This window comes from Zalophus californianus, chromosome 3 (assembly GCF_009762305.2).
Source record: "Zalophus californianus isolate mZalCal1 chromosome 3, mZalCal1.pri.v2, whole genome shotgun sequence".
NCBI lineage: Eukaryota > Metazoa > Chordata > Mammalia > Carnivora > Otariidae > Zalophus > Zalophus californianus.
In genome coordinates this window covers 168,977,023-169,038,313 of record NC_045597.1, presented here as the reverse complement: position 1 = coordinate 169,038,313, position 61,291 = coordinate 168,977,023, and the positions used below count along the sequence as shown (strand labels likewise).

Genomic DNA, 61,291 nt, shown 5'->3' with positions numbered 1-61,291 from the left:
CTTTTATAAAATCACTTTCCTCTGCGGCAGCCCATTTTCTGTACTTTTTAAATTACCATATCTTAATGGGGAGAAAGGAAGTTTATGGTCTCGGCAACATTAGAGGATAAAAAAAGACAAGAAGCAACTGACTTTTATTAATAACTTTGCTGGAAAATGGCAAGGCAACATCTGGAATACTTATTACCCATTTGGCATGCTGTTCATCTCCATGGATAAGATTCAACATGACAAGCTCTGTCAAAAGGAAATAGGCTCCATCTAGTTAAATTAGAATGATTAGGGTCATTTAGACTGAGGAAGTTTAATTTGTATGGATCTAGAAATTTTATACAAACTGGAATACCTAAGTATTTAATCTTCCCCGAAGCTCAATTTAAAATTGAAAGAGACTACTGCATAGATCTATAATGAGATGAGACATATTAGAAATTAATTTAACTATTACTGCCCTGGGGGCATGTAGCCCAAGAAATCAAAGAATGTTTCACTTGCAGTTTGTACACAATAATAGAAGAAATGTTCTGCTACAACGCATTATCTATTCTATTGTTTTATCAACTCTTTAAATGGAAACTTGAGCACCCAGAGTGAACTTGAATTTTTTTGTACTGCTTTTTAAAAATTTTCCTACCAAATTTATGCTACAAAGTAAATGTAACCTTCTACAATGAGGGTGCATAACCTTTCTGGTGTCTGGGACTCCTTTAACAATTGTTGGAAGCTATGGATCCCTTCTCAAAATAATGGTTTTTTTCTTTAAATTTTTTATTGTTATATTAATCACCATACATTACATCATTAGTTTTTGATGTAATGTTCCATGATTCATTGTTTGTGCATAACACCCAGTGCTCCACGCAGAACGTGCCCTCTTTAATACCCACCACCAGGCTAACCCATCCCCCCACCCCCCTCCCCTCTAGAACCCTCAGTTTGTTTTTCAGAGTCCATCATCTCTCATGGTTCATGTCCCCCTCCGATTTACCCCCCTTCATTCTTCCCCTCCTGCTTTTTTTTTCTCAACATATATTGCATTATTTGTTTCAGAGGTACAGATCTGTGATTCAACAGTCTTGCACAATTCACAGCGCTCACCATAGCACATACCCTCCCCAATGTCTATCACCCAGCCACCCCATCCCTCCCACCCCCCCACCATTCCAGCGACCCTCAGTCAAAATAATGTTTTAAGTATATAAAATAAAATACTTAGGATTTTTGTTTTCAGTATGCAAATAGCATTTTAATATGTAAGATTACAAAGGAAATCCACTGTATTGAAATATAGATACCAAAGTAGCTCTAAATGTGGAGTGTATGTGCTTCTTTATTAGCACATCTAGTAAAATCTAGTTCTGTATCTATTATTATTTTGAAGTAATGATGAATAGAAATAACTGCTAGCCTGTGAAATAAAAATATGGGTGATTCCCAGCAACGATAAAGTCTCAGGTAGTACAAATATGGCTGTGTTCGTTGTCTACATTAATAATTGAGGGGAAGGCTTAATTTCGGTTAAAACCTGGTAAAAATTAATACGTGATTGTTTTTCATCCATGTTTATAGACCACCAAATCTATTTAACCACCACCAAGTGTTGGTTAAGAACTCTGTTGAGCAGATGTGTAGAATGCCATTAGGACTAAGGGGTGGTCACTAGCACGAGGCAACCATTGAAGGCAAAAACAGAGTGCAATTCCTTAGTTAGCTAACTAACAGCCTGGCAGATATGAGGGCTGAGCTACCCAACTCGATCACAGCAGGATCGTCAAATCTCCACTTCACGTCGTGCCACATTTCCAGACCACATAGGCCCATCCAGACTTAAGAGGGACACTGATTATAATTACCTGGTTCAAAGAACTGATCAGAGCCCCCTCATTTGGCTAATTCTGTATCTTAGTGTACTCTCTTATTTAAAATACCCTTTTCACCTGTAATGTAATGGTAAGAAGTCTTGAAGTGTTCTCATAAACTCTTTATTACCTTCTTTCGTGTAAAGAGCACAATGCCTTCCTTGAGAAGGTCAACAACATTTATTCAATGCTCATCTGATGCCAGATGCCGCAAGGGCTGGGTGCTGAGGAGCCAAAATTGAGTAGTATATTGGCACTGTCCTGCCTTTAGAAAATTCATGAACTACTGGGTGAATCAAATGAGTAAACAACTAAATCCCATACCAGATTGTAGTTCTCATGGTCAGTGCTACCAAGTGCTATTGGACCACACAAGAGAGACGTTCCTTCTGAGGCTGGAGGAGAATGAAGACTGCAGATGGGGAGTCAGGATAGTTGTCTGCAACATGTACAAAAAGTAGTGACAAGGAAGAATGGGAAGACCAGTCAGAGGGTCTTGTTTTATCAACTCTTTTTCAGGGGTCTCACAGACTTGTGTAAAGGGAAGGCACATTTGAGGAAAGGGTGGAGAGAAGTGGGGGGTAAGGTCATAAGTGCAAAACATAACTGTGATAGGGTCTTGGGTTTCTTGTTAAGCAGTTTGGACTTTACCTTGTTGGCTGGTGTTATGTGAACCAGCATCATCAGCATCGCTTGGGAGCCTGTTGGAAATGTACATTCTCCGACCCCAACCCAGACCTACTGCCTCTGAAATCTGAGGGTAGCACCTACTCATCTGTGTTTTAACAAGCCCTCCAGCCAATTCTGATTTACACTAGAGTTTGAGAACCGCTACTGTCAACATTAGGGAGCCATATCACTAATGATAGGTTCAAAAAAACCACAAAAATGTAGGGGTCCTCTATTGTCAGCAAAGTAAATGATACAGCTAGATTTGCAAATGGAAAAATTACTTATTTCTTCACATGGAAGATGAATTGGAAGAAAGAAAAGGCTAGGGTTAGGAAGGCCATTTGGAGGCTGTACAACATCCCAGGGAAGCCCAGGAAAGATCAGAACCCAAGAAGCGGTGGTGAAGATGAACAGAGGAAATAGCCTTGTGATGATTGACAGGTGGGGGCCAGGTGGACATGGATGAGGAGGAGAGAAGAATGTCAACGGTGACCTATTTCTTTAGCAACTGCCTTGAAAAGCTTGCTTGGAAGTCCTCATAGTGTACCTGGCCTTTGATAGTGTGGCCAGAACTCACCTGCTGGGTTCTTTTACCATTGCAGTTTAAAAAGGAACATATAGTCCTACTGTTAGTGATGGACAATGCATGCATTTGAGTTGTTTTAGGAAAGAACCTGTCCAAGACCCAGGATTTTAGGAACAAAGATAAGAACACACAAATCAAAAAGACCTGATACTGGATTTCTTGTGGAAGTGATTGATTCCAGGGCTGGAGAAAGGGAAGTATAAGAGGAGCCTGGGACATCATGTGGTGCCACAAAATAAAGAAATACTCGCTACAAGGTGGAGGGAACATGGAAAAGACACAGGAGCCGATCTAAGAAGCTCCTAAGGGTCAATGCGAAAACAATTTAGCAAGAAAATAAGTAATAGTATTGGGTCATGGCCCAGGAACACATCACTTCTGTAGTATTCTTGCAAAAAGTATATAACCTCAATCTAATAATGAGAAAACATCAGGCAACATATTGAGAAACATTCCACAAAATGCCTGAGCAGAAGTCCTCAGAAGTGTCAAGGTTATGACAGAGCCTGAAGAACTGTAACAAGTAAGGAGGGGCCAAGGAGATGGGTCAACTCAGCGCCATGTGGGAGCCGGAAGTGGATCCTAAAACAGAATAAACCAGTGGTGAAACCTGGTAAAATCTAAATGAAGTCTGTAATTTAGTTAATAGTATTATAAGAATTTCCTGGTGTCAAGAACTATGCATTGTAAGGTGTTAACATGAAGGGAAGGTAGGTGAAGAATATAGGGGCACTCTATATACTATTTTTGTAATCTTTCTGGAAGTCTAAATTTATTTCAAAATTAAATTTTAAATAAAGTAAATAACGGTCATCGTTTGAAACCTTTTGCCGGCCTGTGGAACTGTTCCAAGTAAACAACCACTACCAGGCAGCTCCTTTTGGGGGGAGTTCTAACGGCTACAATCCACTATAATTTTCTTGAGCCTGGGAACACAATCTTATGTGTCTTGACTCCTTCATGAATTTAGGGAACTTAGAAACAGATTTACCCTGAAGTTTCATGAAGCTTAAACTTTGGGGATATTTATTTGCATAGGCTCCATTGAGCACTAGGAGTTTCTGGGAGCTGTAGAATGTTCTATCTAGGGAAGGAAATCAGACGCATTTCTATTAAGCAATTCTGGTAAATTGCCTAAAGAAAGCTCAAAAGAAAGGGACTAAATCTGTTAAGTCTCAGTACCTTGTTATGATTGCTTTCCTCATTCCAAATAAACACTCACTTTTGCATCTAAGGTTGTATTTGTAATTGCCTTTTTGTAAAAAGGGTCTCCCAAATCATGTAAGATTCAGTACCAACAAACCTGGATACACTTCTGTACCTAGCACAGGTACTCAATAAACATTTCAATTAAATTATTAGAAAAATCATCTCCACTTCTGTAAAGCAGAATTAATGATATTGATCATTAATCACCTAACAACAGAGTTGGAAGGGTTTAATATTGGGAAGATTTTTATATAATAATTCTCTCTACAGCTACCTTTAATCTTTTTAAAGCTACTTTTGCATTTATATTCACAGCATTTACACGTTAGCACTTTCAAAATCCGAAGAGACTTTCAGACATTTCCTTTTAGAAATGAGTGAACAGTCAGTCCCAAAGTCCCTGTAATTCAAGGACACACAGCTAGCAGAAGATTGATGGAGGGAAGGGGGCAGGCACAGGCCTACTGATTTGGGGGCAAGTGGGGGGAGGGCTGATGGGATTTCTATACACTGCCATAAAACAGTCTTCTATTTTTTTTTCTTACTGGTAACTACAACAAAAGATAGTTTTGCCCCGTTTTGTACCAATTTTAGTAGGCAATGAACTACTGTATTAAGCTAGCCTTGTACACACTAACAAGCTCTACTCAAAACTCTTAAGTTGAAGCAACCATGTGCCTGTATGAAAAGAATAAAGCAGAGAAATATAGGGCAAGAGTTGGGGTTGGGCTGGGATGGGGTCAGAGGAATGTTTCTTAGGAGCCGGGAAAGCTCTTGCAGGCAGTATGTGCTCTTGGGGACACTTGATGCTTACAGACTTTTGCAGTGACTGCAGTCTGTCACTGCCTCAAAGTGACTCCGGGTTGAAATCAAATCCACTGTTAGTTCATCCCTCATCAATCTGGAGCGAAGCCTAGAAATAGTTCACTGCTCCTTAATGGCATTTGGGATGGGAGCAAATGTCCTACACCGCGGCGCCTGTTGGCTCTAATCAGATAAATTAAGGAGTTGAGCATGTTTCCACCATTTGGTTTGGTTTTATTTTAGTCCCCAAGTCCCTTTGCTCCCATTTTAAGGCCTGGCCCTGGCTCACTGGAGAAGCCCGTGCTGCCTTATCACTGAGAGAATCTTCCTCAAGTAGAAGCGCTGCATGCCATACCCATCCTGCAAACCAGTGCCCAGCAAACCAGTTGTCCAGCTATTCCGTAACATCACAGAAGCCGTCTCCTCATCTTGACGGGGCTTAAACTCCTCTCCTTTCAAAAATAAATTAATGAAGTCTTCCTGAGAGAGTACGCTAGGTGATTTTTTAAGAGTTAAAAGGGTGTTTTTCAAGATCGGGATTAAAAACTGGACGCATAGACTCTGTTTATAGAGACAGCGTAAGGTGTAGAGAATAATACTTAATTTCATCTTTGAAGAGAGCTAGTATTCCAATCACAAATTTTCTTCCACCGTGGTAATAGTTGAATCATAACCTTGCTGATATTCTACAGTTTTCTGACCTCCAAAACTGCAGTTTCATAGGGTCCACATAAATATTTATTGATATCTCCAGCTAATTGGTTCAGCTCTCTTTTTTTACTTCTCTGTGTAGATAGCTCTTGGAATTCCTAACAGCAAGAGAAATTCTTTAGTCACCATAACTTGCAAATGGCATTGTTCTGGCATCACTAGGACTCTTCTCCTATAGTTACAGTGACATGAAGCAGCTCCTCTTTGCAAGTTCATATATTACCCACAAAAATATAAACAACATATAGGCAAATGAAGAAGGAGTAAAAGAAGGCAATGCCAATTGCTATGAGCTTTATCCTCCCCTCTCCCTATCTGCCTAACTAGCTGTAAACTGCAAATGAGTGTTGACTGGAGAAAATCCATGCCAATCAAGTTATTTCACCAACAATACGTCCATCTTCTATTGTATAGATGAAAAGTTTGCATTGGAATAGCATTTAGGTTTCTGGCGGAAGACTGGTCTAACAGCAGAAAAGACCTGAATCTTGGTTCCTATGCTTATAAGTTCTGTGATGTGGGGCAAATTACTTAACATTTCTGGGACTTTTGATTCCCTCAGGGTAAAATGGAGACCACGATCCTGCTCTGCACTTGACAGAGTAGTTGTGAGGGTTCCACAGGGTAACACATGTAAAGTACAAAAAGCATCTAGCAAGACACCTGGCTCCCAGGCTTCTCGTGAGTACTCAATAAATTATCCTTTTTAAAAATCATTATTATTTTTTTTGACAGCAGGGTGTTAAAGGTTCAACCAGTTGTTTATCACTTCTGGAAGGAGGAAGGAGGAAGAAGAGCTGGACAGTGCTTGTTTTCCATGTTTATCCTACTACCTTGCAGTTTGCTCCTTAACCCCACTACCTTTCCTACTTTCCTTGGAGTCCTAGTAAGAAATCGCCAATCCGTGCTACTAAAGCAATTTCCTGAGCCTTTGAATTCAAAGGGTTTGAGACCAAATATAAAATGTGACAACAAATGAAGAGGATAATTTAAGTATTAACTTTACCTGGAAATCATCAAAATGGCTTCCCAAGAAGGCATAAGGTGACCTTCTGAGATGGGGCAAGTGTTCTATATTTTGATTTAAGCGGTAGTAAAAATTCATTTTGTACTTTATCTAAGTTACATCTCAGTAAAAAAGAAAATTAGAAAAATAACTTTTCTTATTACAAACCTATCTTCTCCCTTTTTAATTACTGAAGAAATGGTTTTGTTTTAAGAACTCTAGATTATAAGTCTTGTTGCCGTTTATTAACAAAGTTACTATTTTTAAATGAATTGGAACACAGATTTCAAAGATTAATAAAGACGTCATTGGGATGAAAATAGGGCAGGCCCCAGGAAAATAGTGCTTCTCGTCTCTTCTATTTAGATATAAAACTATCTAGGAGAGAAAACAGGAATTTTGGAGGTGAGCACAGTGGATATAGGAATTACACTCTGCTGGTCAGTTTCACCCAGGACTCTCACCACCCCCTGTCCACTATAAAGGCAAACACATCCACTTTTCATCCTTAGGACTTCACACAGTGGCAGGTATGTAGGGTGTCAGGAAGTTGGATGACCACACATCTTGGGAGTGTCCTGATATATGCCTGTTGTTTCTGGCTTGATTATTAATCCTGCCCTGTTCACTATCAAAAGTGTCTCAGTTTGGAAAATAAGCTATATAGTCATCCCACCAGAAAGAGTCAGTGTTTGTTGAGCCTTTTTTTTATCAATACTCGTCTTGGTATTGCAAAGTGACCTAAGGCAATTTGATCTTCACATTCAAGCCTTTTGGCAGGTATCAGTAGCCTCTAACAAAAAGAGCCACATCTCCTTGTAACCTGGCTGACACACTGGCATATTATCTAGAAAAAGGAAATCTGAAGACAGAATTCTGTCATTTGTACAAACATCAATTGACCAGCAGTCACAAAAGCATCTATTCAGGCATACAGCCTGTACTGGGAAGCTCTGTGAACTCCAGCTCGTTGTCCACCAGGCACTGGAATGAGCACCTTGCACAAAATGGTGGTCCAAGGCAGAGATGATGTCGCTCTAATGGCAGGATCATCAGCTTTTCAGTCAGGGAATCAGCTGGATTCCTGGTTAAGTTGTAGGGACCAGAAACAAATGAGAATAGAACATCTTTCAAAGGATATTTTTGATTTCTCCATATTTATAAATCCTTTTGTAGAAGTACCTGTTCTATGTTTCAGCCAATCCACACATCTTTAGCACCACTCAATTCACCACTGAAAAGCATTTCTAACTTCCCTCATGCTAGGTAATGAACTCTCTAGTGTAGGTTCAGAGAGCAACATTTGAAATACTTATCGTCTCTCTGGAGTACAGACTCCAGAAGAGGGTTTTTCAAACACTGAAGAACCACTGATGTGCTCCTGTTCCTTGGGTATATACTACATCAAACTATATACATATACAGCATACTCCTTATGTTTTAAAGTATTCAAGTATTATTTAGAATTAAATTACAGGGGTGCCTGGGTGGCTCAGTCCATTAAGCATCCAACTCTTGATCTCAGCTCAGGTCTTAATCTCAGGGTCCTGAGTTTAAGCCCTATGCTGGGATCTACACTGGGCATGGAGCCTACTTAAAAAAAAATAAAGGAGAACCTCATTGTTGAATTAAATTACAGACAATATACTTGATATGTGTTTGGCATTACATATTCAAATACTCAGCATGTACCACTGAAACAGCAATAAAAGTGACCCTCAAAGGGTCAACACTGACCTCCCACTCTCCCGTCCTCCATTTTTCTCCAGAAGCAGAAGCTCAGAACTACAAGCCTTGGGCAAAATGGGGTCTTTAGAAACATATGAACTCTTGTGCCAGGTCATAAAGACATAGTGGAAAGGGACTAGGGCAGATACTTTCTAGAACTCTGTTCGTCTCAGAATTTTCCCTTACATGGTGTTCTCTCTACGATTCTCCCCTCTCTCCCCTGCAGCCATTTGATGTGGTAAATGGGACACAGACGTGTTTCCCACTCCCTTTTGGATGTCAGACAGAATCTGAATGGGACCAGATGAAGGGAAACAGAAGGTCAAGCCAGTTCTTTTTGGTTGGGAAATGAAGGATGCCTCTCTGTCTTTTTCTGTATTTTTCCTTACTTGCTTCTCTAGAAATTACAAGTAAGCTTGGGAGCCTCATAAGAATCTTCGCAAAAGAGAAATAGGAGCAGGTCCTTTGCAGCTGCACTAAATCTAGACCTTAAGGTAAAAGAGGAAAACAAGGCATCAAAATTCACGTTGATCTGAGAAAGGAAAGTAAGGTAAAAGGACAGGAAGGGTTCCGAGTCAGATGTCTAGAGCGTTACGAAGTTGTACATATGTCTGGAGAATTCTTCAGAATTCTAAGCAAGGATGGCCACACAGAGGTTGTCAAATCCAAGTTTGCACCTTTAACCTAGTGTTGGCACCACACATTTTAGACACTCATTCCTGTCAATGATTAATCATTCTTGTCATTTAAAATTTGAGCAACAGTTAGGACAAAGCAGAGAGAAAAAAAATCTAAGTTGATATAACTGCTGATAAAAACTCAAACTTGTCAGGGCAAGTACAAAATGGTACAAATCCCACGATTATGTCACCACTGTATTTTTTAAAAACAATGATTAGATGGGTAATACCAGCTTCCAGAAGATATTCCTCTAATCATGCATTAATAGCTTCCACACTCAAGTGTACTTAAGAGCTAACGCACATTTTTGAGCCATCTAGATTTCTAGTAGGAAAGTCTTCCTGATTCCAGATGTCATTATGCTGAGCATTCCCCAGAATCATTGTCTTGGACTGTTTCCTTCATTCATTTTATTCCGTGCTGCTTAGGAAAAAAGAATATTGTTCACATAATCTCTGAGAACAGAGAATAGGCTCAGAAAGAGAGTTCAGAAATATTCTGCTGGCGTTCATTTTAATACCATAGCTGAAGCCTTGTTCCTTTTCCTTTTGAATCTCTCACACAATCAACAAGATGTATTTAGAACTAATTATACAAATACCACTTTAAGCCCCATTGTATTCTCCAACAGCCTTCAATTAAGTGCAATGGCACTATGTTTGAAAGAGAGCTTTGCACTGCCTCAAAAGCTCCAATTGGAAAGAGAATGTGCATGTCCAGAGGTTCCATGCTACACATTAAATATTAATGCTTTCAAAGAGAATTTTGCAAACATTTGTCATTAAATTTAGTAATTAACAGCACTTTCTGGGTATTTTAGAAATATTTGATGATTACAGGTGCATATTGATTCTCATTACAAGTTATCTACATTGATTAGCACCATTTTACTAAATAAAATTCATTTCAATAAAAAATAATGTAACTTTTGGATATAGAATCATTGTAAACTTAATTAAGGAAACATTAAGAATTTTTCCTCGGAAACCTATCAACAAGGGAAATGGCAAAGATTAATTGAGGCATTTCTCATGAGCCAGCATTTTCTGCGTGTAGGAAAACCCAGGCCAGTGCAGCTTTTCTGCCCCTACTTTAATTGGAACTCACGCATTATTTATTCAACAAATATTTATTACGCACTGCTGCTGGGTCTATCCAAGTCTAACACCCACAATTCAATCTGATGACGGCTTAAGGCATTTCCCTAGTATATGAATGACCCTTACTACCTCTGAGGGAAACTGAGTCATGCCAAAGCCATGACATTTTGAGTAAATACTGCAGCTAAGGGGAAAAAAAAGGTGGAAGGGAAGCAAGGCCAGTCACTGTTTATCACAGGCAGAGGGGAAGCCCAACTAGAAGACCAAATGGATTCTTGGCCCTTCATTCCTGGGAAAATCCTCTCATTCAGAAGATGAAATGGAGATGAGAAGGGGATAGAACGATAACTGTGGGAAGAATCCCAATCTCGCCTGAATCTCCATATCGATACAGGAGTCTACATGGCAAGGGGATCCACAAACTTCCTACAACCCATGTGCACAGGCTGTACGGCGAGGTGGAACTGTTAGAAATCTTGTTTTCAAATTTTCATTCAAGGATGTAAGCCATCCACATCAGAATAAAGAACTTGAGGAAGAGGAAAATGTAAAATTCAAAAATAAATTTGAGAATCATGCAAATAATTATTGTCAATGTCAAGAAATGGTTTTTGAAGAAGATGCGTAATGAAAAACAATGATCTGAATCCGAAATTTCAGATTACATCAACAAACTCTAGGAAATGAGAGGGAGAAGGTAAATGTGTACTTAAATGTTCACCTTTCTCAAGGAGAAGCCAGTAGAAACTGCTTAATTGTTGAAGTCCATAGTGAAATATATTTGTAACTATGCTTAAATTTATCCAACAATAGGTATAAAATTTCTAAGTAACTAGCAAAAAAGGAAAAAATTAAATGAAGTAATTGTGATCAAGTCTCAAAGACAGAAAGGTTTATGTACATTAGATTCATTTTTGATAAAATTGTAGTGAGATGAAATATACAAAGTTGTTACTAGTGATACTAATCTCCCGTTATCTATCTATCTATCTATCTATCTTATCTATCTATCTCCCATACTCATCTCCCAAAAACCCCTTTAATGGGGTTTTTTTTGGAAACACTTAGCACTACCAGAAAGTCCTACAAGATTGCCTTCTAGAATATTTTACAATCATGTCACTTGGCATAGGCATGTTCCGTGAATATTCATAGCCTGATTCCAAGTTGTTCCTCAGCAATGACCTTCAAGAATGCTATGTACTCTTTGCAAAGCTTGAATTTAGAGAAAGAGATCTTATAGCCGAGAGTCTAATTTCTTCCTTACAGTACATAAATGAGGAAACTGGAGGGAATGAGGAGGTACTTGGTCTGTTCTATGGATCATACATTTAGTATTAAATGTACTTTAATAATAACCATCAACACACTTGAATATGATGTTTTCCCAAAATGGCATCGCTGGAAAAATTATCCTTCTATATAGCATGGTTTTTATGCAACTGTAGTGATTGGCCTTTGAGATTTTACTAGAGGCACAGAGAAATAGACCAAAGAGCACAGCAGAAATTCAAGAAGCAGATTCTCAGATATATGGACACATATCACTTCTTGGAAGTGTTATCACAAATCAGTAGGGGAAAAAATTCACTGTTCAATATCTAGTCGAGAGACATTTTATTATTAATCTGTAAAAAAATTATCCCTATTTTATATCATACTCAAAAATACAGAAATATAGAAGAAAAGACAGGAAAATATCTTATAGAACTTGGGTTTGGGAAAATTTCTTAAAAATAATTTCTTAAACAAAAAGTACAAACCATAAAAGAAAAGATTAATAAATCTGACAACTTTAAAATTAAAAACTCAGATACAACAACCCACGAATGAAAAGATACCACAGATCTAGAGAAGATATTTATAAGCCATATAAAAATTATTTATACTCAGAATACATAGAGAGCTCCAACAAAAAAATCAGAAAAAGACAAAAAACCCAGTTATACAATGGACAAAGTCTACATACAGGCAATTCACAAAAGGTAAATCTGAATGGCCAATAAGCATATTACTAGCAATGCTCAACTTCATTAATAATTAAAATGCTAATTAAAATTAGAAGATATTTATTTATACCCATTTAGATTGACATACATTTCCAAAGCCTGACTTTTTCAGTTTGGGGTGACAAATTACAACATCAAGAACTCTCATCCATGACAGGAATGTACAATTGAGGTCCATCTTTGGAGATCAATCCAACAATATCTAGCAAAGTTGAAGATGCCTGCACCCTACGGACTAGCAAGTCTGTTCTACATACCTTAAAGAAACTCTTACGGATATGTAAGGACATAAATACAGGAATAATCATTTCAGTATCAACAGGAGAATGGCTAAATAAATTATGGCGTATTTGCATAAATTATACAGTCATGAAAAAGGAACAAATTAGAGTAGCATGTACTGATATGAGTAAATCTTAAACACAATGCTGAATATATAAAGCAAAATGAAGAAGTATCTGTAGTTTATTATAAGTCCCTATATTTTTATATGCATGAAATACTTTATAATTTTATAGGTAAAAGAAGAATAAGAACTTTCATTATGAGTACAGGAAGGAAGCAACCGGGATCCCTCCTAGCTGTGCCCCACAGTAGCTATTTGAAGCACGAGGTTGACTCAAAGTTCAGGATGGGTCTTATATTAACCAAAATTTCCTGAGAGGGAATTTATATTGCATGTGGTTATGTTTTTAAAACAAAACAAAACAGGTATGCCTGGGTGGCCCAGTCGGTTAAGCGTCTGCCTTCGGCTCAGGTCATGATCCCAGGGTCCTGGGATGGAGTCCCACAGGGGGCTTCCTGCTCGGCGGGGAGCCAGCTTCTCCCTCTGCCTGCTATTCCCCCTGCTTGTGCTCGCTCTCGCTCTCTCTCTTTCTCTCTCTCTCATTCTGACAAATAAATAAATAAAATCTTTAAACAGACAAACAGAAAAAACCAGAATCACAATCTCTTTTCCCAAAGATGTTTGGGTCCGATAGCGTTAAAAGCCTACGAGTAATGAAAGGATCTCTATCACCCTCCTTTAAATCTGCAAAATAACCCTGCACATTGAATCATGGCACTTATTGGCCCAAGTAACCTGGTGGAGGCTGCAGTGCTAGAGAAAAAGCCAGAGGAAGGAAAAGAAGATAATCAGCTGGACTAACTGGAGAAGCCAAACTGTACATAAGTAGGGCTGCAAGAGTCAGCAAATAAAAATGCAGGACTCTTAGTTAAGGTTGAATTTCAGAGAAACAAGAAATAACTTTCTACTATCAATGTATCCTAACATAAAGGTACTCTCCTAACTCAGAAATTCACTCTAAGCATGGCAATTTCTCTTAGGAAGTAATGTGGGATAGTGAAGAAAAAGAGAGGAAAAAAAAAACGGGACTTGGCTGTCTAACAGACCTGACCTGGAACCGCAGCCCTCTAGCTGTATGACTCCAAGCCAATGCATAACTTCTCTGAGCTCCATTTCCTCACTTCTTAAAGGAGGATAATAATATTTATCTTACAAGAGTAATAGTGTGTGTGAGAACCTACCTGGCTCACAGTAGTTACTCAATAAACAGCTTTTAAAAACCAACTGAACAATTATTAAATGCTTACTAGGAGAGTCCCTTTACTCGGCTTTAGGGCTATTAAGATGAATAAGAAATGATCTCCTGTTCCAAAAGAGCTCAGTTTTTTTGTGGAAGACCTTTACAAACCACATAAGCAAACAATCACAACACAACATGCTACGTTCTGTAACTGAGCTGTGTGCAAACGATTTCTCCTTATTCACTTGTCAAAATCCAACGCTACCTTTGAGGTCTAATGCAAAATATACTTCCTTCTCAACGTGTCACTCATTCTCCTGGGTCAGAATTAGTCTCTCCCTCCTCTATTCTACCAAGCAAGTTCACTTAGATCACTGTTGTGCAACCTAAACTTAAGGGCTTTAGACTGTAATTACTCCCCCTGCCTGTCATCTGCGCTAGATCATGGGCTGAAACACAGTTTATTCATTTTTTATGTCACCCCTACACATAGCATATGGTATGTGGTCAGTAAATGCTTGCGTTGTCTTTCCAAATGGAACTAGGCTAGTATTTCTATGAATGCAAATAAACAGTCATGTAACAAAATCCTTTCTCAGGCAATTGCCTGAGGTTTTGAATCCAACTGAGACATGAAAATTTGACACAATTTTTTTTTTGTATTAAGTGACCCAGAATGAATACGACACACTGCAGGGTAGATGAAAAGATAAGGAGTATGTATTGTGAATGAAAATAAAGTCGCAGAGCAATATATAAAATACAATCTTTTTTTTATTTTAAAAATGCCACTATCATTATATATGTTAGGTTATATATAGAAAAAAACTCGAAAGATATATGCTAAACTATTATTGCTGGGATTAGAATTATGGAAAATTTACCTTTTCTAAATTATGGAATTCTGCAGTATTTAATTGTTTTACAATGAGCAGTTGTTAGTTTATTAAGCAGGAAAAAAAATTAAAAAAATAAATTAACCCAAGGACTTATGTAATTGAATCTTCTACCCATTTTTATTTTCATGTCAAAAATTTTACTTTTGTTTAGAATACAAATAAGACTTTTCCTAAAATAAATAAGTAGCAGTAATTCTATTTTCAAAGTGAAAAACCAAACGCATCCCCTGCCTTTCTTCCCTTCTGTTATTAGAGACCCAAAGGAAACAGCAACCTTGCATCATGACACCAGGTCTCATAAAAGGCAAAAATAGACAAAATTATTTCCTGCTTTTTTTTTTCCTGTCTTCGTTAGTCTGACATACTTAGGATGCTTCATTTTTTGGTCTGGTCCTCTTCAATGTTAGCTGGGAAAAACTCTTTAATGCTGCACATAAGGAGTCAAGCAGAAGCCAGCCAAGTGCAGTATTGATTTAGCAAAGGGATGAGGGAAGCAGGCACTTCAATATTTCCCTGGCTCCCCTGGGAAGGTTAAGGAGAACTTCATTCAACCTGAAGTGGTGTAAATATCCCAAGATCAAGCCCCGTTAACAGAATTGATGTAAGGGAGCTAACGGCGGTCTCCAAGCGAAGGCACATCATCTGTGAACAAGTTTACAGTGGTTCAGGGCAGAGGGCAGAGGCGCAAGCATGAGGAAGTGGGAAATGGAACATGCTTCCTGAGCTGGTGAGGAAATTAAACATTACCCCAGAACTATCATTCATCAAGTGTTCTTTTCAGTACTTAAGGTACTGCTGAGAAAGTAAAAAAGGAAGCGTATCTCCACTTGAAATGTCCTTGAATGTTCATGTTTAATTTTATTTGGGGAACCTCTTGATCTTGAGACAGCTGTGAAGAAAGAGCTTTCCTTTTCTAGCTTCCTGGGAGGGAACTAAATGATCAGTGAACTCAAACCAGAACGGAGATGAGCAGCAATCTCCATTCCTGTTTAGGATTAGGGAGAATCAACATTACAGAGACACAGTTCCTTTCTACAGAAAATGCCAGGGGAATAAATAGAAGAGAGATACGAAACTTTCAACCCCTTTATTTCAGAAGTGTTATAGACCTGCTGGGTGATTTTAGTTCTTCCAATCATGCGTCTTTCACTGAGTATTCCGTCAACGTTGCATTCTTTTATTCATTTATTCATCCTTTTTTTTGTATGAATATGTATTAAATGCTCACTATGTCCGAAGCACTGCTCAGTACTCATGACACCATTTCTCAGATACTTAACATCCAGGAATACCGTTAATGGGCTTCTGCTTCTACTCATGCAAGAGTAAGGAATGGACATTACTCCTCCTGCCTCGCATCCTGGCTGCCGGCTCTCCCTACTGTCTGCATCAGGCCTGGCTTTGAATAGAATTAGTCTTCAACTAGTTACCTTTATTCTGCATAAACTGATTCAACAGCGGTTAGGACTATATGTGAATTAGGACTCAGTAAATTTTGAATCACACTTTCAGGTTCTCTCATACAGAAAAAAAAAAAAATAAACAATTTAAGGCAGTGGTTCAAAAACTTTACTGTACGTTAGATTCACCTGGAAGTTTCTTTAAAATCCTGACACTCAGGCTGCATACACACTCCATAAATCAGAATCTCTGGGAAGGAGACCAAGCATCAACAGTTTTGGGGAGGTTTGGTTTTTTGTTGTTTTTTTTTTTTACAACTCCTCAAGAGATTCCAGTGTTCAGCCAAGGTTGAGAACCAAAGATTTAATGAAACTTGGGACTACTATGTCTTTGCATCTGGGATTTATTTTTCCTTATCCCCTAGGTTTTTGTTTCCTTGTTTGATATATTTCTGATGGCTAGGATGCTGGAAATTTCACTGTCATCTTCTAAAGATCACAGATATTTAGATATAATTATTGGAACTTACACTGGTACAGCCACTCCGTGCTAGCAAGTGCCAAGCTTCAAGACCTGTATTTCTCCAACTGAGGGTAGATGCTCAAAGACTATATGAGACAAATTCCTAAGCATTTATAGAAATTTAATCTGCGAACCTCCTAAACACTTGGCTAGGGATAAGGCTGTAGCAACTACATCGTGTACAGAAAGAAGCTAGCCACTTTCAGTCACCCTTCCTTCATCTCTTCCTCTCTTCCTTTTCCTGAACTCTCTTGCAACACTTTAAAAGCAAACTGAAAGAGCAGAAGAGCAAATAATTGTTGAATGCTATATGTTAAAGATTATTTAGAATATGTGGGGGAAGCAGTTTAGAAATCCATAAAAGTCTAATTCTCCCTTTTATGAACCTAGATTTATTTCTTAGGGTCTTTAAGGCCAAATTTTTATACCCAAATCAAACACTACAGCCAAACAATACACATCAGGCCAAAAATGACCTAATGTAACCAACTCACTTTTAGATATGAAAGTGAAGGAGGGGTACATTTGATTTTATACAAAATTATCACCTGGATAAAAGGTGAAGTCAATGTTGGAAGCAGCAGAGGTCTATATAAAAAAAGAAACTCCAGTAAAAAATATCACATAAAATGTTGTTTACACACAAGTTGAGCATTGTTAGGACTCAATCCTGATTTTTACCATCGAGTAACCAAGCTTATACTTCTCAGAAGATCTTAGCACTTCATCTGGATTTTTCATTATGAGATTTTCTACAAAGTACAAATAATAAATGTCATACATTCATCATCTCGCACAAGAAATAACACATTACAACCATGATTATATCCCCTTATCTACCTACTCCAGATCCAATTCCTCTCTCCTAAGATTTCTATCTTAAATTTGGAGTTTGTCACTTTCATTAATATCATGCTTTTATTCTGTTTAGGCCATAAAAAATATGTAATACTATTTTGCACATTTAAGCCATACAAATGGAATCATATGCTATGTATAGCTTCTACAACTTGCTTTTTATCTTTCCCTGTAATGTTTGTGAGACTCATCTATGTTGATATATGTACTATTTTCTTCATTTTTGCTTCTAGAGAGTATTCCATTGGATGAATTTCATATTTTTAATGGTTTGTGTTGTCATCCATTTGTGTTTTTACCTTTTCCACTTTCCAAATTTTTCACTATACCAATGCTCAGTGCAAATTTTCGTGCTAGGTGGTTGAGTATTCCTAATATACGTACCCAGGACTGGAATTACTGGGCCGTAGGATATACACAACTCCAACTCCACTAGATATTGGTAAATTGATCTACAAAGCACTTATCTCATAAATGGGATATTAAATGGGAAATTCTCTTTAGCAAAGCCTAACTACCAAATCACTTAAATGAGAATCACAATGAATGGTATTCTCATGATATAAAATGTCACTTGATGCTCCCCTGCTAAAGTTGGATCTTACAGTCCCTAAACCTTTTAAGGAAAGGCTAGAGTGTGGATATTTTAAAAAACCCAAAAGCATTTTACAAATAAGTAGGATATAAATTTAAAGTAGCTGTAGCCACAGGGAAAACATTTATAGAACAGTTTTTGGTGATGAATTATGACCAAGGCAAGTAGGTACAAGATTAGAAATATCCATTCTGTGTATTGGGCATTAAATTTAATGATTGGAATAAACTCCACCAAATGCAAATGCTTTTTTTTTTCTCAACCCAGAGGAAAAGAAAGGGATAAAACCACCCATGAGTGAAAGTGAAGGAATTGTCTGGTTTGTGTTGAGTGGGTTTCAAGTCTGATAGGCATCTACCCAGACAATGAAAGTTAAAAGTTAATAGCATGTTTAATTCTTTCTGATTAAAATTGATGTGTATTTCTGAAGACTGGCAATTGTATACCTAAGTCACAGCACAAAACCAGCCCTCAGGTTCATGAGGGAAAAAAATCAATCCCTTTGTTTGCTTTTTCCTTCTCACTCAAAAAAAAATTGTATTTGTGGAGAACCTTCTATGTATTGTTATTTATGCAGGCACAGCGATAGGCCTAAGGAGATCTCTGTGCATACAGAAATTGATATTGAGAAGCACAAACATTATTGTTTTCTTGCATGCAGATATCTACTATGGTGTCTCTGTGTCCTGAGCAATCTCTTTATTAGAGGGTTGATGTGGCTATTAGTTGACAGAGGAAAAGAAACAGGATGAAGAACCCCAAAAACCAAAGGACACAACTAGGAAGTGGCTTGTGAAAGCCAGCCTCTAAATGGCCTCCAGTGATTCTTGCCTCCTGGTATTCACACCTTTATAAAGTCCCCTTCCACACTGAATAGGCTGACATGAATAACAAATAGTAAATTGAGGATAAACATGTGTGACTCCCAAGGCTAGGTCATAAGAAACATGGCAGCTTAAGTTTGTTTTCTTGGATCACTTGCTCTAAAAGAAGTCAGCTGCCATTTTGTGAAGACCTTCAAACAACCATACAAAGAGACCCACCTGGCAAGAAACTGAGCTCTCCTGTCAAGATCCAGCCCCTATAAGCCAGGCAGGTGAGTGGAGCACGTTGGAAATGGATCGTCCAGCTCCGGCTGAGTCTACAGGTGACTGCAGCTCTGGCTGACACCTTGACAGCCCCATGAGAGTCCCTGAGCCAGGATCATGCATTTAAGCTGGTCCTAAGTTCCTGACCCATAGAAACTGTGTGAAATAGCAAATGTTTATTGTTGTTTTAGGTTGTTAAGTTTTGAGGTAATTTGTTATGCAGCAATAGATAACAAATACAGGGTTGGAAAGAAGAAATGAAAGCAACTCTCTTTCTTCCTTTCTCCAAAACTGTAATAAATACTTTTGTTTATTTTTTTTGATTTAAAGAATTAAAACAGTCCTCCCCACCCCGGGATGGAGGTGGGAGACATCTAAGACACCATCCTCAGGAAAAAAACCTAGTATAATAAAAAGGAAAATATTATCACCATAAGTGAGTGTATTCATTCACTTATTCAACAAATATTTATTGAGCTTACTATATGTCAGATACTGTGCTAATTTAGAGAACTACAACAGTAAACAAGAGAGCCATGAATGCTGCCTCATGGAATTTACATTGTAGTAACCAAGAGGTACAACAATCAAGTAAATAAATAATTCAAATTCGTATAAATGCCATGAGTCCAGTAAATGAAGTATTGCAATATGTTATGGGGATAGTATGAAGGGTCAGTCCTCTTCAAAGAGATGACATCTAAGCAAAGACTTGAAGGATAGAAAGAAAACCATCATTGAAAGAAAGGAGGGAAGGGCAATCTAGAGAGAGACAAAAGTGTATCCAAAGGCCTGGAAGTACAAAGATACAAAGAATGGACTGTGGAAGGCCAGAATTAAGAGAATCCAATACCTGAGGAGGAGAGTAGCATGAGATGAGACAGGAGTTCATCCATGTGTTTTCAAAATCCTAGGAAAAACCCATCATTGTGAGGAGACCATAAAAATAATTTCACTCACATACAAGGCCTGATTCAGATAGTCCTTCTCCTTCACACTTAAAGAAATATTTACAATTTGATAGAAGAAATTAGTTCAGGGGGGCACCTGGGTGGCTCAGTCAGTTAAATGTCTGCCTTCGGCTCAGGTCATGATCCCGGAGTTCCAGGATCAAGCCCTGCGTCGGGTTCCCTGCTCGGCAGGGAGTCTGCTTCTCCCTCTCCTGCTCTCCCTGCTTGTGCTCTCTCTCTCTCTCTCTCTCTCTCTCTCTATCAAATAAATAAATAAATAAAATCTTTAAAAAAAAAAAGAAAGAAATGAGTTCAAACCATACATCAAACTCGAGTACTCAGAACCTGCTGGTTCCTCACTCCTCTGAGCTCCAAACAAATGTCTTTGTCTTTTTGCCAAGATATCTTGGATTTCAGGTGCCTGCCTGGCAGAGTCAGTTAAGTGTCTGCCTTTGGCTCAGGTCATGATCCCAGGGTCCTGGGATCAAGCCCCATGTCAGGCTCCCTGCTCAGTGGGGAGTCTGCTTCTCCCTCTGCCCCTCCCCCCCAACTCCTGCACGAGCTCGCTCACACTCTCTCTCTCTCGCAAAAATAAAATAAAATCTTTAAAAAAAGATATCTTGGATTTCTAGACTTATGATATCAATGTGCAGCACTACAGATTTTCTTTATAGACACATGATGGCAGAGTCTAGTCTTAAAGCTGGGAAAACATACAAGAATATGAATACATCTCATAAAAGCTACATTGTAAGGAATACCTAAAGCATATTGGATTCAACAATTATTCCGGACAATAAAGTTTAGTTGGAAAGTTTCTGGCACTCCTCAGGGGATTGTGTGACTGCTTTGGAGTTTAAAGACTGAGTGTCCTCAGTGTTCAGACTTAAAATTCTGTCTCTGTGTGCGACCTTTCAGACTCTGTTTGCTGAAGAAAGAAACTGCAATGTAAAGTCTCAAAATCACATTGTAACATTGCTGGCTGGCTAGGTGTTGAGGGACATTATGCTATTTATTTAGTCCTGTCGTAATGCCCTGTCCAATCCCAAATTCATTCTTGCCTCCAAAAGATTATTGAGATGGAACTTGTGAAATATACAGCCTATTTCAACAAACAGCAATCGACTTCTTCCTTTACAGTTTCCAGGGAAGGAAAAAACTCACCTTGCAAGCCAGGACACAGGCTGTGGTACACCCAAGCTACAAGAATCCTAATTGCCAAAAAGGCACCAAGGGGATTTTCATATATACGGTGTGGATATGTCAGAAGATGCATTTTATGAGGAGTTTAATCTGTGCATTTGAAAGAGAATAGCAGGAACAGTCTCATGGGACCCGCCTCCAAGGACAGACAATGTTTTCACTGTGTAAAGAATCCCGCTTGATGAGAATCGATACGTATCGTTGGTCTTGACTATAAATAGTTCATTACAAGCTGAGAAAAGGGCCGTTGCCACCCCATTTGCTTTCTGCCCAGTCGTAATGGTCCCAACTCTCTCCATGTCAGACAAGCCCACAATAACTTGATATAAAAGAATGTATCGGGCAATTCAAAAGCTAGAAACCTCACCGTGAGATTTATAATTACAGGGGAACAGGTGTCTCGCATTTTTTAAGTCCCGATGCTGGTTTACAGCAGGACAAGCGAGTCCTTTGTTCTGTCCTCTCCTCTAGAACTCCTCCAAACGCATGGACTGAGGCAGCTGGTCCCTAGAGAATGTCTAACGTGCCACAGTGTGACTTCCCCGGAGACATGGATACTCTCCTGCGCCTGAATTAGAAAACCTTGACCAGGACTAGAAGAGGCAAATGCACCGTCAGCCACGGGCTATTCCTGTCCCTGCAGTTGCTGCCCATCCTCAAAGTTGAAGACAGCTACGCTCATGTTATCTGAGGTTCCTAAAACAAGCTTAAAAACAGCATCCCTCTGACCCTTTGATTCCATTTAATGTCATGCATTCTACTTCGGAGGGCAGTATTACATCTTTTCCTTATTGAATTTTTTATTAAAGTATGACATCTATTTGGAAGGGTACAAAAATCGTAAGTGTACAGCTTGATGAAATATCACAAAGTGAATATATTCGTGTAAAAACTGGCTTCTTCACTCTCCGTCTCTAGACCACCCTCCTCTCAGGGGTAATGCCATCAGTCAGATTCACTGGATTTTGAACTTCATATGAATGGAATCATAGAGTACATACTGTCTTTTGATCTGAGTTCTTTACCTCAATACTACATGACATTGATCCATCTTATCATATGTACTTGTACTTTGTCCATTCTTACTGCTGTGTAATATATTATCATTATATTATCATGCTTCACTTGTCCTTTCCACTGTTGGTGGACATTTTTGAGTTGTTTCCAGTTTTGTGCTATTATGAATAATGTTACTGGGGATGCGTATGTATATCTTTATGCATATACACAGACATTTTTGTAGGGCATGTGCCTAGAAGCAGAATTACTGGCTTTTAAGGTATGCACACATTTAGAACTTGTTCTTTTTTTTTCTTAATGCTTTTGTTCTAGAAGATACTTTGTGCTTTCTTTCCCAGAAAAATATCAACTCCCAGAGCCTCCTCCGCCAGTTTGTTCTTAGAGCTCTACTCTCTTGTCACAGAATGATAGTGTTCTATGAGACAATCATTGCCCTTGGTCCTTCTCAGGAGGTGACCAAGAAGCATTCCTGAACAAGAGTTTGACCAATTCATGAGTGTTCTCTTGCTGCCACAGCCCCTTTTCTTGAGGTAACATCAATACCCTATGCCTTTCCGTGCCATCGTCTGGGATTTTCTGTCCCTTTCATACTCTCCTCTTGCCAGAATCACATACTGCAGCATCAGAATTACACAATGAAGCAAGCTCTGAGCAATTTTAATCACTATAAATGTCCTTCCTTGAGAAACCCTACACCCCCTGCCCCTCCAAGGAAGCAGCACGCTAACCATGAAAAGAATCACGCTGACTTCACTTCCACATGGCTCACCTTCTCTCTCAGAAGACAGGATTCCAAAGTACGGGCCCTGGCTTGCCCTGGAAGTGGCATGACCTCTAACAAGGTAACTCGAAGAGTAGAAGGAGGAAAGTAATACCTGTCTCCTACTTACACAAGGGTGGGATTTATTGAGTGTTAAAGAAATAACACTGCTTAAAAACGTAGTGATGAAAGGAGTATAGATATTTTAAAAATTATCTTTATTATCCACTTCAAGTCCCTTAGCAAGCTTGCACTTAAACACCTATCTATTCTAAAGAGGAAACAGTTTGGTCATTTCAGAACACTTTTGGAGTATCTCACAATCTCCAGTTGGTAAGTTATTTATTTGTGACTGGAAATCTTTTCACTCATCCCTATTAGTCTCATATCAAGGATAGCTGATGACTGTTCTCTTACTATGACACTTTACGTAATTAAAATTGCTTTTAAGCCATTGCTTTTCCTTCCTTTGAATAAATAACACCAAAGCCTTCATGTTTTCAGAATGGGTTCTAGCAGTCCATTCCCTACTCATTACCAGACTCCAAACTCAAATTTTGGAGTTCCAAACTGTCTTGGGTCATTTAATTATAATTGGCCGACATCAAAACCCATAACATTCTTTCATTTGTTTATTCATCCATTCAATAACTAGATCATTGTCTTAAGCTTACTATGCATAAGTTCGTGATTCAGTATAGAACAAGACAGATGAGTCCCTCCTTTCATGGAGCTCACTTCCTAAACGTATTGGAAAAAAGTAAAAATACACAACTTAAAAAGGCAAAATGAGGAAAATAAATCCAAATGCTGACCTAACAAATGACCAGGACAGGGGTTACTTAAGATTGCATGACTGGGGAAGGTCTTTCTGAAGAGGTTACACTTGAACTGAAATCTAAATGATCTTAGGAGGTGCCATGGAAAGGTGTGTGAAAAAGGTTTCCATGCAAAGGATACAGCATTGACAGGCCCTGCATAGGGAGAGTCACTGAGACCACAGCATGACATGCAGAAGGAAAAGAGATGCGTGGGGAGGCTGGGGACACAGGTGGGCACCAGACCAAATCCAGGCTTGTTGGCTGCCATTAGGAGTTCATCTTGCAAGTCTCACAGGTAATGATTCCATTGGTGAATGATCATATGTGTAAGCTGTTCTCTGGATAATAAATAAGCTTTATTACAAAGCTGTAATCATCACAACAGTATGGTATTGGCACAAAAACAGACACGTAGATCAATGGAACAGAATAGAGAACCCAGAAATGGACACTCAACACTATGGTCAACTAATATTCAACATTTACACAGCAAAGGAAACAGTCAACAAAACCAAAAGACAACTGACAGAATGGGAGAAGATATTTGCAAATGTTTTATCAGATAAAGGGCTAGTATCCAAAATCTATAAAGAACTTATCAAACTCAATACCCGAAGAACAAATAATCCAATCAAGAAATGGGCAGAAGACATGAACAGACATTTTTCCAAAGAAGACATCCAAATGGCCAACAGGCACAAGAAAAAGTGCTCAACATCCCTCAGCATCAGGGAAATACAAATCAAAACCTCAATGAGATACCACCTCACACCAGTCAGAATGGCTAAAATTAACAAGTCAGGAAATGACAGATGTTGGTGAGGATGCAGAAAAAGAAGATCCCTCTTACACTGTTGGTGGGAATGCAAGCTGGTGCAGTCACTCTGGAAAACAGTATGGAGGTTCCCCAAAAAGTTGAAAATAGAGCTACCCTATGACCCAGCAATTGCACTACTGGGTATTTAACCCAAAGATACAAATGTAGGGATCCGAAGGGTCACCTATACCCCAATATTTATAGCAGCAATGTCCACAATAGCCAAACTATGGAAAGAGCCAGATGTCCATCGACAGGTGAACGGATAAATATATGTGGTGTGGTATATATACACAATGGAATATTATGCAGCCATCAAAAAAATGAAATCTTGCCATTTGCAATGACATGGATGGAACTAGAGGGCATTATGCTAAGCAAAATAAGTCAATCAGAGAAAGACAATTATCATATGATCCCACTCATATGTGGAATTTAAGAAACGAAACAGAGGCTCATAGGGGAAGAGAGGAAAAAATAAAACAAGACAAAATCAGAGAGGTAGACAAACCATAAAAGACTTTTTTTTTTCAATGTTCAGTTTCTTTTAATGACCCCCATCTCCCTGAAGGGCAGGTACAGGCAGCTAGGTGATGGCAAGAGATGTTCACTTGAAGATCTTGCCCTGATTGAAGGTTTTGCCCACATGCTGGAAGGCCCCCTCCCAGGAAAAGTACTCTCGAAACAGCATCTGGGTGTCTTCGCTGCCAGGATCCAGTTTCCACCATGTATATGACTCATAATCCACCTGCAAATCTGGACTCAGCAGAAAGGCAAGCTCCTGGCCTTGGAAGACCCAAACTCCAGAAACGGAGCTGCCATTGTTGGTTCCAAAGAGGATGACACTGGCAAAGACATTCTTCCTCAGCTTGTCCAACCGCTGGAACATTCCAGTGATGAGGTTACAGCTCATGAAGGTCTGGGTGAGCTCTTCAGGGAAGCGGTACTCAGCGTACCACAGAGACCAGCCATCCTTATCAAAGTGCTCCCAAAAATATGGCAGCGCCACAGAAAGAGTGTCCTCATCAGAGTACTTGTGCTTAAATTCATCCAACACAAAGGTCCTCTTGGGCAGGTGAGCAAAGGGGTCCTTGGCCTTCGGCTCAGCAGCCGATGCCTGCTCACATTCATCCATCTCCTCCTCAGGAGCAGGGGCAGCGGCCTTTTTCTCCTCTTTCCACTCAGCCTGGGGCTTCTGCTTCTCTTCCCAAGACCTTTCTCTTTCGATGGGGTGTCCTTTTTAGGCTGGCTCTCTGCAAACTTTTTAGTGTCAAACTGGGCCATCTTCTCGCAGAGCTTCACCTCCCCCAGGACGGCCCGGAACTGTGGCTGGTTGATGCAGGTGACGAACCAGCGGGTGGTATTGGGAAAAGCCTGGCGGAAAGTAGGCTCCAGGACCCGTTTATAGAGCCACAACAGGGTGCAGACAACTGTGATGTCAGCCAGTGTCACACATTCGCCCACCAGGAAAGTCCTCGTCTTCAAGTGAGCATCCAGTAGCCCCAGAATTCTCCTCAGTTCCTCCTTTGCATTCTCTGTGGCTGGCTTATTGTGGTGCATGATGCCCAAGGTGGGAAACACCCAGGTACTGGCTGGGGGCACTATGTCGCTATCAGTGAAGCTCACCCACTGCACCACCTGGGCTGCTGCCTCTGGAGTACTTCCCCGCAGCTCCTCATTGCTCACATAGTAGGCAATAGCATTGCTCTTGAACACACAGAATCCATCGTCACCCTCAAATGCTGGAAACTTGCCGGCAGGAAATTTACAGAGAAATTCAGGGGTGCGGTTGGTTTGGCCGAAGTGGAAGTGGGGTGGTGCAGAGAGCACGCGGACCTGGGCCCCGCTGTACTGAGCAGCAATGAGAGCCTTGAGGGCCTTCCAGTTTTCAGGACATGTGTACAGGGTCCCAGCCGCCATGGTGATTCCCCAGAGAAAGGGCAAAGACCCTTAATCATAGGAAACAAACTGAGGGTTGCTGGAGGGGAGGGACGTGGGGGGAGGGGGAACTGGGTGATGGCCATTAAGGAGGGCACATGATATTAATTAATATAATATCATAAACATCAATTAATTGAATTTAAAATTTAAAAAGGGGGAAAAAGAAATTTGAATTACAAAAAAAAAGAAAAAAGTTCACTAAGACCACAGATACTATTTTTTTCCTCTTTCTTTTTTTTAGAGAAAGAGAGAGAGAGACAAAGAGCACATGAGCAAGCAAGGGCAGGAGCATAAGGGCAGAGGGAGAGGGAGAGAGACTCTTAAGCAGGCTTCATTCCCAGCATGTGAAGCCCCATGTGGGGCTCAATCTCACAACCCTGAGATCATGACCTGAGCCAAAATCAAGACTTGGAAGCTTAACGTACTGAGCCATGCAGGCGACCCTCTTCCTCTCTTTAAAAAAATTTTTTTTAACCTGATTTGATTGTATTCTTGATCTGTATCCAGGGCTCTACACAAGGTAGGTGTAGTGTATGCTAAACACTTGGTATTCAATGAGTAGACACTTGGAAACTTTACTACATATTTGCATTAATATATTTTTTCAAAAATCATAAGTAATATTTTTTCACCCATCCCACATCTAAAGCAAGTAATCCCTCTTTAATAAAAACATATTGCTGTAAACATAGCGACACCTACAACAGGCTCTCTATACTGCATTATCATCAAAATAGGGGCATAGAGTCAATCTATAGGCTCTGTCCATGGCTAATGGAAAGATATGACTCTGAGTTCAGCAATGACACATCCTATACCTGAAAAATAGGAGTTCCAAGTCAGCTCACAGCCCTGATTTTAAATAGAAATCCAAAACTTCTATTAAAAGTTGTTGCCAGTTATTCACTTGCCAGCTGACACATTTTTTTAAAATCATCTTGCTTTTCCTTGTGGTTTCAGATAAAACTCATTTTCTTTAAACAATTACATGTCGTTGTCCAAAATGATCTATTCATCATAAACTCTGAGCAGCTAATATATGTCAGCCACAACCCTGAGTATTGTCACAGATTAAAGAAATCCAGGAGCACCTGGGTGGCTCAATCAGTTAAGCGTCTGCCTTCAGCTCAGCTCATGATCTCAGGGTCCTGGGATCGAGCCCCTGGTCAGCAGGGGGTCTGCTTCTCCCTCTCCCTCTGCCTGACACTCCCCCTCCATGCTTGTTCTCTCTCTGTCAAATAAATAAATAAAATCTTTCAAAATAAATAAATAAAAGATAAATCCAGCCCAAAGAGGAGTTTACATTTATTCACCTCTCTCTATATAAAACATCAAGGAAGTCCAAGAACTTAGTCCACTACAACTCTTATTATAATTTCCTGTCATCTCTTACTCTATAGTACTTCAAAATGCCCATGTCCCCCATCTCTCTGTTTACCCCTGGGGACCCCCACCCTGTCCTGCCACCCTGGTTCTCCACCAGCACCTGTGTCCACCCCAGGGAGCTCCCCAAAGCTCTCACCTTCCTTCGTAGTAACCCCTGAGCAGCGTGGTTCTTTGTTTAATTGCATTCCTCACAGAAACTGTTTAGAATATTTTTCTCTTTCATCAGAGGACAAATGCTGTGGGCGGAAGCTGTGAATCTACATATATTACTATTTTTCACATCACAGTTATAAGCATTCAAAACTCATCTCCTTTGATAAATAATAAGAAGCTCTTAGCATGATCTAATTCTTCAGGGCTATACTTGTTTGCCAAAGAAGGCTGTAGATGTGTGTGTGCACGTGCATGTGCATACCAATGAGTCTGTGTGTCTTGTACGGTGTGTGTGTGCATGTGCGTGTGTGTGTGTGTCAGTGAGTCTGTGTGTCCTCGTAGGGTGTGTGTGTCAGTGAGCCTATGAGTCCTTGTAGTGTGTGTGTGTGTGTGTGTGTATGTGTGTGTGTGTGTCTATGTAGAGTATGTATCCCAGAGATCCACAAATTGGGCACAACTGAGAAAGCATGGAGAGGGAGAGAGAGAGAGCCATTAAAGGGAGAACTTAACAATGAGTGAGACTGTGAAAGTGAGTGCCTGTACCTTCTCGTTCCAGATCCCAAGCCATTTTCAGCTATCACCTTTCCACTGCAACACACTTAGCCATGACCATTTTAGGAAACATAGTGACATCATTTTCAAATTCATATCCTAAATCTTGACATCATGCTTCATTGTCCTGAGGCATTATAGGAGGTAGTCTTCCTAATCTTTCCCTACTATCCCTGAACCTACACTCAGCTTGGATCTTTCTGAAGTTCCCAACTCTTTTTCTCCCCTATCTGAACAGTAGCCAACACAGATATGCATCATACGTGCATATAGAATTACATAGATTTTTGTGAGTTTATTTATACATATGGTATCAAACTATACACCATATTCTGCAACTTGCTATTTTCATGTTTTACAGATCTTTCTATATCAGAATATATTGGCCTACCTCATTATTCCTTAGAATTGAATAGAAAAAAACACATGTACCATGTCAGTTTCACCAACTTTTCTTGACAAGCATTCATGTTGTGATCTTCTTCCTATTAGAAACAATACTGTAGTATCATCTTTGTTCAGGCTCCTGGTTCATAGGTGTGAGTATTTATAGTTAGCGTTTCTCAAATCTGGCTTCATGTTAAAAACATGTGGAGAGCTTTCAAAAATACCGCTGCCCATGCTCCCCAGCCTCTCCCTCCACTAGACCAGTTAAATCAGAATCTGGGAATGGAGCCCAGGCATGGGTATTTAATAAAATCTCCCCAGGTAATTTTAATATGCAACCAAGGTGGAGAATCATTAATAATTACGAAGAATTGGAATTGCTGACTTGAAGGGTATATACATTTTACTTTTTTTTTTTACATTATACAGTTTGAACTCATTTTGTAAATGGTTAATAACACACAGTTGCAAATTATATGGTATCATTACTTCTGCTCTAAGTAAAATTCTCAGGAAATCTGGAAGTAGAAATTAAGTACCTTTCTTTATAGGGTCTCTTTCTAAGCTGAAATGGCATCTCCTCACAGATGCCTATGTAAAGTGAGTGTCCACCCTACCTCACCTCATTACTTTCATAGTACTGGGCTTGTTTTCTTTGTATTACAGGCATAGCTCAGAGATGTTGCTAGTTTGGTTCCAGACCACCAAAATAAAGCAAACGTCACTACAAAGTGAGTCCAGTGTATTTTTTCTGTCTCCTGGTGCATATGAAAATTATGTTTACACTATACGAAGTCTATTAAGTCGCAATGGCTTAATGTCTAAAAAAAATGTACATACCTTAATTGGGAAATACTTTATTGCTAAAAAATTTCTAACTACCATCCAGGCTTTTAGCAAGCTGTAATCACTGAACACAGATCACCATAATAAATATAATAATAATGAAAAGCTAAAAATATTGTGAGAATTATGAAAACATGACACTGAGACACGAAGTAAGTAAATGCTATTGGGAAAAATGGCACCAGTAGACTTGCTCGACACAGTGTTGCCATAAACCTTCAATTTGTCAAACACACACACACACACACACACACACACACACACACACACACACTATCTGTGAATCACAATAAAGCAAAGCACAGTAAAATGAGTTATGTCTATCCTTGTGACAATGTGCAATCATTTCATGTAGTTGATCATTGACTTTTATAGCCCCTAATCTCCAACAGAAGTCCAAGAGAACAGGACCCAATCTGTCTTATTCACCCAGTAATCCTAATGCCTATTATAACAGGACCTAGAATATAATAGATGGTCAATATGTGTGGAATACATCAGTCCCTGTGGTTGTCTAGTCAGTGGTTAAGCATGTTAGGCTGTGGAAAGGACCAGTAAAATGAAGGAGAAATACTGGTTGTTCTCATTCCCCAGACCTAGCCTTTCCAAGCGGAAAAGAAGTATTTCTTTATTTATAATTTAATTTAATTTTAATTCCAGTATAGTTAACATAAAACATGTACTTTACCTTAGCCAAAAGAACCTACAAACCCACACTATCATACAAGAAATAGATTAATGTGTGGCAAACCTTGACCATGTGGTTTAAAAAAAAAACACAAAGAAATTAGAAGGTAGAATATGATGAGCCACCTTCAGTAATAAATTTTTCCCTTCTCTGCCATCCCCCTGCATTTTGGTAAACATCTAAAAAAACTTATACAGCAAATGGTACAGTTAAGCATGAGGAACACTTGGAAGATCTGGGCGCAGAGAGTATCAGCTGTCACTGAGAACATGATTCCTCAGCTGTTCTTTCCCCTTATAAGTAAGTCTTGTCACATAGTCCTATAAAAAGGAGGGGGTCAATCAAGACAGCAATTTCCTTTTGATTCTGATTATAATATTAAATTACTCAGGATCATAGTTGTAGAAAGCCTCTAAATTCTTCTTTCTCCACCTATAATTTCTGTGTATAATAAATAATGCCTAACCAAGCGCCATATACATTATGTCCAACAGGACGAACCATTTTTTAAAAGGCCTCAGTGTTGTAAATTGTGAACATGTTTAGACTTTCCTTCTATATTATACCTGACTAAAACACAAGGAATATTGACTAAGTGGGAATGAGACCTTACATATCTTATATTTGAAGTTTCAGGGTGACTTGTTTTTACATTTTTTAGACTTTTTTCCATTAATTTTTTTAATTTTAGGATAGTTCTAGATTTATGGAAAAGTTGAGAGAAGTTCTCATGCACTCCACACCCAATTTTTCTACTGTTAGCAAGTGTATGGTACGCTTGTCACAAGAAACCAGTATTGATACACTATTAGTAGCAAAAAGAAGTCCAGGCTTTATTCATATTTCTACCTAATGTTCTATTCTAATTTTTAGATTTGAGACAAGCAATATACCTAGGTTAAATATGTTCAGATTCTCCTGGCTGTCCTGTATGTGAGAAATGCGTACCAGCAGCTAATGTAGACAATGACTGCGTTCTTAGTGTGGGGCAGCAAAGGAAAGAGCTAATAAAAACACTTCTGGGGATGCCTGGGTGGCTCAGTTGGTTAAGGATCCACCTTAGGCTCAGGTCATGATCCTAGGGTCCTGGAATCAAGCCCCGCATTGGGCTCCCTGCTCAGCAGGGAGTCTACTTCTCCGTCCGCTGCTTCCCCTGCTTGTGCTCTCCCCCTCTCCCACTCTCTCTCAAGTGAATTAAAAAAAAAGAAAAATCGTAAAAAAAGAAAAAAAAAAAAAAAACACTTCTCCTGAGCCTATGTGGATAATATAATCCAGTAGATGGGCGCCTGGATGGCTCAATTGGTTAAGCGACTGCCTTCGGCTCAGGTCATGATCCTGGAGTCCCGGAATCGAGTCCCACATTGGGCTCCCTGCTCAGCAGGGAGTCTGCTTCTCCCTCTGACCCTCTTCCCTCTCGTGTTCTCTATCTCTCATTCTCTCTCTCTCAAATAAATAAAATCTTTAAAATATATATATATATATATATATATATATATATATATATATATAAAATCCAGTAGATCAGGCCACCCTAGGTGATAAGGAGATTGATACTAGGGGTCAGATGTGACTTAAATAAACTATTGCTAATATGGGAGTCTAAATGTCTCTTAGTTGTAATATATGAAGAGGAATAGTGACCTTCCCCAAATTGGGGAATGCTTTTATATCAGACCAAAAGAAAATGGAAAATGGATAACAAATCTATATCTTTAAACACAATATTCAACAACTAGAATATAAATGTGTGTATTTACACATATACATTTATATATGTATGTGTGTATATATGTATATGTGTGTGCATATACATACATATATATATATATACACACACACTCATTAATTAAATACCTCACAAGTTAAAAAGAACAGAAGTGAAGATGGTACATTGGTTAATCTTATGTTTCTTAATATGAGAATCTAGCTTTGCAAACCGAGGAACCCAAAGACAGAAAAGGAAAAATTTTCAAGTTGCCCATCAAAACTCACACCATATTGATAATTAAAGTCCTTTTCTCTCTTTATTTCTCTGCCCACTTAGATAAAAAGTATATCTTACCTCCCTGGTATGGATAAAAAAAAATTCCAGGAGATAAGCAATTAGGCTTTATGCAATTTAGGAAGTAAAATGAATAAGTATCTACTTTGACAGTTATTTTACTATTAGAAAAGCTGTTTTGCAAGAAGGTAAATCTTGCTGTCATTCCATTCCATTTAATTTTTTTCATTATAGAGAGAAAATTAAGTTATAGGAAGTAGTTTTGAATTATTTTTCTTTAGCATACAGTTCATTACAATTAAAAAGAGAGAGAGGGAGGGACGGAGAGAGAGGCAGAGTTTGTGCTCCCTAGAAGGGAAAGCACTTTAATATTTGATGGTCTTTCCTTATACGTCTGCTTTTTATTTTTAAACACCACCACCTCTTTGCTGACCAACAACTTCTTGCAAATTATGGCAAGGGTGGGGGAGGAGCATGAGCAAAGGAGTTGAGTGAAAGTTGGTGATACTCCCTGCCAAAATTCCAAGTTGAAATCAAATCCTTCGGTAAAGTTTCTTAGGCATGAAAACAAGAAAAAGATTTACAAATTCAGCAGAACTGTAATTCTACCAAGAAAAAGTATCAGTCAATCTACTTGACTGTCACCAAAGGATCTGAAGCTGGCTTTGTGATACTTCTTTCTCCTTTATATATGGAGGTGGGGGGGGGGGAGGCAAGAGGAGTTAAAAAAAAAAAAATTGATGAAGCCCTGACCCTTAAGATTCCATTTATAGTCCGAGCCTGAATGCCATCCCCCTTGACTAGTGAACTGTCCAATCCAGCCGCATGTGTCAAGATTCTATTAGGCACTAAGTGAAATATATATGCATGCCCTTATACCATTTAACACTCTGGGTCCGCCTTCAAAACACTGGGCTGTGGATCAACTGAAGCACCACTCCTCTTCCAAGACTCATTTTGACAGGTTCTTTTGCAGGTGCTCTCTTTCTTTCTTTCTTTCTTTTTAACCCATTGTTTTTAACAAAATGGCACCAAAGAAGGATGTGAAGAAACCTGCTGCTGCTGCCGCCCCAGCCCCAGCCCCAGCACCTGCACCTGCACCTGCCCCAGCCAAACCCAAAGAAGAAAAAATTGACCTCTCTGCCATTAAGGTAACTAAAGAGGTGAACTGTTTGGTCACTGAAACATCTTTCAACAGTAGGAAACTCTAGGAACTTGCAAAGGGGTATATTTTTCATTGAGAGAGACAGCGTTACTACATGGACTGGTAGATTGGGGGAGAAAAGAATCCTGATTAAAAAATAAATAAACTCTAGCATATAATTTCATTCCAATGAATATGATAGTGTCTGTGGAACCTGTATTTGCTCTCATTTTTTGTTCTCTGGTTTTCTTTTTTCCCCTAAATGGTCAGAGTGCAATTTAGGGACAAAGTGTGTAAGTGCAAAGGTGTTTTACCAATACTTACACCAGTGTTTTATTTTGTTTCGTTTTGTTTCATCTTGTTTCATTTGAAACAAAATCTCTGTAGAAACTGGATCCCTTACCTTAATGCTACATCAAAAGGAAATTTTCCGCCCCTACTTGTTTCCAAAAGTTTAAAAACAGCTGATGACCCAGTTGTCCTGGCTGTATTTATTTGACAGCGGCTTTATTTCATCTGAAAAAGAGAAGATTTTTGCAATTCAAGTTAATTCCCCCTTCAGCTTTGCTTAATAAAATTTGATACAACACTAAATTAGATCTCAGTGAAGACAATTATGCACTCAAGTGTTTCAGTGACTCTAACTGTCATCTTGTTTATTTATATACAGTATTTAATTCAGAATGTGTGAGATGCTTCTAAATGAAACTAATCCCCCAAATACGATAAAACTTGTTATATGGCTTTTAGCTTATGTCTTTGAGCTATTGTATATTGATCTTAAACTAAGGAGAATGTGATTGATTTTTGTGTCAACACTTGGCTGTGATCAAAGTTCTCAACTGCCAAAAGATTACCTGCTTATGGTAAAATGATGTAGTGGATGTGCTTGTTACCTCTCAGTGATGTGATCCCTCAAACATGCACCTTCTCCTCCTTCACTGGGGCTGGATTGGTCTGAATGACATTTTGAAAATCTTTATCTAATGAACTCTGCCTTATATGGAAAACTAACAGGCTAAAGGGCCTTATTAGGTGATCTTCTCTCTTAAGCCAAAAGTTCTGTACATAGTAAATCTAAATTTTGCTAACTTAATACTATTTAATTGCAAAGACAAAGCTGGCCTATAAATAAACATTTCATTGAGTAATTTAGTATAATCACAGATTTTAAAAAATACTTCTGACATAAATACTGCATTGGACCACCCTTAGATATATGTGGTGACATTAAATGAATACATCCATAATTTTTGTAGCATTCTGGTTAAACATGAAATTTTATGTTCCAAAGTAGGAGTGGATTGTGAAATATTTTATCTTGAGTGTGTAGGTACCTAAAGTCATATTTGAAAAAAGCTGGTCAGAGAATCTAATATTGGTTAGGAACTATTCTTAATGAATATCCACTTAGGAGGAGAAATGCATGTCAGATCTTCTAATGAATGGTTTTCTACCTAAAAGACTGCATATAATTCATTAAGAGGAAAACAAATTTTTCAACTCCAGCAATTCTAGTTAATGTATCTTTATAGATGCACACTGACTACATTATATAATGAATGTGATTACGGCCATGACAATAATTCCAATCATCGGTATTTTTTGACTCTCCACTTTATCCTAAGAGTAGAGGTATGAATCAGTGTCAAAGCTATTCCTCTGTATTTATTGTGATTTATAAGACAATATTACCTCTTTGCATCTAGGATTACAAGTATCTGGGGGAGAAAAATGTGCCTTCTTAAGAAGAAAAGGAAATATCCCACTAATGAATATAGGCATTAATTTTCTTCCCTGAAGAAATACAAAATGACTGACTGAATGAATGAATAAGTAAATTTATTTATTCATTTATTTACTTTGGCAGTAAGAAAACTCCAAGAAAAGACAAAATATCACTTAAAATTAAACTGATTAGTTGTACACAGCAGAGAAGTGATGATGCTCTTTTAAATCTTGAAAAACTGGTTTATCCTTTCATCTATATGTTGAATTAATGCCAATACAACTAAGGTAGCAAGCACAACTACGCAAAAGAAAAAATACTCTTAGAACGTCTCTGCAGTGATGAGGTGTGTTCCATCTTCACTAGTTCATTACAAAACGAGAGATGGGATGGATCCTGATAAGGATGCAAACCAAAAAGTAGCAATTAAATGAATCTAGAAGAAACAGGAGGAATTTAACCTTTATGTTTCATTCAGAGAGCCTACTCCTAATAGAGAGAAAATGAAAAGAACAAGATTGAAACTAACATAATTTTGTAAAGGAATTTTAAATGCTTTCAATGATTTACATTCATCAATATGAAATCAGTGCACATTTATAGGTATTATAACCAACGAATGTGGTACAACTTGAGAACTATATAAAATTTAATTTCATCCCAGTAGGTAACAAGGCTAATTAAAATGTACATTAAAACATTTCATATTATGATGCTTTTAATCACTTAATGATGTTTCTAGATATATTACCTCATATAAGTTACAAATTTTTTTCAAGCAGAGAAAATGAACTCTAAAGAAATTAATAGAGCTGTTATATGTGTTCATTAACTTTCTGAAAACTTGATAAAGAACAAAACTTAATTGGATTTTAAACTTTCTTTCATAAATCATATAAGATTAGAAATCCGGCAGTCCTCATCAGAAGGAATGAGATCTTGCCATTTGCAATGACGTGGATGGAACTGGAAGGTGTTATGCTGAATGAAATAAGTCAATCAGAGAAAGACATCTATCATATGACCTCACTGATGTGAGGAATTCTTAATCTCAGGAAACAATCTGAAGGTTGCTGGAGTGGTGGGGGGGTGGGAGGGATGGGGTGGCTGGGTGATAGACATTGGGGAGGGTATGTGCTATGGTGAGCGCTGTGAATTGTGCAAGACTGTTGAATCACAGATCTGTACTTCTGAAACAAATAATGCAATATATGTTAAGAAAAAAAAGAAGAAGAAGATAGCAGGAGGGGAAGAATGAAGGGGGGGAAATCGGAGGGGGAGACGAACCATGAGAGATGATGGACTCTGAAAAACAAACTGAGGGTTCTAGAGGGGAGGGGGTGGGGGGATGGGTTAGCCTGGTGATGGGTATTAAAGAGGGCACGTTCTGCATGGAGCACTGGGTGTTATGCACAAACAATGAATCATGGAACGCTACATCAAAAACTAATGATGTAATGTATGGTGATTAACATAACAATAAAAAATTTTAAAAAAAGAAATCTGGTTGTCCTTTAGACTTTGAGTAATGCTAACGTGTAAGAATAACTATCTCTGTGTAGGACTACAGGCATAGGAATAGTAATATTTAATTCCTCAATACTATTCCTAGCTAATATCTATGTTCTACCATATAATATACCATATTTATCAGCCATAAAGTTAACTCCCCTTAAACTCTGAACAATCTTTAATATTGTTAATTAGTTTTATCAATTTCTGTAATGTGCTTTCCAACCTGATTTCCTAGTTTGTTGGTTATTTAGAACATTTGTTCAGTTGTTCTAACACAAAAACTTTGATATTCATGGAGGGAATGCTTACCTGATGTCCTATGCCCATGAATGTTCTATGAGTACCCTTTTCAAAAAACACAAAACTGCTGATATTTGAACATTAAAGTTGCTGTCCTGGGTGGTTCTAAGCACTCTTTGCTTTCAGAGAGCTGACACTTCCAACAATGATGCCCAGGCTAAAGAACACTGCCTGACAGAATCTCAAGTGTAAGACTTAAAATCCACCATAAGTATAGTTGCAGGTGCAAACATAAGAATTAACACCTGCTGCCCAACACTTCAGCCAAGTGTTGAAATGATGAAAGAAAACAAGTAATGAGATGACTATGTGCCTAGATTTTTAAAAATCTTCAATGTGTAAGTAAATGTTTTGCATGATGCATGCCTTAGTTGATATGCCAGGATTGCTATGAGGTGATGAAACTTTGAATTGTGTCTTTCCTTGTGCTGCTTAAGTTTTAATTCTCACCATATTCACTGTAATTCAATCAGGTCATCTCTGACTAGATACTGCAGGAGAAATTACAAAAAGTGGTAAAGGTACAGAATGCATTGACAGAAACTCATCCGATAACAAATCTCAATAATTTACTGCACAGTTGGGGAGATTTAAGCTTTCAATTTAAGGGGTAATGTGGAAATAGAGCATTCCCAATAAATACATCTATTTACTGATGGGTATTCAGTGGAGGCAAATATTCTGTATACATTTGCAACACCTGACTTGTTCTGGTCCAGGTACAGGATTGTCTGTATTAATCTACAAATTCTTTTTTCTCGGCTCTAATAAGGCTAATACAAACCCAGTCCCACTTTGAAGAATTCTTGGGAAAAATCAAATGATGTCATAGCCCATGAAAGGCTTTGGAAATTATAAAGTTCTTTGTAATATAATAATAAATATTCATTGAGATTTAACTCTGTGCCCTATTATCTTATTTAATCCTCAAAACAGTATATTGAGGTTGTTTTTAGCCTCATTTTGCAAGAAAAGAAACTGAGTCTAATAAGGCTGAGTGCTATGTCCACGATCAAATAACTAGGTGATGGAGCTAGGATTTAACCTCTCAGCCAAATCCAGAGTCAACTGTGGTAATCATATCCTAAACCACCTCCTGTTTATAAAGAGTAAGTTGCTGTTAAGAATGCATGAAGAAGGGGTGCTTGGGTGGCTCAGTCGGCTAAGTGGCTGACTCTTGATTTCAGGTCAGGTCATGATCTCGGGATCCTGGGATAGAGCTCCGCAAAGGGCTCCCCGCTCAGCAGGGAGTCTGCTTGAGGACTCTCTCCCTCTCTCTCTGCTCCTCCTCCCGCTTGCACTCTTTCTCTCTCTCTCAAATAAATAAATAAATCTTAAAAAAAAAAAAAAGAATGCATGAAGAAAGGGCACCTGGGTGGCCCAGTTGGTTAAGTGTCTGACTCTTGATTTCAACTCAGGTCATGATCTCAGGGTTGTGAGATCAAGCCCCATGTCAGGCTCCACGCTGGGAGTGAAGCCTGCTTGGGATTCTCTCTCTCTCCCACTCTTTAAAAAAAAAAAAAAAAAAAAAAAACCCTAATGTGTAAAAAAGCCTTTTTTTTATTCTTAAGGATGTGAGGTAGGGTAGATCTCATGTCACCCTGCACAACCCTGTGTAGCCAGTGGAGGGAGTGACAGGCACACATCAGAGCAAGTTCACCTAGACTTTTGACCTTGGCAGTCCACTACTCTGTTCTCCTCACCTCTCCCCTATCTCTGCACCTGTTGCTGAAAGGCTGAGTGTTCTCTCTTACAGCTAGAAGTTGGGAAGACCTAGAAAGACTCTTAGTCACTTTGCTCTAGCTTCCTATAAAAAGTTGTAAATGGAACATGGATTTTTTTTTAAAAGGCTGCTACGAGAGTAGATTAGTAGTTGCCGGGGATGGAGCTAGGGATGGGGCAAATGAGTGAAGGTGGTCAGAGGGTACAAACTTCCAGTTATAAGATGAATAGGTTCTGGAATCTAATATACAACATAATTACTATAGTTAACAATACCATATTGTATACCTTAAAGTTGTTAAGAGAGTAGATCTTAAAAGTTCTCACCACATACACACACACACACACACACACACACACACACACTTTTTTAATTAAAAAAAATGTGACATGATGAATATATCAATTATCCTTATTGTGGTGATCATTTCAGAATATCAAAATCATCACATATCAAATCACATTGTACACCTTAAATTTACACTGTTATATCAATTATATCAAGATAGAGCTGGAGAAAATAAACTATACCAAAGTATTTTTAAATGCTCTTAAATGTAATGAAACAGACAAATTTTTTAAAACAATTTTTGTTTTTTTAATTAAATATACACATACCAAAACTGACCTCCAAATTTTGCCATCGGGCTAATATTCTAACAAAGGTATGGGATCTCTATTTTGTTTACAGATAGATAGCATGATTGAAACTGGGAAGAAATATCAGCCATATATCCTTTAGAGTGATATGTAGAAATATAATACCACATGTATAATGATTAAATCTTAACCTTAACTAGCTTGAGGAAAAGAAGTAGGAAAAGAACACACATCATGAATTTCTGATTAGAAGAAATGGGTGAAAATATTTATAAGTTGTCTCTAAGTTTACTTTATGTAACTTTAAGAGTTTATCATTTTTGAGGCACCTGGGTGGCCCAGTCAAGCATCCAACTCTTGATCTCAGTTCAGGTCTTGATCTCAAGGTCTTGAGCTCAAGTCCTACACTGGGCTCTACACTGGGTGTGTAGTCTACTTTAAAAAAAAGAGAAAAAAAAAGAAAAGAATTTGTCTTTTTTTTACCCTGGCCTTTCAATAATATGAATTAATTTTTAATACATCTATAATGTAACAAATTGCAGTATCAATCCATTTGCAGTGTGAATATAACCTCAGGAACAAATAAAAAATTATTTGAGACTACCACTAGGTATCAATATCAAGTTTCCACTCTGAAACATCTATGATGTACAAGAAGAGAACAGGTGGAATGGAGTGGGAAAGTACTAAAGGACATTCTGTAACTCTCTAAAATTATATTTTGAATTATACGTAACTGCATAATGTCTTTGCAAAGTAAAATGCAGTTTGGAAAGGAATGGGTATGTTCACCAATTAATAGTGAATAGCTCTTTTAATTGTAAAGATAATGAAATCTTTGCAAGACAAGGAGACCACAAAGTGACAATGCCAAATTTAGACTCTTGACATTTTAATTTTGCAAATGAACCCCCTGGCAAGTTGTCTTTGGAAGACGTTCCATAATTACCCAGCATTAAGCACCATCTGACTCATGGAAATTATGGAAAGGATTATATTTAGTCTGCTGATCCTACACTTTCTTCTGCTTCTCCTCATACTGAAATACTTTTTGTATGAAAATAAGATCTGCTATAGTTTGTTTCTACATCAACTTCTACAGTTTGTTTCTCACTCCAAATCAGAATTTGGAAGGCAAAAGTTGCAATATACAAGTAGTCATGGCTTTAATTATACTAGTTAAAAATTTAAACTATATGGATGATAAATCCTTGCTCTTCTGGTCATAAATTAATAACAGTGAGTTGAAGCCCGAGGGAAAAAATGTGCCCTAAAGATAAAACCACATCGTATTCAACTGTATATTCCTCCTTCCACTGTGGCAAGTGAAGTCTTTGTACCTAGTAAGTGCCCAATGGTACATTTTCTCTTGTTTCTAAAACATCTGCTTCACTTGAATACAGTATTATGAAATTACATTTTAACCTCTCTTTTTCTAGATTACTTCAAAATAATGTTACTTCTTGAATTTTTAAGCACCATGCCCTTTTCCATTAAAAAAGCAAGTTGAGGTAGATTCTACTGTCAAAAGCATGGAAAACTCATAACATTGCAGAACCATAGTAACCCTAGAAATCACACAGTATTCTATATTTGAGGAAGCCATGACCCAGATAAGAGAAGTTATTTAATCAAAAGACACACGCTTTATTATCACAGAACAAAATTCTGCATACCTCAATCCCTGTCTAGTTCTCTCTCCACCATATGAAAAGACCTGAAATCTCTAAAATGGTAATGCCAATATTCATATATCCCTGTGGTCACAAGAGGAACTTTCATTCCAGATAAGTAGGAAAAAGCAGATACTTTTAATTTCTTAAAACACATACACCAAGAATTTTTCTAAGCTCCTATTTTAAAAATAAAAAGAGAAACAAAAACATAACTTGGATTTTTAATAAATTACAAACAAACGAGTGTACAAAGTGGAGAAGGTACAACTCTTAAATCTTAACTCTATCAATTATTAGCCATAAGAAAGCTAATGAAAAATCTGAAAAAGTATAGACTTAGGTCACATTTTTAAATTTTTATTAAAATTCACTTAGGCTTCTCATTAATTCTTGTAGGTGTGAATTGTGTTATTTTAAATAATTCAGCGTTTGCTCTAATGTGACCAAATTCAGTTTTGACTAGTCCACACTTTCTGAGCACAGAGTTACTCATTTCCCCTTCTGTTCAGATCAATGTATCTGGTACAGCCATCTATTCTCTCTTATATTAGACACGCTGGACTGGTATTGTATTCTTAATTTCTTGTTGTTCTTAATTTCTACTTTTTATAACACATTATAGTCACCAGCCTAAGTATATCCTTTGTTGAGGTAAAAAAAAAAAAAAAAAAAAAAAAAAACAGATGCAATGAAAAATATTGATCTCCTTTAAATGAAGTGAGTTATTCTGAGGCACAAAACTCTTTATTTCCAAAATGGTATTTCTGCTGGCCTTTTATGGTGAGTCCTGGTAACTCTGAGATTAGAGTGGAAATAAATCATCTAAATTTTCCTTAGGGTTTGCATACATCCTGGGTCTTTAGAGGCCTCTCTGCCTGGCATTAAATTAGAGAACGTGCAGCAATGTTTTCTTGCTTGAATACTGGCCCTGGTGAGATTAACTTCTTTAATTTAGCCTTACCAGTCATTAGTCTCATTCCATCTTGCAGGGAAGATGAAGTTGTTTAAAGACTATAGTCTGTGTTCCTTCCTAGGGCATTTTCACTTGTATTCAACATCACAGGTCTCCCAGATCCTCCTTAATTATAGCTTTTCTTGTTATGCTAAAGCTTAACATACAGCAATTTCAGAGCCTTTTGATTAAATTCATTTTAACATTTTCCCTATAAATTAATTCCTTCTGTATACCAGAAGCTTTATCTTGTTTTTAATCAGTTAACCAAACATCATGATTACCGATAGAAAAATGAAACATTGCAATAAAAAATCCTTTTCAGTACCAGTAACAGTCAACTACTACTTACCTAAATCCAATACCAAAGAGTACATGAGTCCCAAAAATGTGGAATGTAGTTATTAGACTAACAGTCTAATACAGGTATCAGGCTAAGATGGAAAAGCCCTGTTAAAAAGCAAATCAAGGGTTGGCAAATTAGAATTCCTGATCATAAACTTTATATAAAATGTAAGGAAAGGCTCTGGAAATACAAAGGTACATATACCAATAATTCAAAACGAGCAATGAGCGTGCCTAGCTGCACGCTTGGCAACTGCTTGGCAGTTCTAGATGCTGGGCGTGTAGCACTGGGGGGAGATCATATGCACCATCTTGCAGAATGGAAGCTCTTTGAAGGAGATGATGAAGTCTCTTCCCTCAGAGAATATAATATTCTAGAGGAGAAGCTCATGTTTGAAGGAGGAACTTACTATACATGTGTCCTAATTTTAATTTATTGCAAATCTGTTGAACTAATATAGGCAAACAAGGTATTTTATAGAGCTATGGGGAATAAAATATAAGAATAAGGCAGAGGCCGCTCTCTAGATGGCAGGAAGAAATTGGGGTGGGCCCATGTCCAATTTGCATCATGGACAAAGGTAAATGGCTTTCAGTAATGCCCTGGGTTTTCCAGAAGTTTACAACCAGGAAGGTTAAACATCTTTCAGTTGGAAGAAAGGAGCTAAGTAAATAGAAAGAAAAGGTCCTTTCAAGAGAAGATTTTATCAGGACTTTGAATATTTAATTTCTAAGAAACAGAGATGAGAGGAGAGCATTCCAGATAGAAGAGACTTAAGTCTAACTTTTAAAACAAACCAAATGATGACACAGCAAACTGAGTCCAAAATCAGCTGACATTTTGTATTTATATCATGCCTTGTTCAAAGAGCTGATTACTTCATCACTACAACACCAAGAAAGAGAGGCAAGAGAAACTTTTCATCATTTGTGAGTGTACCAGAGATAAAGTAACATTTCCCATTTAGTCTATGAGCACAGCATTCACGTCTTTTAACTTTTAAACTATAGTTTATTCTCTAGGATGGACTACACTGTAGCCTTTTCTACCGTTGTCAATAACTTGCTTACATGTTTACTTTGATTTTCAATAGGTACAAAAAATCTAAACTCTGGTCTTCTTTGTGGTAAAGATATACAGAAAAAATAGAGTGAAATAGTTTGACAACTGCCTGTTCTTCTATTTTAATAATAGCAAACCTTTACATAATATCCAAGTGGTTAGGAATAGATTATTTATAGCATAAATACAACTTTTAAAATGACTTTCCAGTTTACTCTACAGATTTTATACAAATTGATATTTTATATGAATTTGAGGACACATTTTTCTACTCAAAAAAAAAGAAAAGAAAATGAGCATTCTGTGGGGCACTTTTGATGGCTTATTTGTTTATTTATAGTTATTAATTCTACTAAAGATATATACTGGTTCTCAATATTAATCATAGGGCAATTCAAATTAATGACACAATACATAAATCTAATTACAAGACTAAAAAGAACACAAAGAAACATGGTCTGCTCTCATGGCTTTAATTTGGGCATCAAAAATCATGAGACTCCAGGGTTGATGGAGGGAGGTAGGCAAGGGATGGGCTAAATGGGTGATGGGCGTTAAGGAGGGTACTTGTGATGAGCACTGGGTGTTACATGTAAGTGATGACTCGCTAAATTCTATACCTGAAACCAATTTTAGTATATATGTTAACTAACTTGAATTTAAATAAAAACTTGAAGGAAAAAAATCATGAGATTCCAAATTACACAATTATCAAAGGTGACAAATTTCCACCTTTGTCCCTCCCTTCCATTCCCCCTAATAATTTAAAGCACTTAAATTTTTCTATTAGCTTCCATTTCTTATAAACTCTCAAAATGTTTATTTATGAAAATATGTTTTCCTGGGTAGTAATATTTTTTAAATTATGTTTTTAATCCTCATTTTGACCCTATGAGATTTTTTTCACTACTTTTGTAAACTTTGGACAAAAATGATATGAAAAAAAAGTGATATGCATTTAAATATTGATTTCTTCCTAAATGGTTTGAAGGAAAGCTGTAAAGTATTCAACTGTCTAGCAGGGGGAAACTTCATGCTTGGCGTGACCATTCCTTTAAAAACAATTGCTGAGACAGCACTCAAATCAAAATTTATCTCCAACATTCTTTACACCTATAACCTGCTTTAGGTATGTAGAACACCAATAAACATGTCTGAACATCAGTGGACATGCTAGGACTGATCTTTCCTAGTACCACTTTTCACAGTACCATTCTCGGAAGGGAGTTGCCCCCTATTTTCAGGTAAGCTGCCACGAAAACCCATTACCAGCCAATCCCATAGACATCTTTAAAATCCTAAAGTATAAATTGGCATTCAACAGCCCCTGCTTTGTGTCTTTCTGGAGACTGAGGATGGAGGAAAATACCCACCCCTGTGTTAAGAAAGCTAAAGCAGAATGGTGAAAATGGAGCTCCAAACCACCCCTGGCTTAGATACACTCTCTACATCTCAGAGCACAACTTGCAAAAGAGTGGTCTTTAATGAGAGGTTTCAAGAACGGATCACATTGTCACTTGGGTGAACCCTAAGAAACATGAAGAATGTGCATGGCCTTTTCACGTCCTCTGAACTTTACCACGAGGGACAGAGCTCCAGAGGATGTTCCTTCTATAGTCATTGCCATTTGAAACCCCAAGCTTGTCCCATCCAAAAAATTCCATTAAATATCAAAACTTGCTGACTCGAAGTTTGCAAAGTCCATAATTCACCAAGAGAAGGGGTCAGCCTGAGTGTGAGGGAAATTCTAAGCTCCTCTGCGCTTGAACAAGTAAGACGCTTCTTAAAGGAAGAGGCTCCAAGAGACTGTCTCAGGGATAAAGACCATAAAAGTACTGACAGACTTCAGTCTCATTATGGCTGTCCACTCCTAGGTTCTGGTTGCCTAAAAATAGCCCTCAGGGTACAGAGCCCTCCTTCCCTTTGCCCTAAGAAAGCTAAAGAACTCTCCAAAGGGAGTGGCCATGTGTCTCTGAAACCGGATGCTAGCTGTGAGATCACAGCTTCCCCGGCAATAAAAGGCAGCCTCAGGGAAGGAGGCCCCACTCAGGGACTGGAGCGGCCCTCAGCTCACTCTTCAGCTTTGCCGCTGTTCCGCAGCCCAGAGGCTCTGCCATGGTGGGTCCTAGGAGAAACGGTTTGTCCTTTATAGGAGGATATGAATCGTGCATATGACCTTTTTGAGTAGAAAGGCAGACAGATAAGGAACAGAATTGAGGGGAGAACATATTCGGTATAAGTCTATAGAATCTGCTTTTGCTTTTGGTTGAGGTGGGGTGAGGATAGAAGAGATTAATTCAAGCTATTATGTTAATTGAAAAAATACATCTTACTCCCCAAAGTAGTACTTTATGCTTCACTAACTTTTGCTATATCACATAAGGTTTATTCTATCTAACTGGGGATGGGGGGAGGGGCAGAAACTGCTAGTATAGCAAAATATTATACCTTTACAAACAGTCTGATGAAGATAACTAAAATTAAGTAAACCACTTCTGACACATCGAGCAAAAACCTACTAGTTAAATAGAAGAAAGAATTAAGGAGATCTTTTTAATGCAGTGTATCTGTATTTCTGAATGCAGGGTATCTGTATTAGACATATCTTAAATACATCACAGGCTACTATATTATCCCAGGAAGTTATTTGACTTAGCATTTGTTAAATCGTTGATTCATTGATGAAGATACAGAGAGATGTTCCCTAACTATCTTTCGCAATAGCTTATTTTTCCTAGATTCGAAAGTATCCTAAGGCAACCTTATTCTATGACACCTACATGTCTTCCTAAAAATCTCAGAACAGCGAGCACTCATCCTTCTGTCAATGCATTTGAAAGAGTACTAGTTGTTTCTTTCTTTCTCCCTCTCTCCCGCCACTGCAGTCCTTCAGTGCTGACCAGATTGCTGGTAAGTGAATTGAGCTTCTCTACTCCACACGTAGGCAGAGCACTGCCTCGTTTCTGAAATATCCCTTATCTCTAAGGCATGTTTCTGCGTGGCTCAACCTGTTAGTGTCCAAGCTATGCCTGAACTCTGAAAAGTTGGCTTACTTTTGGAGCTTACTTTGAAGATTACTCAGGGAATGAGCCTGGATACACTTAAAAATCAGGATATTTTTGTTTGGTTAAAATATTCTTTGTGGTTAATTTTTCTAACAGATCGAGTTCTCTAAGGCACAGCAGGATGGTAAGTTTAAAAGATACAATTGTTAATATGTGCACACTCATAAAGGCGGCATGTGAGAAAACCGACTCCCTCGGGATGAGATTAGCTCTTCCTAATCATCCCCACTGGTGTTGCCACTCTAAATATAAATGCTCGCAATCACTCTAAGTTTTCTCATCGTGAATCCCTTGCTTATAATCAGTAATCAAAGGTTTAAGCAAACAAAAGACAGCTACCATAAAATAGGTCCTTGTATTCACTGATTTCTACATAAAACCATTTTGATACAGTAGCCAATACCATACATATTACCCCAAAAATCCTGGAGATTTTGAACGGCTAATCTGTTCATCAAATCCCTAAAGAAAGATTTGGCAGGTCTGAATTGTTTAATCTAGAAAATAATATTGATTGTGAAACTGCCCAATTACCAGACCTACATAATTTCAATGGTCATGAGTTGAGAGAAGCAGGTGAAGTGGATATAGAATGAAAGTAAATTCGGAGGCAAAGAAGGAGGAGGAGTTTATCATAAAACTGCAAGGAACATTAGACGTCTCCTGGTGTGTCTTTAGAAATACAAGACAAGGCTCTCAAAGAGCTGATAGGACTTGCTCAAGGACCCAAAGCATTATTGACAGGATCAAAGTCTGGTATCAGTTTAAACTAATGAAAAATTTCATAAAAACTGTTACTAACCAGAAGACTTCAAACTCTTCAGATTCAAGAGAACCTGAGCAGTTTCCCTGACACTTCCACTTTTTCTCCCTCGGATCTTTGGATCCAAGAGATCCCACGCCCCCCCAGATAGGTTTGTTCTCTAGAGGCGTAGGGGCGAATGTTTTATGGAGCGGAAGTGGCCCAAGTTCAAAGAAACGGAGACAGAAGTACATCTATAGAAGGGAGAGGGAGAAAAAAATTTGTTGAATGATAGCATATAAATTAGGATATTGGTCATAAAAACTAGTATGTATATATGTTATGATATGTAATATATAATTATAATTATAGGTGCTTAATAAGTACCTATGCAAACACTCGGTTCTCTACCTAAAAAATTCCCCGTTTTCAGTCTGTTTCAATGTCTTAAAATATTCATGTTTGGACATCAATTACGAAAAAAAGAAGAATATTTGCTGCAGTAGAAACTCACATGTATCTACATCATGGCTGATGGTCTCATGTCAAGAGATTAGGTGATTTGATGGCTCAGAACTCAAGAGCATTTGAAATTATACTACAAAGGACTGGTGGTTTTTATCATTTGTTTGACTCTTAATGCATTTTTAACTAGTGATGCTGCTACATTATCAGCTACTGCAACCCAGTCCTCTTAAAAAATCTCATTTACAGTGTCATTTTGACCAAACTCTGGTGGGACAAAGCAACAGAAGACTTAAAAACCCCCGCAGGGACAGGACTTCCTGTTGACCCTTAAACCCATAGCTACACACATGAACTAGGTTTTAGGTATAGAGGTTCAGGAAATGTTGGTGTGGTGGACTGGTTTTCTCTTGCCAGGAAAAAAGATGGAAGCATTTGAAATTTAAATGGAAACACAATGCTTTCAGAAACGAATGAAAACTTCCTTCATTTCCTTCCTTGTTCAGTGATTAAAGAGTTTTGGTCATGGCTGCTCTGTTTGAAGGTATCACAGGTTGCAAGGAAAGAAAAAAGAAAACAAAACAAAAATTATTCACATTCTAAAGGTCTACGTCCTGTGCTCTCTAGTAGAGTTGCCACTTGGCCACATGTGGCTATTTAAACTTAAATTTTAATTACTTAAAAATAAATACATTTAAAAAGCTATTTTCTCAGGTGCACTAGTCATATTTCAGCGCTCAGGGGCCACAGGTGGTTTTTTGAGTAGCCCCAAAATAGAACATTTTGATTGTCATAAAAAGGTCTAGAACAGTGTTGGTCTAGCCCAGGGGCTGTCAATTTTTTTTTTGTAAAGGGCCAAATTGTCAATATGTTAGGGTTTATTGGGAGTACAGTCTCTGTGAAAACAACTCAACTCCATCGCTGAGGTTTAAAAACAGCCATAAATAATACATAAATGTATTATAGGCTGTATTCCAATCCCGCTTTATTTTACAAAAAGAGGTGCGCAGCCTGTAGGCAGTAGTTTGCTAATCCATTATTCTAGACTCTTTAAGAGAATAAATCTTAAAAATCTGAGGTAGGAAGAGCAGTATCTTTCTGTCCTAGGTGGTTAAATCAACAAAGGGTTAATGCCAGAGAGATTCTATTACAGCCCATAAAATCCTATTTCTATATCAGCTTCTGACCAGGGTAATAGTGAGCCCTCTGAGCAATCTGCATGAAAGCCTGGAGCCAATAACAAGAATAGTTCAGTTTCACATGTCCCTTAGAAAGACGAAAAATAATATTTGACTAATGACCCCACTGTGCCTACAGCATGCTTTTTAGTTTAGGGGAATGATCTGTTACAGTCAAATTGCACAGAATCTGAAGGGGAAATTTTAGCAAACAATGGCGACATGATCTATAGTTGATTGTGAATATAATGTCTGGTGCAACCTTAGATCAGGGGATGGATGGATGATAAAATAGGGTACTTTGCTGAGTAATCTATCTAGATGGCATCTTTTGATCTGAGGTCACTAATGGCCCAAATACACTTCTTTCAGCTCTACCAATTCCTTCACAAATGGTTTTTTGAGTGTTGCTAGGATTAACTCCAACAAGTTGCCATCAGTACTTTTGGGTTCCCCAGAAAATTTAATTATATTATGTTTAGAAGTTTCAGTTAAAATGTCATTTCTGGCCCCTTAATCCATAGTACTACCCTTTTCTGGGTTTTTTGGTATACACTTCTTAATTGTGAAAGGCCAAAATAGCTCCACCAACAGAGAATGACAAAATTTAGGGAAAGTTAGCAATAGAGTGATTGTGATAAAAATAGACAACACTTTAAAAATATGTACTTACATGTACACACATATAAGTACAAATTGACCTAGAAAAATCTGAATAAAATTGGTGGAGTCTATCAATGGGAACATTCTGGTTGTGATAGTATACTATAACTTTGCAAAATGTTACTATTGGGGAAAACTAGACAGAGTATTTAAGAGATCTCTCTGTATTTTTTCTTAAAATTACCTGTGAACTTACAATTATCTACATAAAATTTTAATTAAAAAATGTATACTTAAATTCTAAAGCTAATATAGCAATATGTTGTCATATGTATTATCTGAAGATGAGTAAAGTTTAAAAATATTATCATAGTGATAGATCCAAACAAATATTTCTCCTTCCAAACTGATTATACTAGGAGCCTATTAAAGTCAGACACTGGTTAAATGACACTCTAGAACTTAAAGGTTTGTTTCACCTTTCTAATTTTTTTTCCTGAAAAATGAAGTTGCACCTGAAGATAACTAGTCAAGGGGAGAGTCTAGGAAATTTGTGCTTCAAGAGGAGGTTTTTCTAAATAATTTGAGAAATCTGGATTAACCTCATGTAACACATCCCTGATTGAAAATTTGTTTTCTTGAAATTTTATTAACTTTCTTAATTATGAGGAGTTCTTAAGATTTCTCAAGACCTTAAAAAAAAAAAAAAAAAAAGATTTCTCAAGACCTCAGAATTTCTTAACCCAATCCTGCTTCCCAGGCAGATGAAGGACATATGAATAAATATGACAAGGAGCTTCAATTTCCATATCTGATTAATAATAATATATGATTTGAAGTTGGAAATGCTGTTTTAAAGCAGTCCAAAAAAGAAATGTCAAAAAGGATTGCCAATGGCAGTTTGAGCTAAGAAAAGGGAGAGTCCAAAGACAACTTAAGTGGTCACAAAAGTTGAGAAACAGAGGAGAGTATGAACTGGATTCTTGATGGTAGATTGGAGATTTGTAAGTGGTTACAAAAGTTGAAAAACAGAGGAGAGTGTGAACCGGATCCTTGATGAAGTTAGAGGTAATTTATAGTTCTGAAGGAGAAAAAAAGCACCCTAATGCTTCTTGCTTCTTGCAGAATTCAAGGAGGCGTTCCTCCTGTTTGACAGAACAGGTGAATGTAAGATCACCTTAAGCCAGGTCGGTGATGTCCTTCGAGCTCTGGGCACAAATCCCACCAATGCGGAAGTCAAGAAGGTGCTGGGAAATCCCAGCAATGAAGGTAACCAAGCAGCTGGGAAGCAAGCTCACACACGCACATGAGAGAGATAGAGAGACAGAGAGAGAGACAGAGAGAGCGTGCATGTATGTAAGAGAAAGAGAATTTATTGAGAAATAAGATCCACAGAATAGAGTTTAATTTGCTCTTGGTGGTAAGTGTGCCTCTTGGCTGTCTAGAGTCTCAGTTTTTTCCTCATAAAATAAGTTAACCTTCCTCTGAGAATTTGTAAGCATGACAAAATTTCATGCTAATGAAATAATACCTAAAGCTAACATCGTCATCATCATCATCCTACCTAATGTTCATAATTTAAAGGTTAATGAATAATATCCATATCCGCACATTTTTCTCAAAACTTCAAAGGCAAAAACACATTTTGACAAAGGTGTTAAATATGGCTAAAACACAATATACTTTGTAAGCAACTCAGTAAAGCAATTCACTGGCAAAAGCTGTGGAAATAAAATCCCAGTGCTCTCAGGAGGTTGAAAATACTTGCTGACTTTGCCCAGTGCTCTGTCTGTGACCATCTTAAAAGTAACTCAGCTCTCCTAATTAAGAATCAACAGAATGTCACCATAATAAGAGTATTTTCTATTTCCAAAGACTTACAAGAAGACTTAAAAATCTAAGCCCAAACCTATAACCCCTGCAAGCAAATCCTGCAACAAAAGACTGAGATATGTAAGTGGCACCATCATAGAAGTCATTTGCTCGATACAGTAATCCAGTTATTAGTCTGGAACGAGAAAAAATTTTTCTCATCCCAATGGTTCATGGCAAAGGGTAATAGTCTATTGGAGAATACCACCCTGAACAAAAGACATGAGACAACACTGAAATTTTTTCAAGTAGATATTTGGGCTGTTTATCTTTGCCATGAGGGAAAAAAAAGAGGGAAAAGCAAAAAGCAAATAATCTCATTTTTCTCTTGATAACTGAGAAGACTATGCTCCTTTGTTACCAAAGTGGGAAGGAGTAGATTTGATTTCAAGCAAACCTACCTCTCAATCAGTCTCCTGGAATTTTTCTCAAACTTCATTTTCTTTAGAGGAAAATGTCCAGGTAAATCATGTAAAAGGTAGCTGAGAGCATGAGATAAAGTGAGAGAACAATAGCTAGATCTTATTCTGTAGATGCCACTTTCTAACTTACCAAAACATCCATCTTCTTTAGAATTATTAGGTAAATGTTCATTTAGTCAGTGTTCAAGTTTGATCTTTTTAATATTATTCCATTTTTATTCTATGAGGAAAGACTAGTAAAAGGGAATTTTAATTTTAGGGTTACTTAACTTTATCCATTCACATCATCTGGATAGTCTGTTTGATACTTTTGTTGTGAATGCAATTTACCTTAACATACTGAAGAAAACCTTACCATCCCCAGACCTCTAAACTGCAAAGAAGTCAGGAGATCACAAGGAATTTGACATACACACTCTCTTCATAGGCTTCTTTTTAAAGTTACTTAAAATTTAAGGAAACTGTAGGTTCTACAAAAGCTCAGGACAAAGGAGGCATATATTTTAAGTTAAGTTTTACTGTATTTATATGCTAATGGGTTTGTTGTATCAGTATATTTTTTGCATTGCTTCTCTGGCATTTATAGAAAATATTAAATTGACCATACTAATAAAAAGTAGCTAACACTTACTGAGCACTCAGTTTATCCCAGGTATTATAATATATTTTGCAGGTATTATCTCATTCAGTGCTCACACTAACACTATGAGGAATCTCTGTTTTACAGGTGAAAAAGTTGAGGTACAAAAGGATGAAGAAAGTTGTCCATGATCACATAGTTGTAAATGGTGGATTGGGGATAAAAGCTTAAGCACAAGGACTCCAGAGCTCATGTTATTAGCTATTACCAATTTTTTGTCATCAGCAATTTACCAACTGAAATTTCAGCTATATGAAGATATTTTAGATCTTCTGGAATGAACTCTCAAGTTTAATTTGTGATTCAGAAATGACATTTTATCATAGCTAATAACTCTCTCAATTGCAATTTCTTCCAGAGATGAATGCCAAGAAAATTGAGTTTGAACAATTTCTGCCCATGATGCAAGCTATTTCCAACAACAAGGACCAGGGCACTTATGAAGACTTTGTTGAGGGTCTGCGTGTCTTTGACAAGGAGGGCAACGGCACAGTCATGGGTGCTGAACTCCGCCATGTTTTAGCCACATTGGGTAAGGAAAATTTATTTCAATGGACTTAATAGGACAGCATATATAGGAAAGAGCATGATTAGGGGGATCAAGTTCTAACAAAACAGGTAAGGGGTAAAGCTACAAGATGAAACAGAATAGTCAAAAATTAATGACCATTTCCATTGGCCTCAGTCTCAATGAGTTTGTTTGGGGGAAATGGTAACTTAAGTTACTAGTAATGAATAAGTAAAGCAAAGCATCGCAGTTCTTATAGGATAGAGTTTTGATGATCAGGGATAATATGTATTTAATTCATTCACTTAAAAACAATTCATTGACAATATACTAAGTACCAGAGGAACAGGATGGGCTTGATTTCTGTCCTCCAAGAGCTTAATCATAGTCTCCAGAAACCCAAAACTGATCACTTATGATGGAATTTAGAAAATATCCCCTGGCCTTCTTTCTGAGCAAAGAGTTTTTGTTTCATCAGGTGAAAAAATGAAAGAGGAGGAAGTGGAAGCCCTGATGGCGGGTCAAGAAGACTCCAATGGCTGCATCAACTATGAAGGTACGATCTCATGTGCTTGGCGCTCACCGCAACTCTTAACAGATTGCATTGTTGATGGACTCCTTGTGAGCTTAAAATAACTTTTTTGTCTTTGCTTCTCTCATTGAACATACTCATGTTTTTTTTAGTATTATCAATTATACAATAACTCTAAGAATCTGACTGTATACCTAAGATTTTTATTCCAGTGGGCTTTGACACGCCTATGCATTGTGATACAGCTTACAATGTGTTTTCACATGTATTTTTTTCTCTCTAGATCTTTATAAAATCTCTGTAAGATAGACAGGTTTTGTGTCTGAATGAAGTGTAATAAAATATAAAAGTTGGAGAGATCTCAAAATCCTTTACAGCAAGCAATTATGAAAATGAGGAAGCTGAGGGCCAAAGAGCTCTAGTTACTGAGTGAAGATCACATCATAAATGGAAGGGCTGGTGCTAAAATTTCATTGTTCTTCTTGTCTGGTGTTTTTGCTGAAATCAAAGTCATCTCATGGCTGACTATCTATGTCCTGCTACCAATTTACAGCAGCTTCACCTCGGGGGTCTGAAAAACAACACACCCCACAAAATAAAGATGCAAAATAAAATTACATGATGTAATCTGTAAATTTTAAAGTTTCCAGTAAAATTGAGAAACTTATCTATCCTCCCAAAAACACTAACCTGGCCACTTTTCAACAAAGCTATGCTGATAGCTTTGATGTAAATGTAGACTTATGAAGTCTAATGACTTGGGAAAAAGTAAGAAAAGCAGAGAGAAGAGAGGAAAGGAAAGGAGGGAGGAGGAAAGAAGAGGAGAGGACGGAAGAAAAGGAAAGCAGTCAGCCAAGCACATCTTCACTGACAACCTTGATTAAACTTCACTTTTTTCCCATAAACAACGTTTTACATTTGGTTATTGCCATAAATACATTACATAAAAGAAGAATCATTCAATAAATATTGTTTGGACAAGTGAAGAGTCATCTAGAAAATAAAGTCAGATCTGGATCCCATACCAGAATAAATTTCAAACGGTTCAAAAATTTAAACGTAAGAGCTGAAAACATAAAAGCCATGGACAAATTATTTTATAACTTTGAGAGTGAGAAGGTGTTTCTAGCGCTGATAAAAACCCAGAAGGCATTACAAGTTTTGATAAATGCAACCACATAATTTTTTTTTAAATCCATATGGCAAAAGCCACCAGAAGCAAAGTCAAAAGACAAATAGCAAACCATAAAAAAAGTAATCAGTATCAGCAAAAGCTCATTTTCCTAATTAAAACAAAAACTACTGCAAATTAACAAAAAGACTACAACCCAATAGAAAAATTAACAAGTACATAAACAATTCACAGAGAAAGAAATAAAAAATATCTATCAATATAATATGCTAAACTTCACTACTAATAAAAGAAATGCAGATTAACACTACATGGAGATACCATTTTTCAATAAGATGACTGCCAAAGATTAAAAGTTTGACAACACTTTGGGTTGGGGAGAGTGTGTGAAAACAGGTAATCTCATGCATTCCTGTTGGGAATGTCAATCATTAAAACCCTGATACAGTGATGTAGTATTAATAATCCGAGCAAATCCACATCATGGGATGTGGTTTTTTAGATATACCTGCACTCAAGTGAAATGAGTGATACGTGGTTATTCATTACTGTGTTGTTGGTAAATATTTGAACAATTTAATGTCCACCAATATAGGATGTATCAAAGAGATTCTGGTATATCTACAAGATGAAATTCCCTACAGTGCCCCCAAAATAATGATACCTCTTGTTTACGGTCATTCAGTGAGAAAAGTAAATGCAAAAGAGTTTGTAGAGTATGCCACCATTAGGGTGAAAAAGAGTTTTAGAAACAGATATTTGTATTTTCTTATATATGTATAATAGCTCCACCAACTTCGCCGTAAAGAGAAACTAGGTAGATGGGAGACAGTGGTGAGGAACATTTTGTTTTTGTTATAAGCTCTTTCATACTCTAAAGAAAACTTTTAACCATGTGAATGTACCACTTCTTCCAAAAACAAATGAAATTTACAAAGTCAAGAGAAAAGCTATGAATCCAGGATGAAGAATTGTGGACTGTACCAAGCTTAAAACAATAAATGCTCCTACTATCGCTGAGAAAAATTAGATTGAACTTACTTGCTAAATCTCTCTTTCATTAAACTTGATGGTCTTCTAACTTAAACTGTCTGTATTATGCCCACAGCTTTTGTCAAACATATCATGTCCAATTAAATGAAGCTCTCAAGGTAAATATTTTGCTTTTTATTATATAAGGCTTTCTCGATATTGTGTTTTTAAAAAATTCAACAGCTTCACTTTATATGCTGTAAACATAATTAGTATTAGTTCTTAGTTAAGATTTATTTATATTAACCAGAAAATATCAACTCTTTTCAACCCATCTCAACTCCTGAAATGGGTTACTTGGAAATAGAGCATTTTGGGGGGGCGCCTGGGTGGCTCAGTTGGTTAAACGTCTGCCTTCAGTTCAGGTCATGATCCCAGGGTCCTGAGATCAAGCCCCTCATCGGGCTCCATACTCAGCAAGGAGCCTGCTGCTCCCCCTGCTTGTGCACTCTCTCTCTCTCTCTCTTGCTGTCTCTCAAATAAATAAATAAAATCTTTAAAAAAAAAAAGGAAATAGAGCATTTTTGTATAAGTATAGAAGCAAAAATTTCTGAGATGTTTGCTGCCCTCTGTAAACCTTAGCTTTGATTGTACCGTAATTATGCAGTGGAGATTCAACAAGCCAGGGACTAGTTAATGAATTTAGCTGGAACATCACACTAATAAAAGTATGAGCCTAAGTTCTTTGACTCAAGTTTTTAACAATTACTGCTCTAGAAAACCAGGTTATCACAGTTCAAAATTAAGCACTTGCAACTAGATTATTACAAGTAGGAAATGGCTTACCTTCGAAGTGCTGGTTCATTCTGTGCTTTTTCTTCTTTTGTACTTCATGTTATTTCCTCCCCAGCTTTCTTTCTGAAAAGATGCAATCAACATTTAACTCAGTTTCCCTTTTCCTTTCCAGATCAAGGATTGTTTACAAAGACTGGCTGGAAGCTTCTTGCGATAACACCCATGACTTGCTGTCCAGACCTGCTTACCATCATTCAGTCAACAAAACAACATGGACTGTTCTAGACTGAAGGACTCCCTGAACTTTTATATACTTCATGTTCCTCTCTAAATTGTATTCACACCACACAAATCAAGTGTCTCCTGCTCTAGACGAGAAGGATAAAATACTGACAAACTCAAATTCAAGTACCACTCTTCATTTTCCACCAGGGGTCAATGAACATCCTTAAAATACTAAATCAATAAATAATTTTAGTCAGTCTGGAATGTTCCAGTTGCGTTGTGTTTTTTATCTTCTTGCTTAGGGAAAGTAATTTTTAAATTTTCAACTATTTGTTACTGTACCAGAATATGGATGAATTGTAAATTTTTAAAGAGTAAGTCACTGCAGTCTACATAGCAATAACATACTGAATCATCATCATCATCATGTTACTGAAAAAGTGAGAGAACTGAGGAAATTCAGATAGGATCAGAGACACCTTCATATAACCTACCTATCGAGGTAATTTAAGATTAAAGCAGATTTTCTCAGTTTTGTGTAAATCATCATATATGTGGCTTGACCTATCATTTCTAGTGACAATCTGGCCTATTCATAAGAAAAAGGCCTAATAAGCTATCGCTCCTTCTCAGTGAATGTCCTCAAGGTTAAAATTTAAAGTGACTTTTCAGCGGTTCCTTTAAAAAAAAAAAAAAAAACCTCTGCAGGTAAGATTATTACTCAGGAACTCAAGATCCTGTGCATTAATATTCTCCTGCTATGATCCCTGCTACTTTGCATTTCCATATCCCTGAATTTTGGTTCAATCTCTTAACACATGTCCTAAATGGTAATACCAATGGATAGAAAAGTTCAGAGTGTAAACTTACTTTGCCATCTCATAATGCTATCACGTATCACTTTTTCTTAGAACAGAGGCAGAATTTGCAAGTTAATAGTCAACTATGCAGAAGAAAGTGATAAATAGTTCTCCCACTCTCTAAAAAGATATCCGTAATATATAAGATTATAAAATCTCTGAAAAGTACCTGCCTGCCTATCCATTTTTGGAAGCTGAAACTTCTTCCTGATGTTGGGCACTTCAGGTCAATATGCTCCTTCCATCTTTAGCAAAGGTCACTCAGATTCCAGTAGCCAACATCTTCAACTTTGACCTATGCTTTTGTAGCCAAGATGATGTCGAGACATCACAATCCCTCTTTTAAGGAAAATTCACCATGGCCTCAAGATCCTTAAGGCCATGTTTGCCTAAGATCAGGAATTTGAAATTTTGCACGGCACTGTCCAATAGAACTTGCATGAAAACAGAAATGTGTAAATATGTACATTGTCCTATTTGGTAACAACTAGCCACATGCAGTTGCTGAGCACTTGAAATTAAATTTTTAATTGATTTCAGTAGCTAAATGTGGCTCATGAATACCAAATTGACCAGCATTAGGTTTCAATATATATTTATATTTGGTTGTCACATCAGGCGATAAAAAAATGTTTTTAAAAAATAATGAATGTCACTGTGTAGAGAAGTTGACTGGTATAAATAGTCCAATCATAAAAGGCTCATTTTTGTTTTGAAATACATAGCTAAATTTCCCATCATCTACACTTCTTTAACATTATTCAGTTAGAAAAATGTGATGCCTACAAGGTACTAACTTTTTAGTCTCAAGCTTTAGCTTTAATGTTTTTCCCTCAAGACCTTATAAAACTGCTTTAACTCCCAGTGGAATAACATCTTGTACACTATCATGGGACTTAACCTTATTAAATTACCATGTGTGAAATGCCCAGAACTCAAGTAGTAGCAGGTGCAAAATAGAGTAGCAGGCGGAAGAGTGACAGTAATTTTTAACATCTACACCAGCTGGCAAAAACGACAGGTGCTTAATTCCTCAGTCTTTAAAAATAACTTTCGAAAGCCCACGCTGCATAAGCAAATATATTCAAGTTTGGTTTTTTAACTACCTTCGAGTTACCTTCCTGAAAAAATGTAATATACATTTTGGGCTTCAAAGTATATTTGAAACTTAACGCACAGGAACTTAATTCATTCTCCTCTGTGAATAAAATAAACAATGATTATTAAATCGGGGAAATAAAAATTGATGTTTTAGACTTCATGGTAATATTTCTCAAGAAACATTATATCAAAAAGAACACTTAGTATATCTTTTTCTAACTATATTTACGTGTCTCTTTCCATACTGGCAAATATAACTTGGAACTTAATAGAATGGAGAAAGAATATCTTCCTTAAAATTCTAAGTCCAGTGAAAACAATTAATCTATAGATTTATTTAGCAAACCACGCTATACCCTAAAAGAAAGGAGGAGATTAAACAGCAAGTATCTGGAGCCCAGACTAAGGAGCTATGCTTCTCTAAATTACCAAGATAACTGAAACTAAAGAAGAACAAAATGATAGAGTAATTCAGGCAAAGATCTCAATTTTACAGTGTGATGAGTAAGCCCCGGGCACATAGAGATGGACTTGCTGAGAAGTGACAAAGCTCAGACTTTTCAGGGCTAGATCTTGAGGTTGCCCAGAACGACTCAAAAAAATAGTAGAAATACTCCTCATCTTCTTGAATGTTTAAAAAAAACAACAGCAGTAAATTCCTTTGTCAGTAATCACAGGTGGCAAAGAGAAATTCCGGTAGTAGATTAGTTGGGCTTTTCTTTCTATCCTCAAAAAGACAAAGATTATCCTTTCCTATTGTCTTCCTCCAATCTGTGAAGGAGAAAATCAACTCCTCTCATAATATTCATTGTGTAGGGTGACAATAAGTATAACGCTATTAGAGTAGTCAATAATCAATAATGCCTGGTGGTACAATAAAAAAAAAAGTGAATTTAAAAGTGAAAAGCAAAATATATTTGGGGAAAATATTTTTAGACTTAAATATATATATATTAAAGACTTCACCCATAACTTGTATAAAAATGTACTTAACGGTAATCATTTGATGACAACTGGTGAGGTTCATTTGAACTATACTTCAGCAGCAGAAATGTCCAAAGAGCAAACATGGACTTACTCCTGCTTACTTTTCACCCTCATCAGTTAGATGTTCTTAGGAAGAATTCAAGCATGCCATAAAGGACAGGTGCTTTAGAGTCAAGGCTTAGGTGTGAACCCTACCATGACTACTTCTAAAGCAGCAATAGCTGAGTGATCATGGGGCAATTACTTAACCTTAGCAAGTCTCACATTTGTCTTCCACAAAATGTCTTTCTTATTTATTTTTTATTGAAATATAATTGACAGCATGGAGGTTCCCCAAAAAGTTGAAAATAGAGCTACCCTACAACCCAGCAATTGTACTACTGGGTATTTACCCCAAAGATAGAAATTTAGTGATCTGAAGGGGTACATGCACCCCAATGTTTGGAGCAGCAATGTCCACAATACCCGAACTATGGAAAGAGCCCAGATGTCCATCAACAGATGAATGGATAAAGAAGATGTGGTGTGTGTGTATATATATATATATATATATATACATATATATATAATATACACAATGGAATATTATGCAGCCATCAAAAAATGAAATCTTGCCAGTTGCAACGACGTGGATGGAACTAGAGGGTATTATGCTAAGTGAAATAAGTCAATCAGAGAAAGACAAGTATCATATGATCTCACTGATCTGTGGAATTTGAGAAACAAGACAGAGGATCATAGGGAAAGGGAGGAAAAAATGAAATAAGATGAAACCAGAGAGGGAGACAAACCATAAGAGACTTAATCTCAGGAAACAAACTGAGGATTGCTGGAGGGATGGATGGGAGGGTTGGGGTGGCTGGGTGATGGACATTGGGCAGGGTATATGTTGTGGTGAGCGCTGTGAATTGTGTAAGACTGATGAATCACAGAGCTGTACCCCTGAAACAAATAATACATCATATGTTAATAAAAAAAAATTTTTAAGAAGTATAATTGACATATAACATTGTATTAGTTTCAAGTGCACAACATGATGTGGTATTTGTATATATTGTTAAATAATTAGCATACCAAGTTTATTTAATATCCTTTATCTCACATAGTTACCAACTGTTTTTCTTAGGATGAGAACTTTTTTTTTTTTTTAAGATTTTATTTATGAGAGAGTGAGCAAGAGAGCAGGAGCCAGGGCAGAGGCAGAGGGAGAGGGAGAAGCAGACTCCAACCCCAGGACCCTGGGATCATGACCTGAGCCTAAGGCAAAGGCCCAACCGCCTGGGCCATCCAGGCACCCCAAAATGCCTTTTAAAAGGATTGTTTTATGAATTAAAATAAATTAAGAATGTGACTTATTTGGCACGTG

General features: G+C 37.6%; 1 protein-coding gene and 1 pseudogene across 2 annotated transcripts; one reads left to right on the top strand and one right to left on the bottom strand.

The window, feature by feature from the left end:
- Nucleotides 1-25,346: 25,346 nt before the first annotated feature.
- Nucleotides 25,347-26,745, bottom strand: LOC113920276 (annotated as a pseudogene).
- Nucleotides 26,746-33,805: 7,060 nt separating this feature from the next.
- Nucleotides 33,806-57,241, top strand: MYL1 (myosin light chain 1). 2 transcript variants are annotated; one of them, XM_027588205.2, is made up of 7 exons: nt 33,806-33,931; nt 46,988-47,015; nt 51,005-51,148; nt 53,172-53,345; nt 53,800-53,877; nt 56,094-56,136; nt 56,925-57,241. In XM_027588205.2, exons 1-6 carry the CDS (start codon nt 33,806-33,808, stop codon nt 56,120-56,122), a joined length of 579 nt encoding a protein of 192 aa, XP_027444006.1. In that variant the 3' UTR covers nt 56,123-56,136; nt 56,925-57,241. The 2 variants fall into 2 exon arrangements, with proteins under 2 accessions (XP_027444006.1, XP_027444008.1); XM_027588207.2 differs by lacking the exons at nt 33,806-33,931; nt 46,988-47,015 and adding exons at nt 45,853-45,944; nt 46,712-46,736.
- Nucleotides 57,242-61,291: the final 4,050 nt, after the last annotated feature.

Bases quoted from the DNA above. Each gene is read 5' to 3' on its own strand.
- MYL1 (XM_027588205.2), top strand. From the start codon at position 33,806: ATGGCACCAAAGAAGGATGTGAAGAAACCTGCTGCTGCTGCCGCCCCA. The intron at 33,932-46,987 runs GTAACTAAAGAG...TTTTTCTAACAG, and splicing joins TTGACCTCTCTGCCATTAAG to ATCGAGTTCTCTAAGGCACA. The intron at 47,016-51,004 runs GTAAGTTTAAAA...TGCTTCTTGCAG, and splicing joins CTCTAAGGCACAGCAGGATG to AATTCAAGGAGGCGTTCCTC.